We start from the raw sequence: 72089 nt of genomic DNA, 5'->3' as shown, positions 1-72089 counted from the left end.
GGAAAAATTTCTGAAAATTTTGGAAAAATTTCGTGAATTTTTGGAAAAATTTCTGAAAATTGTGGAAAAATTTCGGAAATTTTTGGAAAATTTCTGAAAATTTTGGCAAAATTTTGGAAAATTTTGGAAAATTTTTGGAAAATTTTTGGAAAATTTTGGGAAATTTTCGGAAAATTTTGGAAAAATTTCTGAAAATTTCTGAAAATTTTTGCAAAATTTTGGAAAATTTTGGAAAAATTTTGGAAAAATTTTGGAAAATTTTGGAAAAATTTCTGAAAATTTTGGAAAAATTTTGGAAATTTTCTGATAATTTTTGGAAAATTTCTGAAAATTTTTGGAAAATTTCTGAAAATTTTTTGAAAATTTTGGGAAATTTTTGGAAAATTTTGGAAAATTTTTGGAAATTTTCTGAAAATTTTCTGAAAATTTTTGGAAAATTTTGGGAAATTTTCGGAAAATTTTGGAAAAATTTTGGAAAATTTTGGCAAAATTTTGGAAAATTTTTGCAAAATTTTGGAAAATTTCTGAAAAATTTCGGAAAATTTTGGAAAAATTTTGGAAATTTTCTGAAAATTTTTGGAAATTTTCTGAAAATTTTTGGAAAATTTTGGGAAATTTTCGGAAAATTTTGGAAAAATTTCTGAAAATTTCTGAAAATTTTGGGAAAATTTTGGAAAATTTTGGAAAAATTTCGGAAAATTTTGGAAAAATTTTGGAAATTTTCTGAAAATTTTTGGAAAATTTCTGAAAATTTTTGGAAAATTTCTGAAAATTTTTGGAAAATTTTTGAAAAATTTTGGGAAATTTTCTGAAAATTTTTTGAAAATTTTTTGAAAATTTTGGGAAATTTTCGGAAAATTTTTGAAAAATTTCTGAAAATTTTTTGAAAATTTTTTGAAAATTTTGGGAAATTTTCGGAAAATTTTTGAAAAATTTCTGAAAATTTTGGCAAAATTTTGGAAAATTTTTGGAAATTTTCTGAAAATTTTGGAAAAATTTCTGAAAATTTCTGAAAATTTTTGCAAAATTTCGGAAAATTTTGGAAAAATTTCGGAAAATTTTTAAAATTTTCTGAAAATTTTTGGAAAATTTCTGAAAATTTTTGGAAAATTTTTGGAAATTTTTGGAAAATTTTGGAAAATTTTTGGAAATTTTTTGGAAATTTTGGGAAATTTTCGGAAAATTTCTGAAAATTTTGGAAAAATTTCGGAAAATTTTGGAAAAATTTCTGAAAATTTTGGAAAAATTTCTGAAATTTTTGGAAAAATTTCTGAAAATTGTGGAAAAATTTCGGAAATTTTTGGAAAATTTCTGAAAATTTCTGAAAATTTTGGCAAAATTTTGGAAAATTTTGGAAAATTTTTGGAAAATTTTTGGAAAATTTTGGGAAATTTTCGGAAAATTTTGGAAAAATTTCTTTAAATTTCTGAAAATTTTTGCAAAATTTTGGAAAAATTTCGGAAAATTTTGGAAAAATTTTGGAAAAATTTTGGAAATTTTCTGAAAATTTTTGGAAAATTTCTGAAAATTTTGGAAAAATTTCTGAAAATTTTGGAAAAATTTCGGAAATTTTTGGAAATTTTCTGAAAATTTTTGGAAATTTCTGAAAATTTTTGGAAAATTTCTGAAAATTTTTTGAAAATTTTGGGAAATTTTTGGAAAATTTTTGAAAATTTTTGGAAAATTTCTGAAAATTTTTGGAAAATTTTGGGAAATTTTCGGAAAATTTTGGAAAAATTTCTGAAAATTTCTGAAAATTTTGGCAAATTTTTGGAAAATTTTTGCAAAATTTTTGAAAATTTTGGAAAAATTTTTGAAAATTTTGGAAAAATTTTTGAAAATTTTGGAAAAAATTTGGAAATTTTCTGAAAATTTTTGGAAAATTTCTGAAAATTTTTGGAAAATTTCTGAAAAATTTTGGAAAATTTTGGGAAATTTTTTGAAAATTTTGGAAAATTTTTGGAAATTTTCGGAAAATTTTGGAAAAATTTCTGAAAATTTCTGAAAATTTTGGCAAAATTTTGGAAAATTTTGGAAGATTTTTGGAAATTTTTTGAAAATTTTGGGAAATTTTCGGAAAATTTTGAAAAAATTTCTGAAAATTTTTGCAAAATTTTGGAAAATTTTGGAAAAATTTCGGAAAATTTTGGACAAATTTTGGAAATTTTCTGAAAATTTTTGGAAAATTTCTGAAAATTTTTGGAAAATTTCTGAAAATTTCTGAAAATTTTTGCAAAATTTTGGAAAATTTTCTGAAAAATTTGGAAAAATTTCGGAAATTTTTGGAAATTTTCTGAAAATTTTTTGAAAATTTTTGGAAAATTTTGGGAAATTTTCGGAAAATTTTCGGAAAATTTTGGAAAAATTTCGTAAATTTTTGGAAAAATTTCTGAAAATTGTGGAAAAATTTCGGAAATTTTTGGAAAATTTCTGAAAATTTTGGCAAAATTTTGGAAATTTCTTAAAAATCTAGGGAATTTTGGAAAATCTGAGAAATTTCTGAAAAATCTAGAAATTTTAGGAAATTGGGACATTTTTTAAATTTTGGAAAATTTTGGAAATTTCCAGATTTTCAAGTTTAGATAGAATTCTAGATTTTCAAACTTTGGTTCAAATTTCGATTTTCCAAAATTTCAGGAAAATTTTCTGAAAATTTCTCGGAAAATTTCGGAAAATTTCGGAAAATTTTTGGAAATTTTTGGAAAAATTTGGGAAAATTTGGGAAAAATTTGGGAAAATTTTGGAAAAATTTGAATTTTTGGAAAAATTTGGGAAATTTTTGGAAAAATTTGGGAAATTACAGAAAATTTTCAGAAAAAACTGAAAAAATTTTGAAAAATTTTCAAAATTTTAGAATTTTCTGAAAATTTTGGAACATTTTCGGGAAAAAATTAGGAAAATTTTGGAAAATTTTGGAAAAATTTCGGAAATTTTGGAAAATTTTCGAAAATTTTAGTATTTTCTGAAAATTTCTGAAAATATTTGGAAAATTTTAACAAAATTTTAGAAATTTTCTGAAAAATTTCGGGAAAATTTCGGAATATTTTCGGAAAATTTTGGAAAAATTTCGGAAATTTTGGAAAAATTTTTGAAAATATTTGAAAATTTTGGAAAGAATTTCGAAATTTCTGAAAATTTTGGAAAAATTTCAGAAAATTTTGGAAAAATTTCGGAAAATTTTGGAAAAATTTGGGGAGAAAATTTTTGGAAAATTTTGGAAAAATTTCGGAAAATTGCTAAATCTAAAATTTCAAAAAATCAAGAAATTTTTTGGAAAATCTGGGGAAATTTCTGAAAAATCTAGGGAAATTTTGGGAAATTGAGAAAATTTTTAAATTTTGGAAAATTTTTGGAAATTTCCAGATTTTCAAAATTTATTCAAAAAATTCCTAGACTTTTCAAAATTTCTGAATTTTCCAAAATTTCCATTTTCGGAAAATTTTGGAAAATTTGGAAATTTTCTGAAAATTTCTGAAAATTTTGGAAAATTTTGGCAAATTTTGGAGAATTACGGAAATTTTGGAAATTTTCTGAAAATTTCTCGGAAAATTTCGGAAAATTTTTGGAAAATTTTGGAAAAATTTCTAAAAATTTCGGAGAATTTGGGAAAATTTCGGAAAATTTCGGAAAAATTTCGGAAAATTGGAAAAATTTCGGAAATTTTGGAAAATTTTCTGAAAATTTCCTGGAAAAATTCGGAAAATTTTGGAATTTTGGAAAATTTCAGAAAATGGAAAATTTACGAAAATTTTGAAATTTTGGCAAATTTTGGAAGTTTCTGAAAATTTGGAAAATTCGGAAATTTTGGAAAAATTTGGGAAAATTTGGAAAAATTTGGGAAGAATTTCAAAATTTTGGAAAATTTGTAAATTTTGGAAAATTTGTAAAATTCGGAAAATTTAAAGTATCTGAAAATAAGGGAAATTTTAATTTTCGAAATTACTGAAAATTTTGGAAAATTTTCTGAAATTTCTGAAAAGAATTTTTGGAAAAATTTTTGGAAAATTTCTGGAAAATTTGGAAAAATTTCGGAAAATTATGGAAAAATTTTGGAAAATTTAATTTCGGAAAATTTTGGAAAAAATTTCGGAAAATTTTGGAAAAATTTCAGGTACAGGAAAGAATTCTGAAAATTCTGAAATTTGGAAATTTTTGGAAGGAAATTTCTGAAAATTTTGGAAAATTTTGGAAAATTTGCAGGAAATTTTGGAAGAGTATTGGAAAAATTCGGAAATTTTGGAAAAATTCTGAAAATTTTGGAAAAATTTGGAAAATTTTTGGAAATTTCTGAAAAAATTTCGGAAGAATTTGGAAAATTTTCGGAAAATTGCAGGAAATTTTCTGAAAATTTTGGAAAAATTTTGGAAAAAATTTCGAAGTACTGGAAGAATTTTCAAAATTTTCTGAAAATTTTGGAAGATTTGGAAGAATTTTGGAAAAATTTTGGAAGAATTTTGGAAAATTTTGGAAAATTTTGGAAAATTTAAGAAAAATTTCGAGGAAAATTTGGAAAAATTGGAAAATTTCTGAAAATGTTTAATTACAGGAAATTTTGGAAATTTTGAAAAGTGTATTGGAAATTGGGAGAAAATTTTGGAAAATTTTGGAAAAATTTTCTGAAAATTTTGGAGAAAATTTGGAAAATTTGGAAAAATGGAAAAATTTCGGAGGTAGAAAATTTTTGAAGAATTCTGAAATTTGTAAGTGTACAGATGTACTCTGAAGTGTTGGAATTTGGAAATTATTTTAGGAAGTGAGAATTTTCTGAAAAATTTTAAATTTTGGAAAATTTTTCGGAAAATTTTGGAAAATTTTGGAAAATTTGGAAAACTTGAAAATTTTGGAAAATTTTTGGAAATTTCTAAGAAAATTTTTGGAAAATTTTGGAAAAATTAATTTGCTGGAAGTACTTTGATTTGAAAATTCAAAATTTTTGGATAATTTTGGAAGATTTTTGGAGAATATTTGGATAATTTTGAAAATTTTCTGAAAATTTTTGGAAAGATTACAAAATTTTCGGGAAATTTGGAAGAATTTCGGAAAATTTTGGAAAAATTTCGGGAAATTTTGAAAATTTGCAAAATTTTCTGAAAATTTTTAGGAAAATTTGGAAAATTACTAAGGAAATTGAGAAAATTTTGAGGAATTTTTGAAAAATTTTGGAAAATTTTGTAAAAAATTGCCCAGAAAATTTGGAAAAAATTTGCAAAATCTAGGAAATTTTTGAAAATCTATGAATGAATTTTGGAAAATTTGGAAATTCTGAAAAATCAGGAATTTTTGATCTGGGAAATTTCTGGAAAATTTGGAAGTGCAAATTTTTGGGAGACTCAGAAAAATTTTCTGGAAAGAACAGAAAAATTTCGGAAAAATTTTGCGGAAAATTTTCGGAAAATTTTCCCAAAAATTTCTCGAAAGAATTTGGAAAAATTTCGGAATTTTCGGAAAATTTCAGGAAAAATTCCGGAAAATTTGGGGGAAAAATTTCAGGGAAATCTCTGAAGGTTTTTGGAAATTTTCTGAAAATTATTGGAAGAATTTTGGAAAATTTTCGAAAATTTTGGAAATTTCGGAAGTTTGAAAATATTTCGAGAAAATTTTGGAAAATAATTCGGAAAATTTGGAAGAGTTTGGGAGATGATTTGGGAGGAAAATTTGGAAGGATTTTTGGAAAATTTTCGGAAATTTTTGGAAAATTTTGGAAAATTTTCGGAAAATTTGGGAAAATTTTTGGAAATATTTCGGAAAATTTTGGAAAAATTTCGGAAAATTTCGGAAAATTTTTGGAAATTTTTGGAAAAATTTCGGAAATTTTTGGAAAAATTTCGGAAATTTTTGGAAAAATTTCGGAAATTTTTGGAACATTTTCTGAAAATTTCTGAAAATTTTTGGAAATTTTCTGAAAATTATTGGAAAATTTTGGTAAATTTTCGGAAATTTTTTGAAAATTTTTGGAAAATTTTGGAAAATTTTCGGAAAATTTGGGAAAATTTTTGGAAAATTTTTGGAAAATTTTCTGAAAATTTTGAAAATTTTGGAAAATTCTCTGAAAATTTTTAAAAAATTTGGGAAAATTTTCGGAAAATTTGGGAAAATTTTTGGAAAAATTTGGGAAAATTTTTGGAAAAATTTGCGAAAATCTAGGGATGTATTTTATTTTTAATATAATCTGTGTCTTTTTATATATCAATAAGAGCATTTCAAACTTTATGAGTAAGAGTTCTCTATTGAGAGACATTAGGTGCACCTCCAACACAGGGCCGCGACACATTCACGGTAACTTTTGGTACAATAATACTGTCAACATAATACCGTGCTGTCTGTGTTGTCTATCGGGTCGTCTACGTATGGTCTCGTTTACACATCATTTATACATTGATAAAGAAGGGAAGGAGGGGGGAGATCTGGAAGGGATGGGAGGGTGGGGAGGTGTGGCAGGAAAGGGGGTGGGGAGGTGTGGAAGGAAAGGGGTGGAGAGGTGGAAGGAAAGGGGTGGGGAGGTGTGGAAGGAATGGGGTGGGAGGTGGATGGAAAGGGGGGTGGGGAGGTGGGAGGTGGAAGGAAAGGGGTGTGGAGGTGTGGGAAGGGGTGGGGAGGTGGAAAGGGGGTGGGGAGGTGTGGAAGGGAAGGGGTGGGGTGGTGTGGAAGGGAAGGGGTGGGGTGGTGGGAAGGGAAGGGGGGAGGGAGGTGTGGAAGGGAAGGGGGTGGGGTGGTGTGGAAGGGAAGGGGGTTGGGGAGGTGTGGAAGGGAAGGGGTGGGGAGGTGTGGAAGGGAAGGGAGGATGGGGAGATCTGGTTAGGGAAGGGGGTGAAGGAAGGTGGGGTGAGGAGATGGGGGCTACAAGGGTGACAAATGGTCTACACACAACAGCGGGTTTGTGTAAATGCGATGAGCAACCATGACGTCATGCTTACATAGTTTGCCACCTTAGGCCCGCTATAAGACACCTATAGATGTGATTGAACTGTAGCTAGCAACAGGTATGATCTCACGTTTTCGTCCCAAGTTCCAATATTACAAGAGGGACTCGATATTATTTCCATTGGCGGTGCCTATACTGTACATCAAAACAAAGAACTCTGGCAACTGGCAATACACACTCTTTTAACCACAGAATATAACACTTTTGGTAGATAAGAACGATCTCCACTCGATTATAATTTCAAACACCATTCGCCAACTACAACAATCACTTACCTATATACTGGAGTTAGTTCAAGAAAATATCACTAAACAATAACACCGACGCTGCTCACTCACACGGACAGTTGGAAGCAGAAACGTATTTTAGTGTTGATTTCAGTAAAGACGGAAAAACAACCATGGTTGACTGATGATTCTGTGTAGTACTTGCCAGGCAGTTGTTTATACAGCACCATCTATTGAGTGTGTTCCTAATTACAGTTCAGAGAGATGCGGTTCAATTTTCTTTTCGTTTGTTACTTGTATGATATATATTCGAGGAACAAGATATCTGGTACACTTGTATGAACACTACAGAGGAAGACTGAAGTTACTTACCCAGTCTTAGTTTTAGACACAAACTACGTAAGTGTTGAAATACGTCCACCGTAGTGACGGACACAGCCGCGGTTTACTGACTACAGAAAACGGACACAACACCTCACTAAAAAAAATAGAAAAAATACTGGGCCGACTAAAGTATATTTCTAATAAACAATAAAACTCTTGGAAGCCGCATTTAACCTTTTCTTCTATAGGTATGAATATTATCCTAATTATCAGTTAGTTCCACGAGGCTCATTAACGTTATTAACTGTACTTATAGATTAGATAAAAGTTTAACTCACTCGCGTGATTATGAACTAAATTTTAATGTAAAATAAAACAAGTGTTAATTGACTCACTCCAGGTGTTAGTAGGTCACTGTTATACTCATTATATAATTATATTATGTTATGTAATCGTTACGTAAATTAATTTACTTTTTATAACAAAATGAATCGTATGTTAGCGTCTGTTGTAGAGAAAGACTTTACACCATTATGCTGCATACTTGCTGATGCTCGAAAATAACAGTAAACATAAATAACAACAACAATTAAGGAAGAATTGAACATTATAAATTACAAAACAATAAACTCGAGGCAAAATACTAAAACTAATTTCAATACATACTGTATATAATTCACGGAAACAAATTATTGATTTACTTGTAAATGTCGATGACAACACAGGGTCATCGAGAAACACAAAGACCAGATGTTAAATGGTAATATTTCATATGATAATTGACTTATAAAAGTTATTTAGTTTTTAAGGCAAACAAATAAAAGCAAGGTTAATTTTTTTTTTTACTTTTGCGGTGTTGGCGTTGTTGTACTGTAGTGGATTTCTCCCCTACAAACGCTGTTTGTCGCTGCGTAGCCGACCCCGCGAATTCCCCAGTGTATGCCTGCGGTCTAGGTCAACCAGTGCCGCCCACGGAGCGGGGGTCAACTACTAAGCCACGCCAACCCCCGCTATTTAAGACCTGACCTCGTGGTGATCTCTCTTTCTACCTACACCAATCAGCCAGCAGCACCTCCTCCTCCGCCTGCCTGGCGGTCCTCGCTCCTGCCGGCGAGCATGGCGACCCACAAGCTGTCCTCCTCTGAGCATCCTCACCAACCAGCTCTCTCTACATCACGCTTGTAACCATGCTGCCTTCCCAGCACCAATCTGCATTGTACATCCAATACAACATGTATACAGAGAGCACATTGTGAGTTTCCTTTCTCCATCCCATCCTGAGTGTGAACCAAACAACCTTGTAGGAATTCGTGGTATAATGTTGTCTAGCACTCAGGATGGATGGAAACTCTAAGGTGGTTTTCTTGTATAATATAAGTTATATGATAGACAGTCTGGTGCTGGAGGTGCCGTGTGGTGAGGAGCTGCTCAGTAGAGACGTTCGGTGAGTAGCGTGTTGAAGGAGGTAGATGTGCAGGAGCTTCGTTAGAGGAGATGTTGCCTGTTGCTGGCCTCCTGGTTGAATGAGAACGGGACAGCGAGGAGCTTGCTGGAGGAGGTGTTGCGTGTTCAGGAAGATGGGCAGAATGAGAGCTGGTTGGTGAGGAAGCTCAGAGAAGGACAGCTGGTGGGTCGCCATGCTCGCTGGCGGGAGCGAGGACCGCCAGGCAGGCGAGGAAAAGCGAGGGCCGCCAGGCAGCGGCGGAGGAGGAGGTGTTGCTTGTTGTAGACGAGAGGCTAGAATGAATCTCAGTGGAGAGACAGAGCTTATATACCCAGCAGCCGTGAGTCCTCTATGAGTCATGTTGGGAATACCCGAGAAAGTCGCCGGTCTCTTGGTTCGGTTGCTAGGATACGGTGACATTGGAATGCGGATACGCAGTTGTAGGGGAGAAGTCCACTACAATACTCCCCCTTCCCTCCAGGCGGTGTAGGAGACTTGTTGTCTGTAGAGTTGCTTAGCACATGTGAGGCAGACCGGGCGGTGCATGCCTCATGTGAGACAACGGCGATGGCGTGAATGAGCCGATCGCTGAAATATAACTGTCTAGATACACACTATCTGTGGGAGAAGGGAGAAAAAGGGTGTGTGGAGGCGATGAATGTTGTGCTTCCCTCACGACAGGTACAGGGTCGTCAGATGCGCCAGCTGGGGTGTGTGTGGGCCTGGGTCAGGAGCAGGGGCTGCGTCAGCAGAAGCGGATTAGGGCTCGTGACAGCAGCTGGGTCCACGACAGCAGCAAGGTGCAGGACGTTAGCAGGGAGTACCTGGGGGAGAAAAGAGGGGTGTGTGGGTCTGGGTCAGCGTCTGAGGCAGGACGGGTGTGCTGGGGTCGTAGGATGTGGTGCTTGGGGCAGGAAGAGGAGCTGGTGTCTGCTTCTGTGTGGATAAGCCCTTCTTCTATGCTGCTTGAGGACTGGGAGCGTGATCAGTGTCTCCTCCATCCTGTGTGAGTGCTAATCTCCGGGAGTCACCATTTGTAGGAATTCGTGGTATAATGTTGTCGAGCACTCAGGATGGATGGAAACTCTAAGGTGGTTTTCTTGTATAATATAAGTTATATGATAGACAGTCTGGTGCTGGAGGTGCCGTGTGGTGAGGAGCTGCTCAGTAGAGACGTTCGGTGAGTAGCGTGTTGAAGGAGGTAGATGTGCAGGAGCTTCGTTAGAGGAGATGTTGCCTGTTGCTGGCCTCCTGGTTGAATGAGAACGGGACAGCGAGGAGCTTGCTGGAGGAGGTGTTGCGTGTTCAGGAAGATGGGCAGAATGAGAGCTGGTTGGTGAGGAAGCTCAGAGAAGGACAGCTGGTGGGTCGCCATGCTCGCTGGCGGGAGCGAGGACCGCCAGGCAGGCGAGGAGAAGCGAGGGCCGCCAGGCAGCAGCGGAGGAGGAGGTGTTGCTTGTTGTAGAAGAGAGGCTAGAATGAATCTCAGTGGAGAGACAGAGCTTATATACCCAGCAGCCGTGAGTCCTCTATGAGTCATGTTGGGAAAACCCGAGAAAGTCGCCGTCTTTTGGTTCGGTTGCTAGGATACGGTGACATTGGAATGCGGATACGCAGTTGTAGGGGTGAAGTCCACTACAACCTGTTCCCCACAGTACTACACTTCAACAACTAAAATTTATAATTGAGCGTGAAACAAGTTTAATAGTTAAACTTACCTATCAACAAATATTATAAATTAGTTGATAATATTGTGTGTGTTTTGTGGCACTAGTTCGTGTCTCGTGTGGTGGTGGTGACGCGGGTGAACCTGAAAGACAAGACCTGTTACGGTGTCACCTCTTTACCTCAGAACAATGGCGACCGTTCAAAATAAAACACAGTGGCGGGTCAATGGGATGGTGCTTGCATGATGGAACAACATAACTTCAGTCGTGAATACAAAAAAGATTCACCCGATCACGAAGACAGATTCACCACCGCCATTACAACCGTTACTTCAAAATATCGCCTGGATGTTTACCGAGAAATACACGGAACTCACACTAATTCTACCGTAAGTCATTGATAAACCTAAAGAGATTATTGACATTTACAAGAAAAATACAGTCAATTGGTACATAAAATTTTACCAAATTAAATTTAAACGAAAGCCATTCATTTTCGTTGATCGTAGCCTGATGTATTGTTACCCCTTGACTTGACACACTCACAGGTAAGATACAATTATGTCTATCAACACCTGTGTATGTCTACCTGACCTATATAATAATAATAATAATAATAATAATAACAGATAAAATGTCACCCTCATGTACACACTTAACAACAAAGGCTATGAGTCTTCCACACTTATGTCACTTACTAGTTCATATAAATCAAATGAACTCAACAACATTTTCATTATTACCAAAAAAATTACTTAAACCATGGATTAAAATATGACACCAAACGGTAGTGAACAGCTTCCCTTTTTTCACAATGTATATTAAACACATCCATTGTCTCTCTTTCTCTCTCTCTACTCAAAAAATCTTAATTATATTCTAGTTCTATAATAAGCTATATATCCGTACACCTGGCTGACCTTTGACCTTTATAGAGTAGAGGACGAGACAAGAAGTGTGTGTGTTAGAAAATGTCAATCCTCTTACTCCTCTTCCTCCTCCTACTCCTCTTCTTCCTCTACAGCTTCCTTGCTCTTCGTGATTCATTAGGTCAGTGAGTCAGTGAATCCGTGAGCTAAGAATCAGTGAATTAGTGAGTTACTTAATCAGTGACGCAGTGATTCAGTCAGCTAATGATAGAGTGAATTAGTGAATTGCTTAAGCAATGATTCAGTGGAAAGGTGAGTCAGTGAATCGGTCAGTTTTCCTTCTCGGCAGCTGGGGAATTTGGATCAACATCAAGCTTGTCGGGGCAGAGTATGCATTCCATGTTGCTAGTAGAATATGAGTTGAATAAATTGCCATATGAAATCAAACACCTTCAATAATTAATCAAGGCTTTATTCAACTCATAAATCCATATACATCTGCAACAGAACAAAACAAAACCCAGTTAGAACAAGACAACATTTAGAGTAAAGGTAAACACAAACATAATTTATTCCATAATATGACACCACGTAGGCTTATTTCTCCTACAGATTTGTAGGAATTTTCCATGAAGTTGCAGAACTGTTTCATGACCCCCAAGAAAAACGCTTGGTGACCCCAGGGTTGGGAAACGGGGAGTTAGTGTCTGGGTAAGGACGTGTGTAGTCGGCGCTGCCCGCTAACGTGGCCGTGGTCTCTTGACCATGGAGACAGCTGCCAGCCCGGTCTGTCGAGCCCTCCCCTTCCCCATCTACATTTATCAACAACCTCACACCAACAGTACAGTGCAAAGATTGACGTTAAACCCACAAGTTATATACCAAAGTGGCAATTTTAACTCGAAGGAAAAGCACAAAAACACAGCAATACTGAGTGTGGCTGGATCTAACCTAACCTGACCTGACCTAACCTGAAGGATGGAGCACACCTGCATTGCCCCAAGCTACTGTCCTGGCCACGTGGCCACACACCTGCCCAACCGCATCTAGCCCATACGAGCACGAACTAATTGCTACAAGAACAGCCCAGTCCCTACCATTGTAAAAATTATCAACACCTAATTATTATATATCATATTTGTATCACTTCTGTTACTTGTACATCATATGTAAATCAAGAGACCCATTTTCCAATTATGTAATTGTATATTTTCAGCCTTCCGGCTGCCATGCTCTTTCAATAAATCGTTAATTATTATTATTATTATTATTAGATTAGAACAATACTTAGACATCACATTTTTGCCGGGTACTCTGGTTTCCTCCTGCAATAACACTGGAAAATGAAGGTTATAACAAAGAACAGACCAGCTGCCCAAAGTGGTGAAAATCTATACAGTATCTCAATCAATATTTCTTGAGGAATAAAGCAAACTCTGTTATAGTAATTTCCTTTATTGGCCATTCTACGTACACTAACTTTAACAATGAAGAGTGAGGAAGGATGGTCAGACTGGCAGTTTGTGGTTATGACTGTCAAAGATCAACAGCAACTAAGATCAGAAGCTTGACATATTCCAGCTAATGCTTTCTCCCAGATATTTAATAACCAATTACTATAATTATCAAAATAGGCAAAATACCAGGTCAATCATGTATTCATTACATTTTACAAATTATGGTGAATATGTTGATGCATTAGCCCAAGTACAATATGTAAATGGATCCGACATCCAACAAGTTGATGGTAATGTGAATTTATCGATATTTTCTTGAAGAAACTGACGTTGCTGTTATGAGACTTGACCATCATACCAGTTATATGCCATGTGAAGTTTCATAAAAGGAAAAGTGACATTTTTTTATGGTAATAAAACCTGATTTTGCACTGAAAGCCGAGTTATACCCAAAACTGACAACATCCCATAGATAATGATAATAATACTTTATACATTAAATCACTAGGTAATAGTGACTGAATAAAACCTTCATAAAAATCATACTAGCCACCTTAACCCTAACACTGGACACAGTACTAGTCCAAACAAAATATTCAGCCTATCTCTTCTCATAATAGCCTTTACAAGTCTACAGACCTTGGACAGTAATCACCAACACTCTTGCAGTACAATTTTTGGGCTGTAATTGAAGGTTAACAAATCCTGACCCCTAAAAATGCAGGCTTTGTTAATCACCAATGACACAGAGCCCAAACAAGCAAAAAAGATAAAAAAAGATCAAATAAAAAATAAAATGCCACTGCATTCAACTACCAAAGCAAAAATCAAGGCTCGCTAAGTAAATGAAAATAGCAAAATTGCCACAATCAATTAGGTAAATAGTCAGGTATTTCTCCAAGTGCACATCCATTTACATGGAAAAAGGTGTACCGTGACAAATCTGTAAAAAACTGACAATGGTAAGTGTACGATCAATAGTTTAACTTTTGCCAAAATAATGATAAGCTAATTCTAAATATTCATATCAAACAACATGACTGCAGTGTGGCAGTAATTTAAAATTAGTGCCAGATGCAGTTCCTTAATGTATACAAGTCACTCAAGCACATGATAACCACTAGAAAGAGACGTGTCCTCATTTGTGGAACATTTGCTTTATATTACATGGACAGTGAGCTTGGTAATCACTATATACAACGTTCTGAGCAGCTATCACAAACACAACTGATGGAGGGAATGGTCCGTTAGTTTCAGTGCCAAGCTTGCCGGGGGAGTGGGGGTCTTGAGCTGTGATTTCTACAGTAAACCCATCTTTATAATTCATATAAATCTGAGAATAAAAAATTTGTAGGATAAAACCTTCTGTCTTAGAAGGGAGAAATTATACTTAAGCTGCAAATGCACAAAATGCTTACTGTACAGATAGCTATAGTTTAGTGTAAGAAATGTTTCCCAAATTTTGCTACAATGCAAACATTTATCAATTATATTTTTGATTAACTTAATCTACCTGTGTACCTATCTCTTCCATGCTAAACTAAAAGTGCGTAGGAAATCTCAACCATATTTAAGAAATATCCATCACAAATGCAGTCCACAAGATAATCACTCCCTATATATTTCCATCATGCATCATATTCAGAAAAAATAAAATTATTAAAAATACAAGCTGACACACTTAAACTATAGTTTGTAATCCTGATTCCACAATATACAAATAGTACCAATTGTCTCCGTAAAAATGTGAAGTGATTCGGATTCATTTCATTACTCAAGGCAGTTTTCATGCCGCTGTTCTTTAGTCAACTTGAAGAATGAGGGTGTTGAGAGGTGTGAGACCCCCTCACTGTTTGCTTGTTCTTTAAGTTCCCACAATGTTTAGAAAGTAACAAGGCCTATAAACGGTTTTTATACTATCAACAAGTACCACAACTGGATTCTGATCAGGTTCATAGTCAAACTGCTTATCAATATTCTTGGTACAGTTTTAAGTTCAATTACTATTTTTAATATTAAGATATTTCCTATAGAAAAAGACTGACCCCTTTTTGGCACAGCGACACCTGACTAGAAGCAACACCTGGGCTTTCGTAATTATTGCCGTAAACAAATGCCTTAATGAACCTTTGCCACTGGTTCACAATATATTACAAGACTGGCAAGGACGAGTCTTGTACTCGCTTCAAAGACCACTTATTTTCCTACAACTACAGAAAAATAAGCTTTACTGGATTACATATTAGGCTCTTGAATCAGTAATCATATCTATCATCTCAAAAGACTGTCATTACTACTCTTTCACATATATTATATATATATAGATTTATATATATTTATATACTGTACTGCTTATACATTACAAGAGTAAGAAATTTACTCAAATTTCTCATATCCATAAATGAGGAGTGACACTGACCAAAAATATAACAGCAATGGTGGTCACAGAATTCAAATCCCCATTTCAAAGGCTCTCAAACAAATCACATAAATCATTAACAATTTGGTGTGATAACTACAGAGCCTAGTATGCTACTATGTGATCTTACAGTGAATATGTGAAAATTAACTACAAAAACCAAATATAAAACAACAACTCAGTATCGAAGTCAGGTTTAAATATACTATATTTAGAAATAACATCAAATCCCACATTTCTGTTACATAATATATTTATATAGTATTAATGATTCATAGCAACCCAAAGTGTAGCTAATGCTATAAAAAAAATTGCATTATCACAAAGCATAATGAGCAACTAGGTGTTAAAAAAAATTCTGCTTGGTATAAGCTCAAGTGCTCACAAAATCAAAGTGGCAGCTACATAAAAGAAAAATACATGAAAGCAATTTGCATACTTGCCAGGAGTGCAAGCTTGGCTGTCTTAACCACTTACTAGTCAGCGCTACGATCCTACAATAAAACTCAACTTAGCTCATGACAAGTCAGCAGTTAGAGAAAGACTTGTGAGCATGACAAATGGCAATTTTTAATGAATAACATTGTAGTTCTAAAAGCTGTATTTTAGTAATATTAGAAAAATTTCTTGACCTCTCTGCCTATACAGGTATTAATTTCATATGAAATCAATATATATATATATATAAAACATATAAAACCAGAAACAAAGAGAACAGGTTACATTGTACTTGCTACAAGCAAGTAGCCTGCTTTAATTCTCAAAATGTGTGTAAATTCTAAAGCACTGTTTCATTACACTTCAATGTCTGTCTTTTCTTGCTTCACTCTTGTCAACTTAACAATTAGTGTATGTGAACGAGTGGGTTAATAGCGCTGCTGGAACTCGTGGTGCCAGCGGTTGAAGTCGATGTAAAAAACGACAATGGAGCCCGTTGATAAGCCAGCCATCAGGAATCTAGAAAAACAAAAGTAGTCAATGTAATGTTACCCACTGCAAAAGAATCACTATGCAAAGTCATGACCCTTGGAGAGTCATGACACTGCCCACCAGTACTTTGCAAAGCCATGAGCCTATCCACCAGTACCTTGCAAAGCCATGACACTACCCACCAGTCAGTACCTTGCAAAGCCAACCAGTACCTTGCAAACCCATAATAATAATAAATGATATCAGTCAATTTTACAAAGGATATCTTGTTTCCAGTAGAGTCCTTATGCCACCAGTACATAACCCAGTTTCAAAATAATAACAAATAATAGATGTGAGGGGGGTTATTAGGGGAAAAAAATATGGACAGAATCACAAACTATCGAAGGAAGTTCTGAAGCCTGCATACAGGAAGAAGGGAGGAACTTTGAACATTTACTCTAAATGATATACTGTACTGGGCATATCAGATTTCAGTACGTTTGTAAATAAATTGCACTTGCAACATTAGATGCTTCGTTTTCCTTTCATAGATTTTATCACATTCCCATTCAATATTTCAAATGTTGTAACTATCAAATTACTGTATTGGGTATTCACACTAAGTTCAGTCATATACCTTACATTTTGTCTCATTAATACACCCTCAGAATTGTGAAACCTTTTTTTTTAATCACCCCTACATATAAACTGCATGCTAATATGTATGTCTTATGAACCTCTATGTTTCATTGTAACTAACACTTTATTGTATATCCTCAAAGACTTGAAATCTGACCACATAATGACGCTTCCCTAAACATTTCACCCACGACCATCTACTTAAGAATTCTATATGCTGGTATAACATTTGCATAAGATAAACAATTATCACTTGCTTTTATGAGAAACAAGAATGAATAGAAAGTATGAAAGCTGCCAATGAAAAAATAAAAAAGCAAGGTGGTGTGAAAAAACTTCAAGACAAAATGGAAACTGGCAATAAATAAGGGGGCAATCTGAAGTTAAGGAGTACATAAATAACACCCCCAAAGCTGACCATCAATTAATGAAAGGATTTTCCCTTTCTTTATCCCAGATTATTATTACTGTGAAAAGTAAAATGGCCTTCTACCATAAGAACATGCATTTGTGAACACTTGCATATGTTTCTGTGTTAAGAAGAGCTGGGGAAAAGTATAGGTGATTTTATAAGACCCACCCAGTCATGAGCAAAAGTGCCTCTACACTCCTGTTCAGACTGTACCAAACACATAGAAGATACTACAGTTCCATCTATACAGTAGGTAGAGAAAGAGTTCTGAGACCCACCTCAGCAGTTCAGATTCCTGGCTGTATACTATGATATTTGCTTGTGACTGGTTACAGTAACATTTTCTACCATTTGTCAATATTTCCTGCAATCATAGATTGGCATCTTTCAAATTCAGTTTATTCTAAGGCCTTATCATGAAAGAGGGGACAGGTCCGTCCACATCATGATAATTAATCCATCATAAACAAAATCTGTCCTTGAGCTGCACCCTGATATAATGGAATTTTAATCAACTGTTACTGAATGCAAGGCTTTTTCATTGTCTCATAAGCATCCTTGCACGAGGAAACAAGAGCCTCATTAATGGCACATGACACACTCATTAATTCAGTAGTCAGGGCATGAGGCAAGGAAATTCATATCTTGAAGGGGACAGTAATTACATCCTTTCATCAGTGAACGTTACCTGTGAGGGAGGAACTTGGTTATTGTATGCAAAAATGCTTATAAGGGGAGTGCATACCTGTATAAAGTGTCTTAATGATTCAAAAGTCAAGGAATAGTGAAAAAAAATTGCTTGGACAAACAAACATTCCATACAATACTTCCTACAAAGACCTAAATACAGTACAGGTAGTTCTGCTATAACGCGATAATTGTGTTCTTGTAAAATATCGTGTTATAGAAAATCGCGTAATAGAAATAACAGGGCTTATGGAGAAAATAGGGTTAGGTGCAGTTTACTCGAAATCGAAAAAATTTAGTAGTTAGCCTAACACAAAGGATAGCACAGTCTAAATAAATGTTACATTCATATCTAATAATGAAATCATACAGTAAATTTAACACTTTACCTTGAAAAAATATGAATGTAACTTGATGGGGGAGAAGGGTGATTTTGAGGTCGATAACATCAAGCTTCTCTTCAAGTGTTATATCCTTTCTTTTATGATAATCACCGGGAATTCTATCATCAGAATGCTTTTTGGAGATATTCTTCTTTACTATATTCACAGTTAATACCACAAAATTGGAGAAATAGTAAGCAAAAATCGCGTTATAGCAAACAAGCGATCGCGTTATACAAATATTGTTCCGAATTCATAAATCGCGTTAGAGCAAATTCGCGTTATCAAAACACGCGTTATAGCAGAACTCACTGTACAGTAAAGTCTGGATTTACGCGGTCAATTGAACCCGTGTAGGCCCGCGTAAAACGAGAAACGCGTAAATGAAATAACAGAACATATGGGATTAATTGAAATAGAGACTGGGCCAACCCCCAAACTCCACTTTTTGCCGACACAATACGTACATTGTAGTAAAAATAACATCTTAATCTTATGATGGTATGCACACATAATTATTAATTAAGAGAAATATCAACAATATTAGGTTTTTTGACACTTACATTAGTAGAAAAGCTGGGTCGGCACACGTGGATGGCGGCTGGTTCCGAGACAGAGGGCAGATTAGTTGCCCTCCAGTGAATCACTTTCACTTTCACTACTCGCAGAGGTTTGCAGGGCCTCCCAGACAAATCTCTCGAAGTCCATATCGTCACTATCACCATCACTGACTTGGGCTGGTTGGGGTTGTGGTGAATTGCGGGCGAGGAAGTCCTCAATACTACGTTGACGACTAGCATTGATGTTGTCGAGATAGATCTGGATATACGGCTCCATAAATTTCGTCAGATGGTTATTAGACACTTCATACCGATGCTTGTCTGGGTCGTTGTTAAGGATGAGCTTAATTTTGTCCCCCAACTTGATGATTTCCTTCACACAATCATGGCTTGGTCCAAGTAATTCAATGCTTTTCTCAGGTGGTGGGGGTCCCGCAGAAGCCATTGAGAGTTGTGAGGGGAATAGCGGGCACAAGAGAGAACTGGATACGCGGAGAACTGAGAACAATGAGACAGACCCTGCTAGGTCAGCGACTTCTACCCTCTGGTGGCAGGGCATGTCATGTTACATTAGACCAATCACAGCTAGCGGTGGAGGGAATGCGTGGGTGGTAAGGATGCGTGGCCCAATCACAGTCCGATACGTCATATGACGTCACTGATAAAGCAACAGCGACATACTGCGCAACCTTGCTCGCGCTGCTTGTGGTCGCCTGGGCCGCTTGAATCCAAAATGGCGCGGCGCATCTAAACCCTCCAGCGACTCGCCGCGTAAATGACCAAACGCGTTAACCAATACCGCGTAAATCCAGACTATACTGTATTGTATTATAAACTATGTTCAGAATTCAGAAAAGATACAATGAGTACAGGGGGTCTCCGACTTACGAAAATCCTACTTAAGGACATCCGCTGATACAAAAGGGGTCCCATAAAGTCACTTATTTTAAGAGTCCAACATAAGTACAACTGGTTTGTAGTATTTATGTACGAGAACTAGTTTGCATGGTGTAGAGGCGAGGCGGAGCGGTGAGTAGGTAATAAAATGTCACCCAACCACATTACGTACATGATCAAGTGCAAACTGTTGTTTTTTGCGTATTAACTCTCTTTTTTTTGCCCTTATCATACCCGATGCAAGTGATAGTAGTGCACCCAATTAATAAAGCGTTCTGAAAAAGGCAAAACATCCTCAGTCATTGGTAAAATGTTGGGCTTCAATTGGTCGATGGTCAAAAGAAATTTGAAAGACAAACTACACAAATGCACTCAACTGTGATAACAAAACAAAGAAGAGGACTGTTAATTAAAATGTTAAGATTGTTAGTAATATGGGTGGAAGATCAAAATCAGTGAGATTTGCCTCTAAGTCTAGCCTTGAATCAGAAAAAAGCAAGAAACTTGCATGCTGACTTGAAGGCTAAGTGTGGTGGTGAAAGTGATGGGGAAGATTTTGTTGCTAGTAGGGGCTGGTTTAACCGATTCAAGGTAAAGGCAAATGGTGTTTGGAAGAAACACTGCTCACAGTTTGTCCACGATTTCAGGGGCTTTGAAAATGATGTTGGGGATGTGAAATAGACAGTGGTAGACCTTAGGAACCAACTCCAGCTTCATATTCATGAGGATGATGTCACACAGTTGTTTGAGTCTCATGAGACCTGATTGAACTGGAAAAGCAAATTTGTAAGAGGATGTTAAGGAAGCTGAAACTCCAGAACCAAAGTGATTCAATACAAAGGAAATGACAGATGGTTTCAGGCTTATTGAAGAAGGATTGTTTAAATTTGAACAGGAAGATTCACCACGATTCATAGAGGTATTACTGAACATCTACAATGCTACAGAGAGATTTATGACAAAAAGAAGAAAGTTTCAGTTCAACCATCTCAATAAAGCCTCTGTCATTCCTACAAATACCCTTCTCTACATGCAAGCCAGTCCCAGGTTTCAATGTAAGTGTTAAACTTTAATTTTTAGTTTCTTTTACTGTATTTTGTCATTCAATTTCTTCTTTTCTCTTAAATATACTGTATAGTGCATATAGAGTACATGTTCCCACCGATATACTATCGTGGACAAAAGTTCGCTCCCTGTAGTGAAACTGAGACACGGGAATGAGTCTCCAAACTGACTCACCCTGATTGTTATCTGGTGCGGGTGTGCTGTGCGGGTCGATACTGCTTCAGTTTGGGAAGGAGCGAACTTTTGTCCACGATAGTACATTTCCGACTTAAGAATGTCCTCAGGAACGGAACAGTAATAGTTCATAACCCAGGTACCCCCTGTACCACTCATCAACCCTGGCAGTCAGTATTAAGTCCAGCAGAAGGCCATCCACTACTGTACATAACCACTGATGTCTAACTGAGAATAGCTGCTTTTCTATACAAAAACATCTTACCTCTGGTCATGAGAGAGTGCAAGAGACCTAATAGCAGAGTCACACGTTGGGAAAGCGTAGAGCAAAGCGAGGGAAAATGTCCGCCACACCTCAACAATGCCTTTCTCTCCTCCAGTCATCATGTATTCTCCATCACGGCTCAAGATCACACACTGTAGAGACAGTTGCTATTAGTTTAAATATTTCAGAAGCACTAAAAAATAATGAATCATACAAATACTGCACACTCACTACAAAAGTATCTGTAAAAACTTTTGCTTGACAATACGACACAACAGATGAAGGATTTTAACAACCCTACTGAGATAACAGGAGTCGCAGTACAGTATTCATTTTGATATCCATTGGACCCAACCTTGCAGATACTTTCTGGAGTTAGTGTACGTAAGTTTCGTAAAATAATTTAGTACAGAAAATTATTTTACAAAGTAGAATAAAGCAAATAAAGTACCAGTAGTACAGGACTCAGTATACAGGTACAGTAATATCTCCATTAGCTGGAATCCCTCAAACCCGGAACTCTCCGATAGCCGGAATTGAAATTTGCTCGAAAAAGCATTCCCAAAGCCGGAATTTAAAAGAAAATTCCAGCTTTGGGAATAAAGACAAAAGCTCAAGTATTTTGGGGAGGGACCTGTAGTGGATTTCTCCCCTACAAACGCTGTTTGTCGCTGCCTAGCCGACCCCACCAATTCCCCAGTGTATGCCTCGTGGTCTAGGTCAACCAGCGCCGCCATACATCACGGAGCGGGGGTCAACTACTAAGCCACGCCTACCCCCGCTATTTAAGACCTGACCTCGTGGTGATCACTCTCTTTCTACCGACACCAACCAGCCAGCAACACCTCCTCCGCCGCTGCCTGGCGGCCCTCGCTCCTCCTCCGCCTGCCTGGCGGTCCTCTCTCCCGCCGGCGAACATGGCGACCCACAAGCTGTCCTTCTCTGAGCGTCCTCACCAACCAGCTCTCTCTACATCACGCTTGTAACCATGCTGCCTTCCCAGCACCAAGCTGCATTGTACATCCAATACAACATGTATATAGAGAGCACATCGTGAGTTTCCTTTCTCCATTCCATCCTGGGTGTGAACCAAACAACCAGAACCCCACAAATGGCGACTCCCGGAGATTCGCACTCACACAGGATGGAGGAGAAACTGATCACGCTCCCAGTCTTCAAGCAACATGGAAGACTGGCTTATCCACACAGAAGCAGCTCTCATCGGCTCTGCACCACGTCCTACCGACCCCAGCACACCCGTCCTGCCTCAGACGCCGACTCCGGCCCAGCAGTAACCCCTGCCGCCCCTGACGCGGCCTCTGTTCCTGAGTGCGGACCCACACACCCCTCTTTTCTCCCTCAGGTACTCCCTGCTAATGTCCTGCACCCTGCTGCTGTCGTGGACCCAGCTGCTGTCACGAGCCCTCATCCGCTTCTGCTGACGCAGCCCCTGCTCCTGACCCAGGCCCACACACCCCAGCAGGCGCATCTGACGACTCTGTACCTGCCGTGAGGGAGGCACAACATTCATCGCCTCCACACACCCTCATTCTCCCTCTCTACTCCCACAGATATTGTGTATCTAGACAGTTGTCCCCAGCGACCGGCTCATCCACGCCATCGCCGTTGTCTCACATGAGGCACGCACCGCCCGTTCTGCCTCACATGTGCTAAGCAACTCTGCAGACAACAAGTCTCCTACACCGCCTGGAGGGACGGGGGAGTATTGTAGTGGATTTCTCCCCTACAAACGCTGTTTGTCGCTGCCTAGCCGACCCCACCAATTTCCCAGTGTATGCCTCGTGGTTTAGGTCAACCAGCGCCGCCATACATCACGGAGCAGGGGTCAACTACTAAGCCACGCCTATCCCCGCTATTTAAGACCTGACCTCGTGGTGATCACTCTCTTTCTACCGACACCAACCAGCCAGCAACACCTCCTCCGCAGCTGCCTGGCGGCCCTCGCTCCTCCTCCGCCTGCCTGGCGGTCCTCTCTCCTGCCGGCGAGCATGGCGACCCACAAGCTGTCCTTCTCTGAGCGTCCTCACCAAACAGCTCTCTCTACATCACGCTTGTAACCATGCTGCCTTCCCAGCACCAAGCTGCATTGTACATCCAATACAACATGTATATGGAGAGCACATCGTGAGTTTCCTTTCTCCATTCCATCCTGAGTGTGAACCAAACAATCAGAACCCCACAGACCAGATCTGACTCGATGTCAGGTGGAAGTATTACTCATATTACGGACTTTCTGATGGAATGTCAGGTCACCCTTTCTTGGGTAGGGGATTAGTGGGTCTCATGACCAGCACACAGAAACATTATGAGGATGTGGGCTAGTGTTTCTGTGCAAGACACTCGGAAAGTTTATCCAGTAACTGGAAATATTTCTGGGGATGGGGTATTTTTCTGGGTTTGAGAAAGTCGCTTGGTTACCCGGAAATCTCTCATACTCGGAAGTGCTCAGCACCAATTGTTCTGGCTAACAGGGATACTTGTATTACCATATACATTATAAGTAAAACAAATATTAACTCAATAAATCAATGCAGAATCCCAAAATGCTTATGTTATAAATGGTGGTTAGGTGCCCAAGCCAGCCCAAATGAAGATGAAATATTATACATTTGCAATGAATAATACAGTTTCAGCTTGTAAAATTAAGTTGCAAGGAAACCAGAAAGCGAAAAAAGTTTAAAGTCTCACCACTTTGCTATGATGTACAATGGTCCTGGGCCAGACCTACACTCAGGCTCTGGGATTTATAGCAATACATATTATACATACATGTTGCTTGCCATTGCAACAATGTCAAAAAAGGCCAACAGGTACCTGTATGGGCATTTTCCACATATATTTTTGGGCTTGGGGAATTTTTTGTTTTATTAAATTACCAACAACAGAAGTCATTTCATATTGTACTTAGGACAGGTCCCTGATCTGATCTCCTTGGTTGGCAAAAGAATACCAGTAGTACCTGCACTGTGAGCCATTTAGTAGAGTGGTACAGTTCAAAGTAGCTTGGGTGCAATGTTTGAAACTTGCACAACATGAAAAATTGTATACCAAGGAAATTTTTTATATGAAAAATATGTACGTATACTGTAGTGGGAATGCATATAGTGTGGACTACCTTCACAACAAATTTTAAAAACAGTAAACCCTTGTTATTCGTGGAAGTCAGGTTCCAAGGAATGGCGCAAATAGGCAAAACCAAGAATAGCAACTTATACTACCAAACAACCGACCAGCTGCAGCAGCACTCATCCCATCTTTTAACTTATCTAATAATTAAACTTTCTTTGTCAGGGTCATCACTGACTTCTGCCTTTTACATTTCACTCCACTAGCATCACTAGCATTGACACTAGTCAGACTCATAGCGGCCATTTCACACAAACACTAAAGTTTTGAGAGTACAACACGAGATGCTGCATCACAAGCAATGGTTGAGCACGAACAGAAGGAAAGTAGAAGCTGTGGCCACGTGGGGTGACTCGTTGCGCTGCTGGAAAAGGCTCACAAGCTAGCCACCATAGCCACCATCTGCATACTGTACTGTGAATCACCAAAATCGCGATTAGCAAACCCGCGAATGGCAAGGGTCTACTGTAATGAACATTATTAGGTATTGCATCATTGCCTATGTCAACATCATTAATACTTGTAAAAGTACTCTAATGTATAGCAATTCTTATCCAAAAGGTTTTAACTAAACCATTTGGACTATAAATGTTCCTGTAAACAGAAGAAAGTCATTAAAGATAAATATGACTAACTACAAAGTTGCAGATAATCCACAACAAGAAGTAGTAGTTGTAATAGAACAATGTTAACTATCCTAAACCAACATTTATGGGAACCATTGTTAAGGAGTGCTAGAGCTTTGAACTGACATAATAAAGATTTTTCAGCATTCTCACAATACGGGGAGTAATCCACATTCTTTAATGATCTTTATGAAATAGGTAAAAGTCACCTACACATTCTAAATATAGCTATACTGTACAGTACATCTACTACATCCTCCATGATTTCTGATGATAAAGCTTGCACGCACGCAACATAAAAAGTTGCTTATTCCCATAACCACTTCTTTCAAGTTTGGAGAAAATAGGTTACTAACTTGAATGTTGTCATTGTGAGATTCATGGCGAAGTCTCTTTCCATTCATCGTATAAGCAGCTACATGTCCTCGATCGTAATTAATAACAATTAGTCCCTCTCTTGAAAGAGCAACATTTTCTGGGGAGAGGAAGCCTTCTGGTGCCTCTAAAGATCGCAACAGGTCCCCAGAGGTGGTGTGGATGAGAACAGGTCCATCTGAAAATATGAGAAAAAAAATTCTAACTTGGGTGGCAAAAATGATGGAGAAAGGGATTGATGGAAAACTCTGGTGTATGAACTTTGTAAACCAAATAATTGGTGTAAAACACTTAAGGCATTGTGAAGATTCAGTTCCTGTTTCTCACATAACAACCATAAAGGATAAAAATAAATTATTATACCGTACTGCTGTGTTCTTTAAATCTTCAATTTCTAAAATATTGTCTTTTCTTTATTGGTAAAATTATCTGGGAAAAAAAAAGGACAAAGTATGAAAACTTGAGGACAAGGAATTTAGAGGGAAAGTGAACTTAAAAAGTGAAAAGGGCAAATTTTACTTTATCCTCTTCACCAATGATTGGGTGGTCAAACACATTTCTGTTACACACTGTTGGCAAATACTGCACATGCACTGGCTCCAAAATGTATCTGTACTTGGAGCCATCACAACTCTCTCTGGCAGGTTATTCCTAGAGTTGACAACTCTCACTCCATAAAAGTTTGTCCTTACAATCTTTTTAACTTGTGGCTTCTTTAACCTGAGGTTGTGATCTCTAGTGGGGTGAGTATCTGCTTGTTCCAGGTATGATAACTTGATTCTTATGATGTGCTTATGGACTTATATTAAGTCACCCCTTGCTTGCCTATACAGTACTGTAGTATAAGCTTGGCAGCTGTATGCATTATAATCTATCTGGGTACCCGAGATGCTGGAGTGTAGGCACCAGTCTGGTGGCCCTCCTCTGGACATCTTCAATCAACTGATGGTCTCTAGCATATCTCAGGGACCAGACGGTGTGATAGTACCTTTGAAGAGGGATGAATCATCTAAGCATGTGAATGCCCTTCATAAAAGGCTTATTAGCTTATTTGGCTTCTTACAATATACAGTAATTCGAGAACTTCAAATCATTGTCAATATGCACACCCAGGTCCTTTTCACATTTGGTCTCAGTTAATGATGTTTCTTCGTCCCTTTTGAAAATGTAAAGTAAAATGCAGCTGAAGGAAGACAAGGTACTGTACTGTACTGTACTGTACTAAGATATGAGCATTAGGAGAAATTGGTAGAACCAGGGTACATTAAGTAAGGAGAGTGATATTAGATAACAAAACAAAAGTGCATGTAGTACCTGTAGTGAGGTCAAAAGAATTACATGACTTATAGTACTTGGTGACTACAAATGATATCCCTAATTCTAAGCATTGCTTGATTGTTGGGTTGGGTAGGGGGGGTGGGGGTACTTCTTGGCTGTGTGTGTCAATTGTTCAATCTAAGCCTCCTTGATTTTTTCCTCTGGGGTTAAGTAAAAAAAAATGAAGTTTTTGTTTCACCCATACCAGCATATTTAGAATCTTTGAAGGAAATGTTATGTTAACCTGCTAGAAAAGTTCATTACAGTAAACCCTCGATAATTCGGCATGGATATGTTCTCGGAATGTATTAGAAAAACTTGGGAAAAGCAGAGATATATAAAATTATCTGAGAAAATCTTGGCATATCTGGCCACCTGCATCACCTACCATGCCTCTGTGTCACCTACCAAACCTCTGTGTCACCTACCATGCATCTGTGTCTCTTACTATGATAATTCATTTCTTGCCTGCAGTGCTGGTGTTACGTTTTACAGTTAGTAAATACATGTTCACATATATGGGTAGAAAATTTTCTATTGTTGTACTTTTGTAGGGGGGGGGGGAATGTGCCTCGATAAGTCGGAATTTGGGATAACTTGGCAAGGCCAGAGCCCCATATGTGCTGAGTTATCAAGGGTTTACTGTATTATATGCTACAAAATGTATGGAGAGAAACAGAATACCACTTTGATGTTTACAGAATCACAAAAGGACCTTAAGTTGAACTTTTGTAGCCTGAAAATAAAACTGAGTTCTTGTTACCATATTTTGCTTTTCACTGTAGCTTTGTCAGATTTTTCAAAATAAACTTTAAAATAGGAAAGATCATTTGTCATCATCCAGTATAAGAATGGAGGTCGATGGTGTTATATGACAAAAATATCAGAGTATATCAAACAAAATGAGTAAATCTTGTTTTGTCCTCTTCACCACTGATCGGCTCGTTAGCTGTTTGGGCGATCGGTCACGTCTCTGTTACGCACTGTTGACAAGTACTGGGCATGCACCGGCTAATGAATGTACCTGAACCTGCTCCAGTGTTGGTCAAGTCTTGTCTTGAAAGAGCTCACACTCGGTGCCGCCACAACACTTTCTGGTAGATTGTTCTAAGAGTTCACAACTCTCACTCCGAAAAAGTTTGCCCTTACAGTTTTCTGGACTTGTGGCTTCTTCAATCTTGAGCTGTGACCCCTTGTGGGGAGAGCATCTGCCAGCTCCAAGTAAGGATACTCGACTAAGTAGTGCCCCTTGAGATGCTTATACACTTCAATTAGGTCACCCCTTGCTTGTCTGTAGTATAAGCTAAGCAAGTTCAGGTGCTCCAATCTCTCAGGGTAGCTGAGGTGCCGAAGTGCAGGCACCAGTCTGGTGGCCCTCCTTTGAACATTTTCAACCAACTGACAGTCCCTAGCATATCTCGGGGACCAGACGGGAAGACAGTACTCCAGATGCGGAAGCACTTCACTCTTGAAGATCGTTACGAGGGACGGACCGTCTAGATATCTGAACGACTTTCTTTTAAGACCCAATAATTTATTTGCCTGATTTACCTTCTTCTTGCAATGGCCCAAGAACTTCAGCTCATTGTCAACATACACACCTAGGTCCTTCTCACATTGTCTCAAATAGTGCAGTTTCTGCATCCCGTTGGGACATATGATAAGCCTCCTTACCATTGGTACGCCCCAGGTGCATCCTCTTACACTTCGTGACATTGAATCTCAGCAGCCATTTCTTGGAGCCCACAGAGGTCCTTCTGCAGCTCTTCACAGTCCGCTTGGTTCTTGATTTCCCGAAATAACTTGGCACCATCGACAAACATTGTATGGAGGAGTGTACAGCATCAGGCATGTCATTTATGAAACAAATAAACAACAACGGGCCCAATACACTGCACTGTGGTACCCCGCTTGTGACAGGTACGGATGATGATTTCGTGCCATTAATCACCACACACTGCTTGCGGTCATGTAGAAAGTCTTCTATCCACGCTAGGACATTTCCCCGAATTCCGTACCCTTCCAGTTTAATTTTCAGCCTTTCGTGGGGTACACTGTCGAAAGCCTTGGAAAAATCTAGGTATATGTTGCCGATATTACCACCCCGTTCCAGAATATGGGTCCAAATATCCAATACCTTGAGCAATTGTGTTAAGCAGGAGCGCCCCGGCATAAAACCGTGTTGGCAATCATTTACGAGGTTGTTTCGTAATAGACGTTCCATTGCAGCATCTCTGATAATACTCTCAAGTACTTTACATATTATGCTGGTCAGGCTCACTGGTCTATAGTTGTTCGTGGAGTGACGATAGCCCTTCTTGAAGATAGGACTCACATAAGCCACTTTCCATTCACTGGGGACCTTTTGTTCATCCAAGAATTTACAAAACAGGATCTTCAGGGGATCGGCAAGCTCTTAGCACTCTAGGATGCAACAAGTCAGGGCCGGGACTCTTATGGACCTTTAGCTTTGACAGTTTATTTCTAATACCCTCTTCTGTGAACACAATGTGGGTCAGTGCTGTGTCGAACCATCTGTCCTCAAACGCATGACAAAAACAATAATACATGAAGTGAGGTCACTATTCCTGTCACATCCAACTGCAGTCAATTTGCAAACACTGAAAGAAGAGTTTAAGCTATTGATGGGAAAAAATGTTGAGGAAAATGATTCAAGAGATTATGACTACAATAACCACAGTAAGAGGTGAAAACAGAATCATGACCTTAAAGATAGGAAAACTGAAGTACTATACTGAACCTTACACTAACTACTATATGTTCATTACAAAGAACATTGATAATAGTAAAATGAAATGAAGTACTGTACTAGGTACGTCACTGGTGATACCTACCCTTAGAGCCAGAGACAACAAGGCCGAGCTCAGCAGAAATGACAACAGCTGTGACCTCGGTTTCATGACCTGTGAGTGTTGCCCGGGGTGTTGGGGAGTCACCCTCACCCATGATCATCTGTAAACACAATGGTCCATTACCATACTTACAATACTTAAGAGCAAGCCAAACAAAAGTTCAATACTTATGTGTCCATGCTTGCTTCATCCATTTGGATGACATCAAGAAATATCTTCAGGAGTAATGCAAAAATACTGTACAAAGTCTGGATTACATTTCATATGAAACAGCAGAACTACCATGTATATAATGTCCTTTTCAAAGGAACATAAAAAAATATTAATCATAGATACAGCATAGTATAATCATCAAAATCTCTGTTAATCTTTATGATCTTGTACTGCATGGTGAGAGCTTTCATCTTCTCAAGTTTCTGGTACTGTTTTGTGGGTCAGCTATCAGACAAGTTTTATGGTTGTTACTTTATGAAATACTGTACAGTACAATATAGGTACAGTATCTATATGACCTACATTTCAAATAAATAAAAGAAATGATGACTGCCAAGATTAAGACATCTCACTGCAAGGGGACTTTCTTTCTTAATAATTTAAATGTAGTATTGAAGCTTTAATATAATTTGTGATTTTAGACTACAAAGCAGTGGTGCCAAACCAAGTGTTTCGTATACTGTAATTGGTTATATAAACTTATTAATGACACTGAAACAGCCCTGTCTTACAAGTCTACACATATATCTATATCCCATCTATCAATATCATGGAAAGTCACCCTTCTACACAGGAGGTAGGGAGCTTAGCTTATTCCACTCAAACTTTACTTAAAAGTTATTCCGATATATCACAGTTTCATGGATGAAGGTACCTGAGTGCGTGCATTCCAGTGCCAGAGGAGAACAGTGCAATCGTGGGAGCCAGATGCCACATAACAGTCACTGGTAATATTGCATTCACTACGGCTCAAGCAGGTCACAACACCGTAATGACCAAACACTATTTGGAAAATTTTAGCTGTGGAAAAAAAAAATTATCATTATGCTAATATACATGTATAGTACTACTGATACAATAATTTCTTGTCCATATTCAATAATAAGGAGGAACACCAAGTGATATTCCAAAACTAATTGACAGTTCTAAATGCTGCCTTACAAAGAAAAGAGCGCCTCTACTGGCACACAACACATCGATCATTACAATTAAATAGTAGATGCATTCATCTGTGATCTTGATGTCTGATGCAAGGAGATGTACATTGTCTGCAATGCATAGAATCATTACAGTGTACGGTATATTTGAATAAAGTTTAGTTAAATCATGCTCAATGGTTTCTAAATTAGAGTAAGCACTAAAACTTTATGTACCTGTACGTTCAGACAATGCCTCTACATAATACATCCCATTAAAATGCATATAATAAACAAGTAATATAATTATAGCCACTTCCTACTTTACAGTACAGTATGGCACACTCCAAGTGAAAAGGAGGCACCTAGTCAAAGAGCTTGACATGACAATGGGACTGTTAGGTACCAATTACAACAAATAACACATAAGCAAACTTGCTTGGCCACAAGGAGAGATCTGTCGTAAGAGTTGCTAGCCAAGAGTGCTATCCCAATACTGATATAGATAAAACTAGAAATTCTTTACATGCATCCAGAGGTTTACTTAATCTATAGTCTGGACAGGGCAAGAGGAACTGACTCTGTTCACACAACAGACATTAACAACCCCCACACAGTGCCTGGTTACTCATTTGAGTTGGGGTCTAGTGTTACCAACCGCGCTTTAGTGATCCTTAAAACAGCATGCATAAAAAATGATATACTGTAAATATAGATTCTTCTCAAAATAAATTATCTTAATCAGAGAGTAGTATTTAGTACCAACCTGTCTCTGTAGAGAACACACGGAAGCTGTTGTCCCAGAAGCCACAGGCAATGATAAAGCGAGAGTCTACAGTTGTTACAAAGCAGTTGCTCCTCATGCGAACCTTCTGACTGAAGTTGTCTCCCAGGTGACGCTTCTGCTGCTGACTACTGCTGTTGCCCGAGGCAGCTTGTTCTGTGGGTTAATTTTGTAACTTGTTTGATGCTTGCATCTAATAATTATGCTGCACTACATCTATATAACCATTGTAATAACAATCAATTGTATTGCTCTTATGTAATGTCATGTTGATAAATTTTCATTTGTATGGTGTACTGGTAAGCAGTGTTGTGTAGCCGAAAGCGTGTCTAGGTACATGTGTGAAAAGTGTGCCCTGTTGATAGAAATTAGAATATATTGTACATGGGACTGTAAGTAAAGAAGGAGTTCTTATGTATCTACTGTATACACAATGATGAAATGTATGAATACAGAATAATGGGTGTATCTTACGTAGGACGGGATCCATGGACAGCGGCAAGAGAGTGGACGGTGACTGGCTACCTTCAGCATAGCTGGGACTCTGTACATTGACTGAAAAAAAAGAAGATAAATTACAGCAAAACTATTGATTAAATGTAGAAAGAGTAGAATTAACATAAAATTGTTATCAGTGCATTGTACTGTATATGACAGTTACGAATGCATATATATTCTTTTTCAGCTTTTATAAGTGTAAATGCCATAAAGATAGTGTAAATGCAAACACATTTACATTCTGAAAATTATAAAACAAGTCAGGAATACCTGAGTAGTTGGTGTTCCAGCGGTTGATTGCAAAATGATGATTGTTTGTGAGGGTAACGACAGAAGGGAGAGGCAGCTGGGGATAAGTATTAGCAGAGATATGGCAGATGGGGGAGTTGCTCACAAACTTCATCACCATACAAACGTCCTCACATACACCAGAGAACATCAGTGGTGACTGCAAAGACAGAATCACAGGTATAATGAGAAGCAGAACATATCACCTGGTACAAGACACAGATGACAAAGAATTGCACAGAAATGTTCCTTGCAAAATCTTCAACATGAATACTCTATCATCATCTTTTATACATATGGAATATATGAAGATACAGTACATGCCTGCTACTGGACAACTCCTGACAATAATAACACACAGTAGACACAGCAGATTGGGGCATACAATTTATAAATCAACACAGCAAAATACTATACATCTGTTATACAAGGTAATATGAATTTCCATTAATAACTATGACTTAGCTGTAATATAATTTTGATTTAACAGTTTGATATCACACAGATGTATAAAATAATGTAAAATACACAATATGAAGCCTTCTTTTCACATACATTACTGAATAACATCTGAAACCAAACATATCAATAACATAAAAAGAAACACACCAAACTGACTCAGCACACTGGTGCAGGTAAAATTTGTTTTTATATACAAATGTTTTGTACAATATTGAGTCGGAAAGGTTCTGTGCAGAAAATACTCACCAAATGCATAGCTGAAGAGCGAGGTGGGTGAGGCTCCATCAGTAACTGAGATGGAGTCTGTCCAAAGTTTCGAATTTGGTTTTCAATAGCCTGTGAGGGGAGAAACAAGGTCAGCAACAGTGCCATGAAGGGAAATGTGTTCTGACTTAAGTACAAATCCGACTTAAGAACGTCCTCGGAAACAGAACCCGTTTGTAGCCCGGGAACCCCCTTTACTTTACACAAGAAAATGGAAAATCAATAACATGACTAGTTACGTCACCCTTTCTCTTAAGCTCCTTTGTGTGTGTGGTGGTGTTGGTGTGCGGATTAGTGGATGTCATATTTATGACTTGACCTCATGTTTAGTAAGGTCACCCTGTGTACTTAAGCCTCTCTCATTCCTTGTAATTCAGCTGCCTCTGAAGATGTCTTGAATAAAGACGAAAGCTAAGGTGCGAGTAGGAGTATCAGACCTGAGGCTTGAAGATGGTAGTTATGCAGATTCTGACTAGGACAAAGCTGAGGCATTGAACAGCTTCTTTTCCTCGGTGTTCACAAGAGAGGATGCAATTAACCTTCCTGAGTTTGAGGACAGACGGTTCGACACAGCACGGACCCACATTGTGTTCACAGAAGAGGTTATAAGAAATAAACTGTCCAAGCTAAAGGTTCATAAGAAGCCCAGCCCTGACATGGTGCCTCCCAAAGTGCTAAGAGAGTTGTGCAATGAGCTTGTCAAGCCCCTGAAGATCCTCTTCTGTAAATGCCTGGATGAACAAAAAGTCCCCAGTGATTGGAAAATGGCTTATGTGAGTCCTATCTTCAAGGAGTGCAATAGTCACTCCACAAACAACTATGGGCCGGTGAGCCTGACCAGCATTTTATGGAAAGTACTCGAGAGCATTATCATAAATGCCGAGATGGAACATCTACGAAACAACCTTGTAAAGGAATGCCAACATGGTTTTATGCTGGGGAGTTCCTGTTTAACACAATTACTGAAGGTATTGGATATTTGGACCCATATTCTGGAACAGGGTGGTAAAATCGACAATATATACGTACCTAGATTTTGCCAAGGCTTTTGACAGTGTATCCCATGAGAGGCTGACAATTAAACTGGAAGGGAACGGGATTTGGGGTGATGCCGTGGCGTGGATAGAAGACTTTCTACATGACCGCAAGCAGTGTGTGGTGGTTAATGGCACGAAATCATCAGCTGTACCCGTCAAGTGGGGTGCCACAGGGCAATGTACTGGGCCCGCTGTTGTTTGATTACTTCAGGGGTGGCCAACCTGTCGATCGCGATCGACACGCAAGATCTTCTCTAGTCGATCGCATGGCAAAGTTAAACTTAATGATCCATCTTTCTTAAGCTGCCATACAAAAATCCTTTTCAAATTTTACTCATAATCATTGGGATATTATATTTGTTTAGATTTCTTTCTGGGAATAGATCATCATTATGGACACATCAGAGCGATACATACAAAAAAACTTCGACTGTGCCATGCTGTGTGTGGCGGAACCTGTTAGGAAGTGTTCGCGTTCATACGGGCCGGTACTGGCTGGTTCCTGGCGAGGAAACTAATCAGCAAGTTGTCATCAGTTGTAGGCTCAAACTAGGCAGGTATTTCTCAAAAGTAAAGAGAGAGAGAATCATATTTGGCAACCTTGCCCAGCGAGCCTACACACTTGTCACCAACAATGCAGTGATTTTCAGTCATCTGCAATACTTGGAAGTGTGAGGTGTTGCCTCTTGTTATAGAAAAGTCTTGGGTGATTACAAGAATTACTGACTTTTTATCTTAGCGACAGTTCTCGCCGCAACCCTAGAGTAGACAGAAGTGTCCACACTAGCCGATGACAATTGCTTATAAAAAAAAAGTTAAGAACGTTACGCTGTTAGGTTAGTAATTCTCATATTCATGTAGGAAAAGTCATGGAAAAATGTAATTCTAATATTCACGTATGACTTATTCTTTTCCAAATACATTATAGGTTATTGGCCATCAACTGAACCAAAAATGAGTTCAGGACCAAGTACTAAAAATACCCAAATTTACCATTTTCACAATGAATGGGAAGAAGACTATTTTTTTACCATGAATAATTTGAAGTGTCTGTGCTTGATCTGGCATGCGTCTCCAGCTCTAGCTGAGAAAGAAAATCCTGAAAGGCATTTCAAAAGTTTTCACAAGAAGTATGATAATGATTTCCCGCCCCAAAGTGAGCTATGAAAGAGGAAAGTTCATGAACTGAAATCACAGCTTACTGCACAACAAACTCTTTTTATAGAAGCGAGCTCAAAATCAAGGGTAGCAACCATTGCATCATTCAGGGTGAGTCGAGTACTTACAAAGCATAAAAAAACATTTCAAGATGGAAAAATATTCAAAGAGGCCTTTTTAGAAGCAGCATATTCGTTGTTTGAAAATTTCAAAAATAAGTCTGAAACACTGTTTTCTATTAAGGATGTTCAGTTATCAAGAAACACTGTCATGAGGCACTGTGAATTCATGGCTGAGGATTTGTGTGAACAACTGAATAAAGACATATGTGAGTGTGTGTTCTTTTCATTACAATTTGATGAGTCTACTGATGTGGTCGATACATCACAATTATGTATTTTCATGAGAATGGTGTTTAAAGAAAAGAGTACCAAAGAGGAACTGCCGAAAATTCTACAATTAAAAGGAAAAACTCGGGATGAAGATTTATTTCAGACTTTCAGTGATTTTGTTAACAGTACACAGTTGCCAGTGAGTAAGCTCGTATCTATAACAACTGATGGAACACCTGCAATGGCTGGCCGAATCATTGGATTCATTGCCCTGTACAGGAGTGATGATAGGTTTCCTAACTTCTTTTTTGGCCTCAAAAGATTGGCCTTTTGATCACAACGAAGTGTGGCTGTTAGATTTAGCTTTTTTAGTTGACATGACTGCTATGCTGAATAAACTAAACTTAGATCTGCAAGGGAAAGATAAAACTATAGTTGACATGATTAGTCCTGTGGCTGCTTTCAAGCAGAAACTAAAACTAGTGTCTTCGCAGCTGCATCAACATCAACTACGAAACTTCAGAAATATGATATCTGAACTAGAAAACCAAGGAAAAGACTGTGACCAGTTTGACAGTGCTCGATATATTGAACAGGTGCAAAACCTTGCCTCATATTTTGACAGACAGTTTCAAGATATAGCAACAATAGAACTTGTTGCAACATATATGTGTTTTCCATTTGGTAAAATCACAAATATTGAAGATATTGCATCTAGAATGGCATCAGTATTTAACATGGACATATCTGAAGTCGAAAATGAGCTTCTGAAGCTTAAAAATTATTTTCAGATCAAATCCAGGGCAACAGGAGAAAGTTTCTGGAACCTTCTCAGTGAAGAAAAATATCCCAATGTCAGAAAATGTGCCATGTAACTCACAGCATTTTTTGGATCAACCTACCTTTGTGAATCAACATTTTCACACATGAAACACATCAAATCCAAATACCGATCAACAATGTCAGACGAACACCTGGATGCTTGCTTGAGGCTAGCAGTCACCGCCTACAGTCCTAATTACACAAAGCTGGCAGACAACATGCAGTGCTAACCATCTCATTAGTAAAGTAAGTTTATGATTTTGTCATGTTAATAATATATCATAACAATTATTGAAAAATATTACAGGTTGTACCTCTCTAGTCTAGCAACCTCGGGACCTGACCAGTGCCGGACCATGGAAATTGCCGGACCATGGAAATTCACCCTTTTCCTGGATAGATAGTGACTTGTGCTTATGCTTGGAAGCACTAGCAACACTTTCTCTGCATCATGGTCTCTTTGAAGGGTTAAATGTCGTATAGTAGCTTCTCAAATTTTGCGAGTTTTTAATTCTTAACGTATTTTATTGGAACACACAAAAAAATAAATAAATAAAAATTTTGATGGCGGAAACTTGAATTTCGACGGGTTTGAACGGCCCGCCAACGTGCAGACGACATGCATAATTGTGTAAACAGCGTCATTTCTCTTATGTACAAAAAATTCATTATTGTTTATTACTGAATGTCTTTTTTATTGAATTAATGTTTATGTGTGCAAAATGAGCAATACAATTCATTAATAATACGTTGAATATTAAAACACGAGGAAATGACACAGCATTGTTTTCGTTGATTACAAACCAGTGACTGACTGGTTCTACATATAAAACTGAAGAAAATAAGACCTTGGTTGTAGCTGTAGCAAAATAAATATGGTTGTTTTAAGTAATGTTATTTAATGTTAATAAATGGAACAATAGAAGTAGCTAATGATAATGGTAAAGAAAAAAGAGAGATCACGTATGTAAGTGCACATGCGCACATGTGAAAACATATCGTCATTACTTTACATAAGAATATGAAAGCAACACTTATTTACTGTTCATATATATTTTAATTAATGTTTCTGAATTTGTTTTTATTGAATTAATGTGTGTGTGTGTGTGTGTGTGCAAAATTAACAATACAATTTATTAATAATACGTGGAATATTAGAGGAGACGAGACGGCTGCCGGCATTGTTTATGTTAAAGCTTACAAAACCAGTGACTGATTGGTTCTACATATAAAACTGAAGAAAATAAGACCCTGATTTTAGCTGTAGTAAAATTAATGTAAAAAAATTAATATGGTTGTTTGAAGTACCTGTAATGTTATTTAATGCTAATAAATGGAACAATATAAGTAGCTAACCATTAATGGTAAAAAAAAAAGTGAGACTGAGCGTATGTAAGTGCACACATGTGAAAACATATCGTCATTACTCTACATAAGAATATGAAAGCAACACTTATTTATTGCTCATATATATTGAAGGGTTAAATGTTGTACTCTGTATAGACAAGCAGAGAGAGAGAGAGAGAGAGCAGCCGAACTGCCGGATGTAAACAAACCTTAATTTCCCGCGGCAGTTTTTTTTTTTTAAGGGGATTAGCCCACCCGGGCATAGGTCACTGACCCACATTGGGGCCTGAGGGGCAAAAATTTAATACTCCTGTAATAATAATAATAATTCAGATAAGATAAAAAAAAAAAAAAAAAAAGCTGCCTATCTACCTATTGGACAAACTATAATCGTTCCGGACCACAGAATGCCGGACTAGAGAGGTACAACCTGTACTTGTTTACTCTCTCTCTCTCTCTATCTCTACGAATCTGCGTATTTTATGGCAATGGGTGAATATTAGGCTGGTAGATCGCGTCAGGGTAACTGTGGAAAAAGTAGATCACATCACACAAAAGGTTGGCCACCCCTGGTTTACTTCATAAATGACATGTGTGATGCTGTACACTCCTCCATAAAATGTTTGTGGATGATGCCAAGTTATTTCGAAAAATTAAGAACCAAACAGACTGTGAAGAGCTGCAGAAAGATCTCTGTGAGCTTCAAGAATTGTCGAAGATATGGCTGCTAAGAAACAATGTCACGAAGTGAAAGAGGATGCACCTGGGACGTACCAATGGAAAGAAGGCATATCATATGTTCCAACGGGATGAAGAAACTGCATTATTTGAGACTGACTGTGAGAAGGACCTAGGTATGTATGTTGACAAAGAGCTGAAGTTCTCGGGGCATTGCGATAAGAAGGTAAATGAGGCAAATAAATTATTAGGTCTTATAAGAAGGTCGTTCAGATATCTAGACGGTCAGTCCCTCGTAACAATCTTCAAGAGTGAAGTGCTTCCTCATCTGGAGTACTGTCACCCCATCTGGTCCCAGAGATATGCTAGGGACTGTCAGTTGGTTGAAAATGTTCAAAGGAGGGCTACCAGTTTGGTGCCTGCACTTCGGCACCTCAGCTACCCTGAGAGATTGGAGCGCCTGAACTTGCCTAGCTTATACTACAGATCGGCAAGGGGCGACCTAATTGAGGTGTATTAGCATCTCAAGGGTCACTACTCAGTCAAGTGTCCTTACCTGGAGCTGGAAGATGCTCGCCCCACAAGGGGTCACAGCTCAAGGTCGAAGAAGGTGCAAGCCCAGAACACTATGAAGGGTAACTTTTTCGGAATGAATGTTGTGAACTCTTGGAACAATCTGCCAGTGTGTGTTGTGATGGCACTGAGTGTGAGTTCTTTCAAGACTAGACTTGACCAGCACTGGAGCAGGTTCAGATACATTGAGGAGCCAATGCATGCCCAGTACTTGCCAACAGAGTATAACAGACATGACCGATCGCCCAAGCGGCTAACGAGCCGATTAGTGGTGAAGAGAATAAAAGTAAAGAGTAAAAGTATGAATGTTGCTTCCAGTTCACTTGTAATTAGTGACTCCAACAGGTAACAAGAAACTGCAACAAACTGGTAGGCCCAAAATATACTAACATATCAACCCTGGTAAGCTTAATGAGGATGTTGTCATAGGACATGGAACCTCCAGTCGCAACCATACTATGAGAGACTTTCATAAAGGTTACAAAAGCTAAATTTAACTGAAAATTTATAAAAAACACACCCAACCACCCACAATTTCACAGGTGATACTCAAGCAATATTGAAGAGTGATATAACAATCCTCACCTCTCTCATTACTGGGTCCTGAATGGAATCCAAATCTACAGAGCCTTCATATGTGAGGTAGTAAAAGACGTTAGTAGCTCGCACAGCTTCAGGTCCACGCTGCTTGTATCCAAAGATGAGGTCGATCCACTGATGTAACTGACATGAAACAAATTCAGATTCCAGTGCCTGTGAAAAAAATATATGATACGGAGCCATTAGTAAAATATTATTGGTTTAAATTACAGATAACATTATCATCATATTCACCACTTATTAGCTTACTAGCCGTTTGGGCGGTCTATCCAGTGTTAGTACAGGAGGAAACCGGGGACCGGGAAACCTGTGGTGTTTGGTAGGGTCACACTGGATAATATACCCTTCTCATGTATGTTGGGGGCTGAGGCTCGAACCCTTGACATATTGGCAAGAGTTATGCACGTTACCGCTGTACCATAAGAAGCAAATAAAGGTAGGTGGTAACTTTAACCCTCAAACTGCCCCCATCTTCATATGATAAGTGGTGAACTGTTGATCTCACCAAATGAAGTTTTCATATTTTGTGTCTCAGTTTAAACATCCTGTGGACTGACGTCACACCCACATTACAGTGTGAGCGTAGTCAGATGCTCCCCTGCTCTGCAAGATGCTGGTCACTTACACTGCTTCATCACAAATCTATATAATTTTTGGAAGAAATGAGCTGATAAGCATGAACATTTATTTTTATATATGGCTCATGATAAACTGTCCTTGTGGCTGCTACTTCAAAATGCTCCCATCACCATAGCTTTCCTGTACTGTTACATGATATATTGTTATTCTAGAAAGGTTCCTCCCTTTTGATTATTTTCTACCACTTTAAAAGTTTACTACCTATCATCAAAATGAAAGATTAAGATTTTTATTGGTTAATAAAGTGAGGTCTTGTTCTTTTATGCCAAGAATACATCCTTAGAACTGCTATATATACAGTACAGTATTGTACTGGTAAATCTTACCATTCTGTTGATTCTAATGAATTCCTCTGGTGAGGATGCCCAAGGTGGTAGTACAACATCATCCACTACTCCCTCTTCCTCAGTTGCACCAAGTTTATAACGGTTCCAGTTGACAAACATCTCAGGAAGGTAGTAAAACTCAGGAATCAGTTCCTACAAGAAAGAATTATTGCATTATAAACTATTTATAGCATGTAATAAAAAAAAAAAAAATTCTCAAGATGTATACAGTACAAACGTATTTATCACTAAGGAATACGAAGAAATAAGTGACTTACTCTGAAACCCCATGTTATGCCCAAGCCCATACTGAATGACTCCTGTATTACAGCAGTAAATCTGAGTTTGAAAACTTAGGTAAACTCCTCCTTACTAGTGGCTGGAACTAATTTATAATTTTGTTACAAGAAAGTCTTTAAAAGGGAATGTTAAAAGCAACAGTCACTATTTAAATTAGAAGTCAATGAATCATAATGTCACATTATCATGCGTAAACCTTGCCCATGAAATGGATTAGTTATACTGTATCGGATTCCAGGAATCATTATCATTATGTTTCAGCCAACTTCCACATTACCCATTGCAAAAATGGAAAGCAGACTAGTCCCATAGTTTGAAATAACCCATAAACAAAAAATTGGTTCTGAAGGCCTATTTTCTAAGAGAGCCTAAAACCAGAAAGCTCTCATAGTAAAAGTTCTTGCTGAATAACACTGTATTTTGTTCTCCCAACCATCCCCAATTGAGTCTGATATAGATTTTTTGTGGGGCAAAACATATTCTTCCCACCTAGTCACACCATCCACCCTAAAATGGGAAAATCTGGTCCAACACTTACCATCTTGAGGTAGAAGGTCTAAATAACCTGAGTTTGCCTAATCAGCACATTCCAAGCTTGGGCTTCATCCACCATATTTAAAATCGGGACTAAAACATCTCTCCTTTCAAATCCAGTTACCTGAGAGTGGAGTGAGGGCGTCTGAGCTGCCTAGCTGTAAGCTCCACTGGACAATGGCATTTTATGATGAATTTTACAATACCAGCTCTGCCCTAAAGCCTGGAGGTTCTCGTTATCAAAAGCCAGTTAGACAAAGAGGGAGGAAGTGCTACAAAAGCTGCAAGAATTAGACAGACATGCCATCTATTAAGGCTGTGGGGTTTTGATTCTCACTCACTTTAGCTATCTAGCTCTTTGGGGTCACTGGATAATATGTGCTAAAGAAGGAATTCAGGTGAATCATCATCTTCCTTACTATTTTATATGAATATTTTTCATGCTTAAATGGGTTAGTCATGGTTATCCGATGAGAGCTCTGTAAGCTGTATGGTTTCTTGCAGCCTCTCTCCTCAGTGTTGTGATCTTGTAGAATAATGAAGCACATGTACTGTCCTACTCTGTATTCTCTCATATATTTTTTACTGTATTAACATTGCATTTGCTCTTAACTATGGGCCCTAAGCATTCATTGTGTGTTAGTGATAAAGGTGAAAAGACGTTGATAAGGGCAAGGAACATGATGACATTAGAGAGGAAAGCTTAAGTGATTGACAAACTAGTGTATAGGGAGAGTATAGCATCAGTGGGATGTGCTATGGGGTTAAACTTACTTAGGCTTTGACGAGTGTTATCTGCGGTCGTGAAACCTATCTCCCTTTTTCCCATAAGCCTTTAATCTTGCCACCCACAGAGTTCTTAGAGAGCCTAACCTCTGTGGTTCGTGAGGTACTGCTGTAGTGACTATTGCTTGTAAAAATACCTTTTGGTGAATTGATTGTGATCCAAAGGTGTAAATAAGAAATTAATTAGTCATAGCCACTAATGTCATGGCAGTTTAAAAGATTTTAACTCCCCTTACTTTGACATCAGAGGTATCTCGCTGGCAATTCTTCCAGGCAGTGGCCACCGAAGAAAACATTCTGTTAGGGTGGTCAAATTTGCCACCTTGTAGTGATAGGAACATGGTAGTGAAGGGTTCCTGGAAACAAAACAAAACAAAAAATTATCAGTAATAGTGCCAAGGAAATATATTACTGTTCAGAGCCCATTTACAGTTCATAGGGACCATCATAGCAGGAGACATTGGTTACAGTAACTGGTTAGTGTGAATGTTTAACAACAAATGAAAGATTCCCTTCTTGGTTGTACTCACCCAGCACCAGGAGTAGGAGAGGGCTTGCACCAGAGTGGGAAAGGGATTGTAACAGGAGTGGTAGAGGGCTTTTACCATGAGTAGGACAGGACTTGTACTAGGAATGGGCGAGGGCATGTTCTGTCACAGGTGTGTTATACAAGAATATATCATCTCACTCAAAAGTTGCAAGATGTGGGAATGAACTGCCTCCAACATTGATACACAGGCAATATGTAACCTGCAGTGACATTACTGTACATCAAAATAAGTGCACTGTAAGTAATATCAGGTACATTTAGGTACCGGTATGTATTCAGATTCAACTGCTGACATATTCCTTGGTATCAAAATATACTCTATAATAAGTCAACTCAAAACTGTATTACTTTTTTATTATTATTGAATGGAAAAATAAAGCAAACAGAAAAGATGATTAACATACAAGTCTAATGAGCCAGTTGAGGGTGAAGGCTGAGGTGGAGTAGTGAGTCCCATAGTGGAAGGGAGGGATCTGGTCATGTTCCCACGAGTTGTAGCGCTCCTCAAAGAATGCCCGCCGTGAGGGATTAAGGGCACCGATAGGCTGTTGAAATAAGAAACAATGTGTATATCGTACAAGACCAGTCATTTTAACCTAATACAGTAGTACCATATGCTGTATTATCTGAAAGTTTACTGAAAATACTAATAAACCAGAAATAGGGAAATAAGTGTTGTCATTCATTGATTTTTTCTTAATTTTTTCTGAGTCTTTACTATAATATTTCTTTCATGACAATGACACTACTGTACTGTACATATGAATATAAACAGAGTATACAGGTAATCACATTAAACACTATTAGCAGAATTCAAGTAAAAATTTGTTACATAAATAATAAACTATAGGTATCAAATAAGGAGAATATTACCTTAGCTTTTAAAGTACTCCACAATGTACAGATACGTCCTACTCTTGACTAACCTTTGATAAGTCTCTATAGTTGGACGGCTGGGAGAGATCAAGTTCATGTGAGTCAAAGTTGGTGAGCACCCACGGGAACACTGGATACTGGTTCAGGTCATTATATGTTCGACCTGAAAAGTGTTATAGTGACAGCCTCAATCATGGTTAATTTCTTACTGTTTTATCTTTCACTCTATTCAAATGGCTAGTCTGTATAAGGTGCACTAAGCCTGGATGTTGAAGTATAGGGCAAAATAAGCTGCTATTACAAGTCTTTCCCTACATGTTCTATCTGGAAGACGTGGTTATCATCGTGTCTGAGAAATTCACCAAACATTTGTAGCAGGACATGATGATGATTGAACCAAAGGCGTTTATATGAGGTAAAATATTTATGATGAAATTTAGTTAATCCTTCCATAAACAAGCATTAACTGGTGGTAGTTTGTATTGCCTTTGGTGACTTGTGAGTGAATTCCCATGACCACATTATGGTTATTTTATAGTGTACATTAAATGCATTTGTCACTTGTGAATAGTGTATCTGAGTGACAAGAGGAACACGATGTCATTGAACACACTCACCAGCGATGGTGTTGAGGAACATTAGGTACTCGAAGTTGGATATCTCCCTGCGCTGCCACTTCTGTGTCATGTTGGAGGCCCGGAAGAGCTGGCGCGGGGACATCATGGAGGCACGGCGGGTCTGAGGGATGCCATACTTGATGCCCACGCCCACCCGCGGCAATGCTTTTGCCACACGCTTGACGGTCGCCTGGTCAGGGAACGTGAAGAACACCGACGCTGCGGGAAGACACCACGTTAAAACACCATTGTACTACACCACTGATCTAACCACAACACCATGCTATAACAATAACAGCATGATATATCTCTACAACACCATGATATACCACTAGAAAACAATATAATAATACACTGCAACCATAATATGATACACAGTATTCATTTATATATATCAGGTGAATTATATCAGTATACTGTACTGTAATATATTACTGAGATGTAAAATTATCTTGCATATACAATACACACACACACACACACACACATATATATATATATATATATATATATATATATATATATATATATATATTTCATTAGCCCAATAGCACGCGGACTTCTTCATACAATCAACACCTCAACCCGCCAGGATTCGAACCCACGGCCCACTAGCCCATGACTGTGACCGGGGAACGCTAACCGCTGGACCCCGGTCACAGTCAAGGGCTAGTGGGCCGTGGGTTCGAATCCTGGCGGGTTGAGGTGTTGATTGTATATATATATATATATATATATATATATATATATATATATATATATATATATATATATATATATATATATATATATATATATATATATGTATATATATATATATATATATATATATATATATATATATATATATATATATATATATATATATATATATATATATATATATATATATATATATATATATATATATATATATATAAAATGTGTGTGTGTGTGTTGCATATGCAAGATCATTTTACATCTCAGTAATATATTACAGTACAGTATACTGATAATACGGCGATATAATTCACCCGATATATATCTACTACTTAAAATGGTAATGCATTAACCAATTGACAAATTTTCTTTACTGATAAATCTATAACAGGGTACTACATCTTTACTGATATTAGTATCTATAACAGGGCAATATATTTTTACTGACGTATCTATAACAGGATGATATTATACCTTTACTGTTATATCTACAACGGAGTAATACTAAGACAAATATAGGAAGTGAGCTAAGTGGACCAGGAACAATATTGGTAGTTTACTACTACTGTCCTTATTGTACTGTATTAATAATAATATTATTTGTTGCCTTCTATCATCATTGCAACAACATCAATAATAATAATGATAAAGAGCATGATTTATTCCTTTATTACCAGAGGTGAGGAAGACAACACTGAGCTTTACTTACTCCTGGAGGCGAGGAAGATCTCCAAGGCAGTGTTCTGAAGGAGGTAGCGTCGACTGAAGATGGCCCGCACCTCACTGAAGTGCCACTTGCCGTGTACATGTTCACAGTATTTCACCACCTGTGGGGGATATACGCACGGTTAGTGAGGCTGGACTTAACACCTGTGTATATCACTCACACCCGGATTAAATCAACCAAGAATACAAACACCTAACTAAATCTACCATACCCATCTTAATTACATCTGTAAATGACAATTAAATTTGCCTGTAATATAAACACCTGCCTATAGTAATTACACTTGTCTATATCAAGTAACTACACAATACATGTACTTGTCTTTATTTTATTACACCTGCATATATTATAGAATCGAGGCCAGATCACAACACCTGTTCATATTAATTACCCTTGACCATACTCAATATTATATATGTGCATGGCAGAAATTATAATACTGTACACCTAAAAATTTCCTTTACATCTGCCGCATGGCGCTTTACTACCAATTTCCTGATGACCGCGCGCGTGCGTGCGTGTGTGTGTGTATAAATGCATTATAAACATATATTTAAATTTTTTTAGGATCAATTCACTTGAAGATAAGGTACTCCATCTTATTTCACCTGAAGATTACCCACCAGAATGCTACCCCACCCCCCCTCGAGGTAGGTTAGGTTAAATAAGGGTGGTTTATCTTTATGTGAAATAAGTTGGGGTGACTAACCTTCAGGTGTTACAACTTTCAGTTTGGATAAAATTTCACTAATCTACTTAATTCTGGTCCTTCCTACACTGGGGTACAAAATAGGCACAACTCCTCACGAAGAAAAATATAACTAAAACAAAAACATTAGAATGAACTCGAGGAATTCATAGGGTGTAAATAAAAGAGCTGTTGGTATAGGGGGTACTGAGGGCGCGGGGAGGTGCCCTGACCCAGGAGTCGTCACAGTCTGCTCGATCAATACTACTGACGGCGGCGGCGCACTGGTGAACGCGAGCTGCCTGCCTGCCGCCACTCACCATCCGCTCAAGATGGCCGCGCCACACTCCTTCCAGCCTGTGATGTACCCACACCAGTCATAAGCCCACACGTTCTCACACACATACTCACACCACTCTCAGGCTCACACCTCTCACACAAATACCCACACCACTCACACACAAACAAACACACATCTTAAAATAAAATTGAAATAAGAAGGGATGAGTCTTGATGACAACTGACGATACATTTGGACGAATAGTACTTCGCTTTGTTACGTGTAAGAAAGGCTAAGTGAATTTGGTATATGTTAGAGCATCTCGTACTGTTAAGTGTAAGAAATGCAAGGCTGGTTTGGTTTAGGTCTGATAGGAGGTGTTAAGCGGCGGGGAGGAACGCCTGAGGAGCAGTGGGAGACATCAAAGTGGGAGCCACCTGCCGCCATATATCCCCGCCTCTCACAACACATCGGCCAGAACACAGCACAATACTTGTTTTACGCCTGCAACCACTTAATGTAGTCCTCCTTTACTGCCGCTGTGACCACATGCTGCATGGCGGCTTATCTACTGTTCAGCTAAGACTAACTGTTTTGTCATAGCTTCGAGACGCAGATAGAGTATTTTGATAAGCGAGTGTACGGCAGCTTAACTAACAATTAACGACAGCACACTTAATGTGATATTAAGTCGCTACGGTGCTATTTACTATGTGCAGAATGTCCGACTTACCATGGACATACAATTTTTCATCTACCATACATTAATACAAGGTGATGAAAAAAACAAACATTGAATACGCAGGCAGGGTGACTGAGGGAGCATATACCCGGCCAATACATGAGGCGATAACACATACTAACAACGGTAACGATGATGTGTCTGATGACATGTGTAGAAATGGAAAAGTGTTTGGTAAAAGATGCTTAAGAAGACAGTCTGTACACAAACACACACAATCCAAAACCAATAGCAAGCAGGGGCGGATCCAGGGGGGGTCCTGGGAGTCCGGAACCACCTTTTCATTAGAAAATTCCATTACCTTTTCTTTCATGCAGTATTGTTCTCAGGGTGTTTTTGAATAGTAAAAATTAAATACTATTGACCCCAGAATACCCCCTAATATCAAGTGCACATGACTTCAAAATGACCTCAAAATGCCTTTGATATTGGTCAGATTTCAAAAAAAAAAAAAAAATTCTGGGTGGGCTTGCTCTGCTTGCCTTGTTCCCTACCCAAAGATTACAGAATATAGTCTTTGTCCCCATCACCCCACAACTTCTTGGACCCCCTTCTGATAGTCCTTGATCAGCCCATGGCCAGCCAACTTTGAACCCTAGCCGGGCCTAGCACATGAAGTAACTAATACCAAAAAATAAAAAAAAATAAAAATATCCTACCATGTTTGTAACAGATATCTGGTGTATAAGAATAAAGACGTAGTGATCAGTGCTTAAAGACCCCGACAGTTGAAGCAATTGAGTGGATTAGAAAGAAAAAAAATGACACTCCAGTTTATCTCACCTTAAGAGTAACCACCCTAACATTATCTAGGAATTAGGTGAGGTTATATGAAGTTAGATCAGGTTAGGGTAGTTAAGCTTCAGGTGAAATACAGTGTGTCTAATCTTCAGGTGATACCATCAGGAAGCCAATAGTTAACATTGCGACAAATAAAATTAAAATCCAATCACTACTTTTAAATCTCAAAGAATCCGATGTCTAAGAGTCCGGGAACTCGATAAAATAGGAAAATAGTATTAAAAAACAACTATTGGTTACATTTGCTGAAATTCTGTCATTCTGTGTAGTAGTAAACCAACTGCTGCCTCGCTATTGAATCAACGAATATTTGGGTGGTGGCCTGGTGGGTGAGTAAAGTCATTTTAGGTATCGTGTTCTTTAGATAAAGTTTAGTTAAGCTAGGCTAAGTTTGGTTTGGTTAGGTTCGGTAATTTGGATTAGGCTATTTCAGTAAACTAATAAATCTCCCCCCTTCGGTTATCCATTAAATCCACCACTTCAGTAATTCCTAACGATCTTTTTGCGTTTGAGATTATCAGTAAAGTTAACCCGAGTATTTTTCTTTGGCTGTTTAACATATACGAAGACAACAACAGCATTAATAATAATAATAATAATAATAATAATAATAATAATAATAATAATAATAATAATAATGTTACAATTACAGTTATCTACCGGTTGTTCTAAAAATATGAAATTAATTAATAAAAGAGAAACGCTACTAATAATCTGAAAATATTAAACTAAGATGCTATAGCAAGATTTATGACATTTAAGCAATCATTATATTCATAATTAAAATACAAAAATATTGAAGACTGACACAACATCCGACTTCGATATTCGGTGAAAGTTTTTTTCAGACAGTGAAATGCAGCTATGTTCTTTCAAAATCGTGTCAGCAATATTGCATTTATAAAAAAACAAAAATAACTGCTGTATGAAGGATATTATTTTATTATTAACCAAAATATTTAAGTTTCATTAAGCGCGTATACTGTATTAACAATGTAGCTTTTCACTATATCATTAATATATGTCATTATAGTTTAGCAATGAGTAGTATTTCAGGATAACCTCACAGCTATAAGTAAAGAAAAAATCCACAAATAAAACCCCAACAGACTTGAGAAAACACGAACTTAATGAAACTATATCAATAGAAACAAAATCGTGACAATAAACAAAGGCTCACTGATAATACAATAAGACCTAACCTTTCTAGAGATATCACATTGCCGTAACAAGAGAGAGTTGCCCTAAGAGCCGCCGCCTTTCAGAGATAACACAAATAATATGGTAACAATAGGGAGAAGTGGAAACCGGGCATTAATGCACAAAGAGACATAGCCCGGACTTAATGGTGAATCAGAAGTGGAACAAATTGAGTTAAGAAGAAAAGCGATTGGTAGTGGTGGAGGGGAGGGTGATGCCGCCCAGTATGACGCACTAGGCTGCTACTTCTCCCCTCCTGTTTGTTGCTTGCTTCTACAACCTCAATGTTCCTTATCATATAAATTTACGAATAACAATGTAAGGGAAATTTATATTAGAAGTGCAAGCAGTGGTAAGAATTGCACAAATCAGATCAATACATTTCCCGGTGCAATTTTCAGGCACGTGGTTTATCGTGGTCGGGGGATTTAGCGCTCGTAATCGGCAACAGGCAAAGAGTGCGTCGTAATTTAATGCGTCTACTTCCCCTCGCAGCTTCCCCACCCAGCTAGGGCAGTAAGAGGTCAATACGGCAATGATAAACGTAACAAGGGCGAGTGGCGTCACCTAACCTGATTACCCGCCACATCCATGACGTCATCTGAGGGGGAGGAAAAGCGGGCGAAGAGACGCCTCCGCCTCTTCCTCCTCCTGTACATTTATATTTCAATCACCACTAGATGTCACTGTTTATTGCGTAGGGAGAATTTCCTTGAGTGATTTTTGTACGTTTTCGTGGCACTGGGAGTTCTTACAACACCCCGATATACAAGATGGGAAACTTTTTTCGTGCAGATATACAAGAGGGGAAACTTTTTTCGTGCACTTGCGTGTATTTCAGAGCTGTATAGTGAGTCATCCTCAAATGTGACAGATAGTATTATAAGTTGAGGAATTTACTCTGAGCTATGCTGGGGATTTTTTTATTATCAATTTATCTTCTTTTAATGTGACTATACAATTTTAGGATTATTCGCTGATTAACTGATATTTTTTTTATCGAGATGTTTCTAAGCCTCATGGTGATGTCACTGTATACCAGACACACGAGTTTCCTTAAATGAATTATTAGTGCCATTGACTTCATCTCGACGGTACCTGCAGCCTGGAAGACTTAAATGACCTTATCACTAAAAACCAACACAAGTAAAATAAACAATAACAGCGAGTACAACGACGACGACGATGATAATAATAATAAATGGACAACTACTACAAGTGTACCATTTTAAGAGTGCTGATGCTAAATCCAATTCCTATATAGCAGTTCTCTTGTGGCTTCGTCAAAAAATAGTAAAAAAAAAACAAAAATAAAATCGCTATTAAAAAAAATAATTATACACATATATATATATATATATATATATATATATATATATATATATATATATATATATATATATATATATATATATATATATATATATATATATATATTAAAACGTATAATGCGAACTGGTCTTTGGTCATCCCTCACACCAAAATTACACATCCGTTCGGTCAGGAAAGGCGGTCACTGGTTTGATATTACACCAAAAGACTCATCACTATCACCTCCTGCACCACAACTACCAGCATCAACACCAGCATCCCACACCACTAACACCAACTACCAACACCATCAACCTCCTCTTAACCAGTCTCCCTCCCCCTCACCAACTACCAGCACCACAACAACTAACAAAACCCCCCTCACTACCACCAGCCTCACCGCGCCCCGGGAAGTATGGATCGCCCCAACACCAAGCTGGGCCGTCATTACCTACAACCATTATGTCTCCTGCTAATGGGCTGACCCTATTTATGGCCGCCTTATAATGGAACCTCAGGTGAGTGAGCGAGCAGGGGGGGGGGTCATTATGAAGAGTTTTATACATACATGCGCGCCCTGACACACACACACACACACACACACATAAAAAGAGAGACAGACACAATATATATATATATATATATATATATATATATATATATATATATATATATATATATATATATATATATATATATATATATATATACACACACACGATACACACACACTTTATACAACAGTAAGGAAGGTGAAAGTTGCTCCCAAATTTTCATCACCACCATCAATAACTTCAATTTCTCTTAACAACACACAACTGCTCCTCTCCCCACACCCTCAACTGAACAAGTCAACCAGCCAGCAATATGCACATTTCCCACGAGCCTTCATGTGACCACAGCATCCAGCACCACACATGATGCTCACACCTCCTCCTCACCACACCTGGACAACAGCTGATCATTCCCACACATCGAAAAAGACTCACAAAGCCCACACAAATACCGCCTCTATGTACGCGTTCACTAAGGATTAAATTTACGATTATTTCTCGACACACATGAATGGTGGGGTGGGGTCATCTACACTAGTGAATGGAGCATCTGTTAAAGTACCTCTTGATGTATTTTACCAGGTTAATTAATTACCTAGGTTTTCATCATGGGGTGGGTGGGGGGGTTGGCGAGGCAGTGGCGAGTTGTAGCATCACTTTCCTCGTAGAAAATTGAAGGATTTAGTCTAATGAATCTCTACAATGATACGTGTAGTTATACTATATCTACTGTTACTACTTCTACCACACTATAGTTCCTCTCTACGTTATTAATTCTCGTTTCTACCTCATCTAATACCACTACGGTAAGTGTTTCTCTCTCTACTGCATGTACGTCTAGTGACTTAACGTTGATGTACACATAAATCATATATTTGGTCAATCTTCGTCCGATTTCCCCATGATTTTCCCTACTGATATTGAAGGGTAAATCTTCATACATCTAAGGGGGGAACAGTAGACACGTGGAGGTAGGGAGGTAGAGGAAATTTATGGAGTATGTTATGGGTAGAGGTGGAGGTAGAGGTAGAAGGAATGAACACGAAGAGGTAGATAGAGTGGATATGCGGTATTACCGTGTGTGTGTGTGTGTGTGTGTGTGTGTGTGTGTGAGTAGTGTGTGTACCAGTCCCTTAGGAAGACGAGAGAGGGCAAGGAGGAGGGAGAGAGTGAGGGAGGGAAAAGAAGGGAGGGCAAGAAGGAAGGAAGGAAGGAGAAAAAGAGGGAAGATGGAAGACAGGAAAAGGAAGAAAAGAACAGAAGGAGGGTAAAGAAGGGAGACAGGAAATTAGGATGGAAAGAAGGATATTGGGTGGAGGGGGGTGGGAGGGAGTGGAGGGAGGGAGGAGGGAGGGAGGAGGAGGGAGGAGGAGGAGTTAGACGGAGGGAGGCAGGCAGTAGGTGGGGTGGTCCGCTCCGCTGGTCTGGCACTAACACACTCTCCTCCCTTGACTAAGGTCCATTTTCCCTGTGCCTCTCTGTGCATCTGTTAAGGTACTGTAGGCCGCCGGGATGTTGCCATGAAGACCCTGCTAATGATATATAGAACAACAATCTTTACTCACACTTATCTATGTAAACATGACACAAATTCCCTAAAGTCTAATCATAGTTTTTGCATTACCTCGAGACTAAAAAACAAAACAAAAACAACTTCACTACTCGTAATCACAAACTTTATTTCAGAATATTAGTAGAATTGTTATTGAATAGAATGATTGGATAACAGTGTGTGAATACGAGTCTATGTTGCTCTCGATTCCAAAGACACGACGTCAAATTTGGAAAGGAATTGTTACAAAATAATTAAATAAATGTCACAAAACCTATTTAATAATTACTATAAGTACACTTACAGGGCAAAGCTCCCTGTACACTCCTGTTCTAAACGGGAATGTGAGACTACGGCACCACATACGAGTATACCAGCTGTACAAGGGGTCGTTCTAGCGAGTTGTTGATTATATAGGTGATGATGGTGATGGAGGTGACAGTGTTGGAGGTGACAGTGTTGGAGGTTACTGTGTTGGTGACAATAGGGAAGTTCTCAAGTCAAAGATGGTAAATAAAGATGGAAGCTGTAATAGTGATGAAGGCGAGGATAGTGATGATGATGATAGTGATGGTGGAAGCAGGAACCACATTAAGTGTGGAGATCGGTGAGGAGGAACATGCTGTTGTGATAGTGAAGGTGATGGAGAGATCGGCGGTGATGGAGAGGAAGGCGGTGATGGAGGGGGGAAGCGGTGATGGTGATGGAGGAGGCGGTGATGGTGGGGGAGGCGGTGATGGAGGGGGAGGCGGTGATGGAGGCGGTGATGGTGGGAGATGGGTGGGAGAGCGGTGATGGTGATGGAGGAGGCGGTGATGGTGGGAGGCGGTGATGGTGATGGAGGGGTGATGGAGGCGGTGATGGTGGGAGGCGGTGATGGAGAGGGGGAGGCGGTGATGGTGAGAGGCGGTGATGGAGGGGGAGGGGTGATGGTGGGAAGGCGGTGATGGTGATGGAGGGAGGCGTGATGGTGATGGAGGGGGTGATGGAGGCGGTGGTGATGGAGGGGAGGCGGTGATGGAGGAGGCGGTGATGGTGATGGAGGCGGTGATGGAGGAGGCGTGATGGAGGCGATGGAGGGGAGGCGGTGATGGTGATGGAGGAGGCGGTGATGGTGATGGAGGGGATGGTGATAGGGGGAGGCGGTGATGGAGGAGGCGGTGATGGAGGGAGGCGGTGAGGAGGAGGCGGGGGAGGCGGTGATGGAGGGCGGTGATGGTGATGGAGGGGGCGGTGATGGAGGGAGGCGGTGATGGTGGGAGAGGCGGTGATGGAGGCGATGATGGTGATGGAGGCGGTGATGGAGGGGAGGCGGTGATGGAGGGGAGGTGATGGAGGAGGCGGTGATGGAGGGGCGGTGATGGAGGGAGGCGGTGATGGAGGGGGAGGCGGTGATGGAGGTGGGAGGCAGTGATAGTGTCAACAATCGGACGTGCATTATCTCTGCCATGCTTCCACCACTCGCCTCCCACCCGCTCCCGAACCCCTCCCGTCTCAACCACACCACATTTACACGCCCCTTCCACGTACACTCATAACCCCACGCCACATCCCCACACACGCCCACGCCAGTTCTTTATTTTGTGTGTGTGTGTGTGTGTGTGTGTGTGTGTGTGTGTGTGTGTGTGTGTGTGTGTACTGGATGAGAGAGAAATCGTTCTCACATCCCTCTCACTTCCCACTCTCCCAAGTCTTTAAACATTCCCCAGGACCATTCTACTGTTCTGCCTCTCATTTCCCCACTTTTTTCTTTGGGACCACCATCTCTCCCTGTCTCAACTCTTATCCTCACTTCTCACTCCCAACCCTCTCACTTCTCCTCCCCAACCCTCACCTCTCACTTCTCCTCCCCAACCCTCTCACTTCTCACTCCCCAACCCTCTCACCACTCAACCCTCCACCTCAAACCCTTCATTTACTCCAACCATGGCCAGCCTACCTACTTATCCCCCTCTCACCCTTCACACTCATCCCAGGATCACCACCATATACCCCTTCCTCACCCCCCTATCCCCACTTACACTTACCCCCTCCCCCCTCCTACTTCTACTATGACTACTACAAGCAATACCACTACCACTAAATACTACAATAACAATGTCATAGCTGTTTTAGTATCACGTTAATTGTTTTAAATAAGTTCTAGAACTCTTTACGTGGCAGGGCTTGATGTAACCCTTTGTAGGGCGGCGGCGGCGTACTTCGGTAATTTATTCTGAATAACGCCTGGGGATTTTATTCATTTGGGTGAATATTTATATAAAGCAAAAGTGCCGTGACATCAACCACTACTACTACCACCACCACCACTACTACCACCAGTAAGAATCACAGTGTCGTAATCCACACAATGTAGTCCAGCAGCCCCCTAACCAGCCCTTGTGCCTCATTTGTCAGAGAGAGAGAGCGCTATGTTTGTCTAAGTAATCCTAGTGCCATCACTCTTTATTCTCAATCACCTCGATGTGATTCCCGTAAACTCACGATCGGGCAGTAATCATCCCAACTCTAATCCCTCATTTACCCTCGCATCCCTTCCAGTCCCTAATCAAGACTAAGCTTTCATAAAATAATTAAAATATAAAAAATAAAAATAAAAACAAGGAGCTAGGAGTCGTGGGAAGTAATAGCGAAATTTAGAGCAACGCTAAAATTTTACGCGAAAGTCAGACTGCACGTGTTTTGAGTTTCCGGTTCAACAGAGCGGAAGATGGGGAGGACTGCGCCCCCCCCCCCCTCACCCGGACCAATCACCCTCCCCCCTTCATCCCCCTCCTCTCCTTCACCCCTCTACCCCATCATGACCGAACCCCCTACCTCATACATTTCCCATCCACCCATGGGGATTGGTAGGGAGATAAAGGAGGGAGATATGGATAGATGGAACAGGGATAGACATAGGTTAGGAAGATGGATAAATCTGAGAGGTTCACAGGACAAAGATAATCTGAGAGGTCACAGGACTAAGAGGTGGCAGTTAAGAATAGATACAGTCAGTTAAGTTATTGTGCCACACAGTCTCACAGTCACTCAGTCAAATTACCAAGCCACATGACATGTCGAACACAACCTGACCTCTCAGTCACTCAAGATGTAATGGGGGTGCCCAATAAACTAGGTCGGGGGAGGGGGGGACAGGGGAGAGGGTGGGAAGGGAGGAAAAGGGGAAGGAGGGGGAAGGAGGGAGGGAGGGGAAGAGGACCAAATCAGAAACCTGAATTTTTTTTAACCCTTTGTAGGGCGGCGGCGCACTTAGGTATTTTATTCTGAATAACGCCAGAGGATTTTATTCTGCTGAAAAACACCCGCCTTACAGTTTATTATATAACAGACATTCGAACAGTTAACTAAAATCACAGTCGTTCCTAGGGCATAAAGCCAGTCATACCCACAGTCAAATTAATTATACCCAGCCAATTAAAAGTCAAACCCAGTTTAATTAATCAATGCCATACTCACACTAATTAATCACAGAAATGATCCACAGTCCAATTACATCACAGTCATTCCTACAGTCAAATCACAATAATTACAAGTCAGTCAAATTGCAGTCAATCACATCTCCGTTGCTCTCACAGTCTTACCTCCCAACAGTCATGGCCTCTCACAGCGAATCTCTCTTTAAGTCTCTAGTAGTCAGTCTCAGTTACTGGCTTCGTTGCCTTACAAGTTGACTGTTGAAGACTGTACAGCTTGACTGGCGGGCCAAGACTCAAGTGCCCGGTAATGAGCATAAATCCCACACGTCCTCACCAGCTAATAGCTAGTGACGGGCGGCTCCTATTGGGGGAAGGGGTGTAGGGGGGATTGTAAAGGGGAGGGAGAAAAGAGGAGGGGGGGGAACGAAGGGGGAATAGGGGAGGGGAGGGGGAAGGGGGGAATAGGGGGGGAGGGGGAAGGGAATAGGGGAGGGGAGGGGGAAGGGGGAATAGGGGAGGGGAGGGGGAAGGGGAATAGGGAGGGAGGAGGGGGGATAGAAGAGGAGGGGGGAGGGGGATGTGCTATGCTTCAGTCTATAACACTCTAGAGTCTATACTGTGTGGCACTCTTCACCAGCTTAGCGTGCCACTTCAACACACCGTAATCAACAACCTTCACAGTATCCCTGGTACTACATACCACCATGGCACCAGCCCTAACGATAGTGCATAATCATTATACAACAATCCTTAACCTACCCAGAGTTTAAGACATCACTTTGTTTACCATTGTGGGAACCTTATGGCGTTACGACGGGGTACAAGGAAAGAGCAGGAGGATGGGAGGGTGCCAGTGTCTTCATTATGTCTTAAGTAACTAGACACTCGAGGAACATTAACGAGTACCAACTCAAAGTGTCTACCAAGAGGATACAAAGTCACGTTTTGTTATCTATTACAAACACAGAGGCACCTACACAATCTCTTATAGCAACCTTTATTTATCTGACGTCATCTTATTACCTATACGTTCGTGATTAACTGGTGACATGTACACTTATTCAGTCGGCTTTGATATGTAGTCAGTCAGTCGTAAGGTCACCAGTCAGTTAATCATACGGTCATCAAGCAGTTAATTATACGGTTATCAGTCAATCAGTCATTAAATAGACTTTAGGTACGACTGTAACAAGCAAACTGCCGCCTTTTCTTGTCACTGCCGCCCTTCCCTGTCACTGCCGCCAACCTGTCACTCTGTTGCCACTGCCGCCCTTCTCTGTCACTGCCTGCCGCCCACACTTTCTGTCACTGCCGCCACCACCACCCCTATTCTCCCTCTGTTTGATCCTAACAACTCTCTACCCCCCCCTTCTCTCACCCCAGACCTCTTCTCCTCGCCCTAATCCCCATCCTGACCTGTCCTCCTCCCCAGCTCCATCACCCCTCCTCTCCCTCACCCTCCCCACCTCATCCCACTTCCCCATCCTCGCCTCCTCCCCAGCTCCATCACCGTTTACTCCCCTATCCCTCGCCTCCTCCCCAGCTCCATCACTCCACTCCCCACCTACCTAGCTCCCTCCCTAGCTCCATCACCCCACTACCCCCTCCCCAGCTCCATCACCCTATTCTCCCCTCCCTCACCAGCTAGACCCTCCTCCAGGTCGTCGCCGGCTAGCCATCACAGCAGTAATAACACGCCTCGTTGGCCGCTCTCCCAGATTTACCAGCGCCATTACTCGAAAAATAAGTTGACAAGTGAGCATCGTGCCACTTAAAACAGGCTGGTGGTGTGATACTGTGGTGGGTGGCTTGTAGCGGGTGGTGGGTGGCTTGTAGCGGGTGGTGGGTGGCTTGTAGCGGGTGGTGGGTGGCTTGTGGTGGGTGGTTTGTGTTGAGGCGGTTTATTGTGATATGTGGTGGGTGGTGGTATCTACTGTGGTAGATGATGGTATGGTTTATTCTGGTGGTGGTGTGGTTTATGGTGGTGGTGGTGTGGTTTATGGTGGTGGAACAAGTGCTGTTCTAGGTGTAGTGGGGTGTATATTGTAGTATTGGGTGTTGCAGGGGTAGGCAGGGTGTAGTGTAGGTAGGGTGCTGTAGTGAGTTACATTAGTTTATAGTAGTGGATGTTGTAATGGAGTAGTTGTTGTAATGGGTGTTATTCAAGTGGAAACTGATCCTGGTTGTGGTAGAGTATTGCAACTTGTAAGCTGAAGAAAATATTGTGTTGTGCTGGTGTAGATTCTTGTGTTATTGTTGTGTTTTGTAGTCGTACCTTTATGTGTTGTAGTGAAGACCAGTGTGTGTGTGTGTGTGTGTGTGTGGTGTGGTGTGTGGTGTGGCAAGTGTGTTCGTGTGTGTGTGTGTGTGTGTGTGTGTGAGTGTGTGTGATGTGTGTGTTGTGTGTGTATTGTGGTGTGTTGTGTGTGTGTGTGTGTGTTGTGTGTGTGTGTGTGTGTGTGTGTGTGTGTTGTGTGTGTGTGTGTGTGTGTGTGTGTTAAGGGTAGTAGTAGTGGTGAGGTGGGGCAGCTATCAACACAACACCCCGGGGACATGTACCAATATGGTGGTAGGGCCTCGGGCCACCTCCTCCCCCTCTCACCCTGGTTCCTCTCCCCCAGCACCTCCTCTCTCGCTAATTGATTCCCGGCGCCCCGTGGTTCCTGTTGCCCCACCTGGGATATACTCCGCCCCGCCCCGACACCTGATGCACCCCGAAAAGAGCTCACTAAGCACCACATACCGACACAGGTGATTTAAGGCCCCTAAACCTTTTCATATCTTCATTAACTTGCTTCAACAAAATCCCTAAGTCATAAAAGACTGGAATAAGCCGACCAGAGAGAGAGAGAGAGAGAGAGAGAACACCAGGCTGGAGGAGGAGGTGTTGGCGGAGGAGGAGGAGGAGGAGGAGGAGGAGGAGGAGGAGGACACTGGTTCGTGACCGAGACGGATTTGAAAAGCAGCCGATTCCTGCACTTTTAATAATGATATAAAAAAGGAGAAAAGACAACCAATAAAATAATAATAATAATCGTAGAAAAAGAAGAACAACAAGAATAATAAGAAATCCCAAATATAAATATAAATATCAAGCAAAAAAACAAATCTACAAAAATAAACTACACACAAGAAAATAAAAAAGATAAACATTTACACTCGACTGAACCTATTCAAGGATTGCAGCAGCTCTCTCGAAAACAAGTCCAGAAACATTTAAGAATTTATGTTGAAACAGTGTACAGTATAAAGAGGCTACAACAGTACATATATAAGTACATAGGGAACGTATAGTCTAAGTATATAGTAGGATGATGGTGGAGGGGATGACAGAGGTGCTATGTAGTCCTGGTAACTGTGATTAATTTTTATGGTATAAAGATTTTTCTCTTTAACGTTGTTGATTTTTTTTTAATTCCTAAAATCACCTCGAGTGTATAATTTCTCATTAACTTTCTTGAATAAATAATTAAAATAATTTCCAATATCAATCTCAAAATACCTGTACCCGCCTAAAACAAATATATACTCTATAAAAAAATCAAGACAGTTTCTTACGCAAAATACAAATAAATAATTAAAATAATTTCCAATATCAATCTCAAAATACCTGTACCCGCCTAAAACAAATATATACTCTATAAAAAAATCAAGACAGTTTCTTACGCAAAATACAAATACCCTCTTGATTTTTTTTTAATTCCTAAAATCACCTCGAGTGTATAATTTCTCATTAACTTTCTTGAATAAATAATTAAAATAATTTCCAATATCAACCTCAAAATACCTGTACCCGCCTAAAACAAATATATACTCTATAAAAAAATCAAGACAGTTTCTTACGTAAAATACAAATACCCTCTCTTACTCCCCCCATAAAAAGGTCTATTACAAAAATGTCCAAAATGAGATTACGCAAAAATCCCTCACGAACAGCTTTATGTAAAATCTCCCCTCCCCCTTACACAAAAATCCCCCCAAAAGCCTTACACAAAAACCCCTATACGTAAAAATTACCCAAAGTGGCCTCTGACGTGATATTTCCAAGTGAGGTTAAAAAAACTAAGCCACCAGGTAGAATTTAAAAAAGTTCTTAGGTACAGCAGCAGAGCGGTGAGTGAAACGTGGACAGCCATTCCCGTGGACTTCGATTATTTCAAATTATCTTCGTTCTAATTTGAGGAAAAACGTGTACACATATACCGATATATCCAAGAAAATTATTACATCCATACAAACACATACATCCAAGTGTATTCATACATATACGTACATACAAGCGAGGATACATACACCCAAGCGTATTCATACATATACGTACATATAAGCGAAGATACACATACTGTACATAAACACACACACAAGTGCACACATATACACAACACGCATAAACATACACATACTGTGTGTGTGTGTGTGTGTGTGTGTGTGATTTAGCTGACTTATTACCTAGTCTCTCTCTATCTATTTATTTATTTCATACATAGTCTTTCTTACCTAATTCTTCCTTTCGGTTTTCTTTTCATTTTACTTTATTTTGACTATCTTTCTTTCTCACTTTTCCCTTCTTACTATTTTTTTAACTCTCTTTTACCTTCTTTTCTCTTTTCTTTCTTTCTTACCTTCCTAATTAATTTATCGCTCTCTTTCTTATTCTTTACTTCCTTTCCTCACACTATTAAACAACTCGAACAATAAAGTCAAGCAAGAGCTGCATATTTCTTCTGCTAGTGCTGGCAGGAGGCGGTCTAACGTTCGTCTGGCTAAAGCTTCCATATGGTTTATGATACGGATCTTTGGTATACTGGGTAGATGCCCTCCACATGCACGGCTACTTGAAGGATATAATTCAGGCATTCGTGATCGCTCGTGCTGGCGAAGGTTTGAATGAATCGCCTTTTCAATACAAGTAATCTCCACACGGTTATTTCGAGGAGGAAGATAGGCACTGGTGAACGCTCGTGCTGGCGAAGATTTTATGGCAAGAAACGTTATTCCTGTGTATAGATAATCTTCACATAGCTACTTAAAGGAGAAAGCCAGGCGCTGGTAAATGCTCGTGCTGACGAAGGTTCAAGAGAATGGTGTTTGTATACTCCGCACATCAATTCTCCACAGGACGGCTGTTTCATCACCATTACTCCACCTCTAATCGTCTTTTGTTTTCTGTCAGGGGGAGGGGGTGTCAGCAGGAGGTGAGGTGAGGGGTGTCAGCAAGGGAGGGTATCAGAAGGGGTGTCAGAAGGGGGGGTGGGGGTGTCTGTAGGGGAGGAGGGGTGTCCGTAGAGGAAGGGAGGTGTCCTGAGAAGGAGAGGTGTCTGTAGGGAAGGGAGGGTGTCAGAAGGGGAAGTCAGCAGGAGGTTGTGTGTGAGACTAGCACACCAGATTGCAAACATAGCCCAGCAGGGCCAGGGGGGCGAGGGTGTGACGCTGGCCCTCCCCTGCTGGCTAAGGGAGAAAATAATGTAAGGGGGGAGGTGGGGGGGGGGTAAAACTATTCAACCAAGAAAGGGTGAGGGAGGGAGAGAGGAAGGGTGAGGAAGGGGAAGAAAGAGACGGAGAGGAAGAAAAAGAGGAATGTGAGAAAAGGGGGGAAAAGGGGGACGAAGGAAAGAAGATGAGGAAGGGTAAAGAAAGGGGAGGAAGAAGATAGGAGGAACGATAAACAAAGGGTTGAAGAGAATTTCTAGTGCATTGGAGAGGTATATGCAGAGGGGGGGGGTTAGGTGTGGAGGAATCCTTTTAGTACTGGTAAGGAAGGAAGGAAGGAAGGAAGGAAGGAAGGAGAGAGAGAAATAAGAAGGGAAGGGAACTTAGCTCTACCTCTCATACATAATTATCCATCTTCATATTCACCATCCATTTCCTCCTCTTCCTCCACCCTTTTCCCCTCTAATTTCTTGGAGTCTCCTCCCTCCAATCCTCATCCTCTAGTTCCCTCTCCCCCTCCTCAAGCGCCCCTCTCCCCCCACTCCAGCACCCCTCTCCCCCCCACTCCAGCGCCCCTCGTCCCCTCAGAGTGACGAGGGGACGAGCACTAGCACAATCACATTACGTCAACCATTACTGGTGCATTAGTCTGGGGCGGCGGTGATCTGTCCGTATTACTGTCCCGTCCCGCCCGGCAATGGCTGGTGACGGTGGCCCGGCCTGGGGATGGTGACGGTGGCCTGGCCTGGTGACGGTGGCCCGGTCTGGTGATGGTGACGGTGGCCTGGCCTGGTGACTATGGCCCGGCCTGGTGATAGTGACTGTGACGGTGGCCCGGCCTGGGGTGGTGATGATGGTAATTTAGTCATACACAACTAGCAAACACCAAGTGAGGGTTTACAACATTGGCAGGCTACATACATCTACCATTGGCAGACACAATTAAGGGGAAGGTGACTTCAAGATGAACCACAAGCTGGGGATGAGGTCGTCCCATCAAGCTTGGGAGCCTAACACAATATCATAACTTCTCTATAATCCATCTAGGTATTCCTCCTTCCTCTTACACCTGAAAATTGATGGATAAAGATGGATACAATTTAACCTCTACTGTGTTACACCTTTAATGCATTTCCTTTTCTTAGATTTTGTTTCTTATTTACGTATTTCAGTCACTTCTCGTTCTCCCTCTCATCTCTCTCCTCTCTCTTAGCATTCCATTGGGTATACACTCTTACCCCTCTCCTCTCCCTCTCTCCTCTTTACACACACACACACACACACACCCCTGCACACACACACACACACACACACACACACACACACACACACACACACACACACACACACACACACACACACACACACACACACACACACACACACACACACACACACACACACACACACACACACACACACACACACACACACACACACACACACACACACACACACACACACACACACACACACACACACACACACACACACACACACACACACACACACACACACACACACACACACACACACACACACACACACACACACACACACACACACACACACACACACACACACACACACACACACACACACACACACACACACACACACACACACACACACACACACACACACACACACACACACCTCCCCCAAAGCATCACTTTAATCAGTAACAAAGCGGAGGGGTAGCTCCCAGGTGGGCAGTTACCCGTGTAGCGTGTGTCTGGCCTGTGAGGGAGGGAGGGAGGGAGAGCGAGAGAAAGGGAGAGGGAGAGAGAGAGGGGGAGTGAGGGATGGATGGAGGGAGGGAGGAAGGAAGGGAAAGCTGGAGGAGGAAGAGGGGAAAAGGTAAGGTAATACTACATTAGGTTGGATGTGGTTATACTAGGAAAGGTAAGGTTAGGTTAGGTTACGTATAGGTTGGGTTGGGTTAAGTCAAGTTGGGTTGGAGTTCGGTTAGATTAGGTTGGGTTTTAAGTTACGATGGGTTTGGTTAAGTTAAGCTGGGTTGGGTTAGTTTGGGTTGGAATTGGTTAGGTTAGGGTCGACAGATCAGAAATGGTGAGGCCTAGCAAGATAAGGCCAAAAAATATCCCAACATTTAACACTCGGGTCGGGAAAAAAACTAAACAATACCTTCCAATCTCACCAGCTGACGCTCCCCACGCCCTCCCACCAGCCCGCCCACCCACCCACACCCACCCATTACATCACGTAACTGCTACATTACACGCCCACGGTGAAATCCTCCCACCTGGATGAATGACACTAGAGGGACCACAACACACTACACCCAGGAGTATTCTGAATAAAAGTCCACATCAGTGTACCGCCTCGTCAGCGTGGTGCACTGTAGGTGGTGAGACAGATTGTTGGTGCTCTTCGTGGGATGGTGAGGGACATCAGTCACACACACACACACACACACACACTAAGGAGCGTCATCCCTTCATGAAATATTCGGCAGGGACCAGCTTCCCTCCCTGCCTGGTGACAACTGTGACGTGAATGTCAACAAGGCTCTACGTCGTGCTCTGAAGCCGTAATGTCGTCCGAGTACTTGTCTCTTGTCTTAACCCCTTGATGACGGTGACTTAACCCCTTGAGGGCGGTGACTTAACCCCTTGATGACGGTGACTTAACCCCTTGAGGGCGGTGACTTAACCCCTTGAGGACGGTGACTTAACTCCCTGCATTAAATGACTGAACTCCCCGAATACGATGACTTAACCCCTTGAGTACAACTACAACATTAACCACTGCCCCCCCATGCCTCAACACCTACTAGAAGACAAACGTTAATGCCGGGAACAACTGAGAATGACGACTAACCAAACAACATTCTAACCAAGCCTCAGCAAAGATTGAACCAGTTGTAGTTGATGAAAAGAAGGTTAAGAATGTTGTAAAAAGAACCCATCATAAACAAGTGAATAAATGAATGATACATAAGCAAACAAATGACTTAATGAATAATGTATATGTATGGCGAATTATTTCTTTCGTCAGTGTTCTATTAATTTCGTATTATGAAAGTCTTTGTGTGTGTTAGTTGACCCACCAACCAATATTCTGTAAGTGGCGTCATAATTATGTACAGTGATCCTGAGTATTAGTTGTGTGTTGTTATAACTGTATCTTTATCTGTACAGTCTTCTCTGAATTAATATAATGAAAAGTAATGAATCTTGTGGTATTAACTAACAGAAGTTTCAGATTAGGGGTTCCATGTGGGCACGGTGCTGTGTGTGTGTGAGGGCGACGTTTGTAGTAAGTACCCTATACGTGCTTCTATACATAATCTCGAAAAATAAAGGAAGAGGATGGCGCTGTACACAGATCAGGTGGTTTTTGTGGGGTTATACTACTTGTTATGCAGCGACCTTTGTCCACCACAGAGTCTGGTTAAGGGAAGTAAACAACTAAGAATTTATCATAATTGGGTTAGTATCTGACGAGAGTTGTCTCAGTGTGTAGTGTATGATGTGTCTCAGGCTGCCTCTCCTAGTGCCGCGTTTACGACTATCTTCTGACCTTTATGAACGACCTTATGACCTTTTACCCTGCGGGTGCCAGTGCCAGGGGACACGAGTAAATCTCTCTTAGTGCCAGTAAACTCGAGGGTGCCACCACGTGTTGCTTACAGGCAGGATCCCCCGGGGCTTCCACGCCCACTCCTAATGCCCGATGTTGCTGCAACCAAGTGTTGGTGTCACGGGCTATAGCTGACAACCGATATTGGTGACACAGAGTACAGGTGACACTGGACGTAGGCAGCAATGGCCATGTGTGATAGTGGGTATACTTGACACCCAGCATGGGTGACACAGGATACATCTGGCACTGGGGGCAGGAAGGGGAGGATGTGAGGGTTTGATATCACGTTATATCAGGCGCTGGTTGTGGTGTCGCGTGACCCACGCCTCCTCCCCCTCCCTGCACATGCCGCACGCCATGCCTCTCCTGCCGCCCGCCGCGGCCGGCATTGCCGCCACCGTCGTCAAACATCGCCATGGTCGCTCCTGCCACCTTGTGTACGGTGGTGGGCCGGGTGAAGTGTACAGTCACACACAAGTCACACCTACTGTCCTCTCTGCCAACACCAGGTTTTATGATTCCGTGTTTGATCATAAAAGCTGGTCACCTTAACCCAGAATTTCTCAAATTTCACCTACACGGAAAATATATTTATAAAAAAGAAGACAATTTTCCGAAATCTCTGTTTTTCATCGTCTCATTACACAGAAAAAGAGAGCATTTACTTAATAATAGCGACGGTTTTAAAATATGAGACACAAAATAATTATAAAGTTTAATTTTAATTTGCGAAAATTTAAATCCTCGATTTCCTATTTTTTAAAAGCATTGTTGATAGTGAAACGTTGAGGGAAAATAACAAGCAAGAGGTGAACGAAGCAATAATAATACCTACTAATAGTCTTTATATATATATATATATATATATATATATATATATATATATATATATATATATATATATATATATATATATATATATATATATATATATATGAATTTAAAAAATTAATAACAACTAATAGTACAGAAACAGTACCAACTTCCTGAATAACAACGAATAACTAAACAAATATTATGAAAAATAAAATAAAATAGTTATAATACATAAATACTGCTACTAATACTTTATAAAAGTGAAACAACAACAACAATAATAAAAATAATAATAATAATAATAATAATAATAATAATAATAATAATAATAATAATAATAATAATAATAATAATAATAATAATAATAATAATAATAACAATAATAATAATATTATTATTATTGTTTAGAAGATGAAACAGTGAAAAAGAAAAGATAAAGTTACACCAGAGAGGAGATGAGAGAAGGACGGATACGAAGAAACAAAAGAGAAGCTATAAAAGAGAGGGTGAGGGAGAATAAGGAAAGATTAAAGGGGAAAATATGAGACAGGAATAAGGGGAGAAGAGGAACAAGACGATAAAAAATAAAGAGAGAGAGAGAGAGAGAGAGTGGGGGGGGAAGGCTGCAAAAATTTGATTATAAACATTACCCCCATCACATTACGCTACCCTAGGAACAACACACACACTAACTCTATTATCACACAAGCTCTCAGGCGAAGGATGGAGGGAGGGAAGTCGAGGAAGTGGTGTGGTAGGTGGAAAGGAGGGAGGGAGCAAGGGTGTAGGAAGGGAGGGAGGGAGGGAGAGTACACGTGTCATGAGAGAAACATCGACGATTAATCTCAAATAATCAAGTTAGCTGTCCCACCCTTCTTCCCTCCCCCCACACCTCCCCTCTCCTCCCACTCAAACCACTCCTTCATCTTTTCCCTCCCTCCCACCCCCACTCAAACCACTTCTTCCATCTTTTCCTCCTCCCCACCCCCACTCAAACCACTCCTTCATCTTTCCCTCCTCCCACCCCACTCATACCACACTCCTTCCATCTATCCCTCCTCCCACCCCACTCAAACCACTCATCTTCCTCCCTCCCACCCCACTCAAAACCACTCCTTCATCTATCCCTCCCTCCCACCCCACCAAACCACTCCATCTTTCCATCCCTCTCATACCCCTACTCCCCCTTCCTCTCTCTCCTCCCTCCCACACCCCCACTCCCCCTTCCTCTTTTCTCCCCCCTCCCCACACCCATAATCTCTTTCCCCCACACCCCCCCTTTCGTTTCTCCCTCCCTCCACACACCCCTCCCACACCTACACCCCCTAGTACGTTCCCATCTCCACACCCCACCCACCCCCATACACCCTTGGTTCCTTTCTTCCCTGCAAGTAATTCCCAGAAGGTGTGTCTTGTTTGTGTCTAAGATAATTATTCCCCATCATCTTGTACCTGCTGTTCTATAGGTATTTGTATCTGTACTGTAGCTTTGTAATGAATACCGGTATTTGTAACTGTTCACCTGAATATGTACCTTTATCTGTACCTATAGCTGCATCCGTACCTGGAGGTTGTAATTGAGCCAGTATTGTTGGTGCTGAATTAACAAAAAAGATACAAATAAGCAAGAATGAAGCGACACACACACACACGCACGCACACACACGCACACACACACACACACACACACACACACACACACACACACACACGTATTGTCTTACTTTCACTCACATCAAGCGTATATTATTTATTCTTCCGAAGTTAGGGATTAATAACATAAACTCACCAAGACTCCAAATACTTCCAGTCTGGTTATAACATATAGTATTACAATGATCAACACGTGTATAATAACCACTTGTATTCATATGTAAAAAAAAAAAATCATTGTTGTCGGATATTGAACATTTTAACATAACAGTATTAATATATCACTAACCATTAAGAATTATGTTTGTTAATTTATGTTATTTGATTCATCTATTGATAATTCTACTTTTCATATTCTGAGATATAATAAATTACATTGTTTCATCGTGTAATATGGAACAAGATACAAATGTAGAATTTATTACGGCTTTATAGTGATTTTATAGTGTGTTTTCGGAAGGCTTAATAGTTCACATCAACAGTACAGCTCAAACGGGACCTAAAATTGACCTATACATTACAGTCACAGTGGAGAAGAGCGCCATCTACGTGTTAAGGTATAGAAACTCAATACTGGCTGGGGATTTTCGGCGAACATTTCATCGCGATTGTACATATTTCTACTAGTTATTCTTATCGTCTCTTTCACTCTGCGCTTCATCTCTTCTCTCTGGTTTGGACGATAAGTGTGTATGTGAGTTCTCTTTTTTATCTCCTGTGTTCTCTCTCCTCTACTATGACGGAGACCTGGACGAGGAGACGTTGGTTCGAGAGAGAGAGAGAGAGAGAGAGAGAGAGAGAGAGAGAGAGAGAGAGAGAGAGAGAGAGAGAGAGAGAGAGAGAGAGAGAGAGAGAGAGAGAGAGCCTGGCCACTCAACACAGCCAGACACTCCACCACTGGCAGTTTCGGTTTAATTGATTGTATCTTGTTGATAGAGCACAGGTACCCAGGCTATCCGATAACGCCAGTGCCAGCCAGCCAGCCCCTTCACACATGACTCATCCTAGCTAGGCCATTCACCCTCACTCACTATACCCGGGTTAGTTAGTTGGCTGTTTAGTCAGTTCCATCCGCCTGTCTGTCTGTCTGTCTGTCTCTGCAAGGTAACTCTGATAACGCCAGCACGATCGCACCCACTTCACACTCCTGATGGTGATTGGTTCTGACGTTCTCCGGGTCATGTCATGTTTGAGAGGGAAATAAAGGTCAAAGGTCAAGATGATTGAATAAACTAGGCGTGGGTCAGTAAAAGCTGATAAGGTCGATCTTAAATAACTTGTGGATAAACTTTGGGTAATATATTGAAATTCATATATAAACTTCTGGTCATTGCTCGTCAGACTCATAAAGGCTACATAACTAGAAAATTTTGGTATATCTCTGTTTTGACATTTTTTTTTCTATATACATCAGTTATTGCTATCAATTTATGTTATATTAATTTGTTTATGACAAATGTTTATCCTGGAGAACGTTAAACACATCCACATTTGTTCCTCCATGCCAGTGTTTACACTTGAGTCGGCCGCCATGTTCCCTTCACACGTCTCGGGCTGGACATCCATCTACTGGACGTGTTTATGTACCGCTTATCACACCACCACCACGACGCTCACAGCTGCTCTCGTTCACCCCAGTATCATCATCAACAACTCATCGCTGTTATTATCAATAAATTACTACGAATCGCAAGGTCATTATAACACCTGCATCATCAGTGTATATTTTCACTGGGTTGTTAAACAGGTCAGGAAGTTAAGTAATAAGTATTGCTCTTTGCAGATATATATATATATATATATATATATATATATATATATATATATATATATATATATATATATATATATATATATATATAGTATATGTGAGAAGATTAAATTACGTATTATATTTTCTGACTTGGATCAGTAGGTTGTATATTTAGTTTACATTCGCAACATCGACACACCTGTGGAGTGGTGTGTATATATATATATATATATATATATATATATATATATATATATATATATATATATATATATATATATATATATATATATATATATATGCACATAATATATACACATCTATTTGTTTATATAAGTAACAAACATCTGTGGTTTATATACGCAAAATATACACATATGTGGTTTGGCCAAGATATATTACCGTAGTTAAATTATATTGAATAAAACACAAATCCATCTTAGACTCGAGGCCTTAAATGATGGTCAGTAACTGCACTAACTGGCCAATCGAAATTACAAATTATATCTAGTAAGGAGATTACTGCTGTCTATTTACGATAAAGGAACACCACATAAACACTGACGACCATGCACTCCCTCTGTGGGTGTACAAGAGAGAGTATATGTGTATGATGGCTGCGTGTATGTATCTGTGTGTATGATGACTGTGTACGTGTGATGAGAGAGAGAGAGCCAACACACCACCAACTGCCCGGGTGTGTCACTTGGTCGCCCGGAAATACTGGTTGACAGCTTGTTTTCCTGGGCCCCTCGAGGTAATGAAGAGACCAAACTAACTACCAGCCGAGCCCCCTCCCCCACCCCCCTTACCTCCCACGGGACCCCTACATTCCCTAAAATCCCTCTCCTCCCTCCCTCCCTCCCACTCCCTCACTCAAAATAATACCTCCGCTAGCTTCCAATTTTAAAATATTTATTTAGCTGACGTTAAGATACGACTAAAAATATTTATTTCAATCCGGTAATCTTTCACTCCAAAATTTGTCTTGGTTATTCATTTGGTTATAACCCAACAAATTTATTCTAAACCTCTAAATATTTCACTACAAAATCACTCTTAACAAATTTATTTTACCTACAGCTATACTGTACACCTACACCTCCTCCTCCTCCTCCTCCTCCACCGCTACTTCGTCCTCCACCACCACTACCTCCTTCACCACCACCGTCTCCCTCCACTACCACCTAGTCCTCCGCCACCACCACCTCCTCCACCACCACCATCACCTCTACCACCTCCACCACTAGTCATGGCTACCACACTCAAAAACATTTCTAATTTTATCTCCTCTGGTCGTGGAACTTTAGACGTGTATGCCATTAACCTTCCAAGACCCTCACACCTTCAACATTTATTCTCCTCGCTCCTGTGTCTGCCATGTTACCTTCCCTTAATGTATTTTACGGACGAGAAGCTCAGGTGTAACTTTCTCGCCTACAACACCATGGATGAGATATGTGTCTTTTAGTATGTCTTAAATATAAAAGAAAACACTCGTCCATGAAGTCCTGGCCACGTCTCTATTATACTCCTCGTGTTATTATATGGTGTATTATATAGTCTGGCTTCACTTCCACCTATATTAAATATACTTGTATACGCTATAGGTTCAGGGTCATGATATTTTTGTATTATTTTTAAGTACTGGATATTATCTGAGAAAAATAGCGTTATTTACTTTCATTAACGTCGATTTCGTGTATCTGGTTATTAAAGTATCTAATATATAATGATATAAAGGTAATACAGTATATGATGTGAAATAAACTCTCTGTATAAGTAGCGGGAGTTAATGTGTCTATTTTAAATGATGTCCGGTCCGTAGCGGGTAAAGGTAGCCATCACCAGCAGGCCATGGCGGGTGAGGGAGGCTACACCTTCCCCTTCCCTGCGGCCACCTTCACCGTGTTGGCACCTCCTCCAGCTCATCAGGTGGCATTAGTGGCGTGAGTGAGTGGCTGTGAGTGCCGCCAAGAGCCGCCACCAAAGTCGGCACTCCACGCCCGCGACAAGGCTCCACGGCTTGGTTACTTAAACAAACACTACGAGCTCTGTGTCAACACTCCACTTAACGAGCATCTCCCGCTCAACCGCAGATTTATAACTGTTGTGGGACTAACTCGCTTATAATTTGGCCTCATTTTAACGTAATAACCCGAGAAATAACGATCTTTTCTCATATAAATTCAGTCGCCTTCATATTCCACTACTCGCCCACCGTCGCGGAAATACAGAGCCGCGAAACTCCGCCCTCCCCAGCACCCTCTCTAAACAAGGTAACCTGATCCCAAACTCATCACAGCGGATTTGATTCTCTTCTGTTGGAGTTCGATCTGTCAGCCGTGGGGTTAGATCCTATAACTCTGGCGCTTATGACGCCCCTCGCTTAGGGTGATTTTCCCTGCGTGGTGAGGGTGAGGGAGAGGTAGGAATGGCAACAAGGCGGGGGATGACAGTAGATTAGAGAGATTAGGAGCAGTAGTGAGGATTGTTCCCTGGCAGTTGATGGGCGGTGGTGATGGTGGCGCGTCTCTAGAGAGCCACGCACAAAGGGATCGCATTTTATTAGCGTAATTAACGGCAGTTGTTC

General features: G+C 39.9%; 1 protein-coding gene across 1 annotated transcript; it reads right to left on the bottom strand.

Moving 5' to 3' along the window:
- Positions 1–12892: 12892 nt before the first annotated feature.
- On the bottom strand, positions 12893–65691 carry LOC121874733 (neurobeachin-like). Its single transcript, XM_042379011.1, has 19 exons — positions 65631–65691; positions 65240–65402; positions 46610–46733; positions 45671–45788; positions 44263–44481; positions 43696–43808; positions 43174–43314; positions 42456–42575; positions 40600–40752; positions 39620–39787; positions 33070–33159; positions 32344–32521; positions 32050–32130; positions 31558–31731; positions 30530–30675; positions 29644–29761; positions 25453–25649; positions 21324–21475; positions 12893–16286 (listed from the first exon to the last, which is right to left on the bottom strand). The coding sequence occupies exons 1-19, from the start codon at positions 65689–65691 to the stop codon at positions 16196–16198; spliced, it is 2607 nt and encodes an 868-aa protein (XP_042234945.1). The 3' UTR covers positions 12893–16195.
- Between the last annotated feature and the right edge of the window lie 6398 nt (positions 65692–72089).

The sequence above is a fragment of the Homarus americanus genome, unplaced genomic scaffold (assembly GCF_018991925.1).
Source record: "Homarus americanus isolate GMGI-L3 unplaced genomic scaffold, GMGI_Hamer_2.0 scaffold40841, whole genome shotgun sequence".
NCBI classification, from domain to species: Eukaryota; Metazoa; Arthropoda; class Malacostraca; order Decapoda; family Nephropidae; genus Homarus; species Homarus americanus.
The sequence above is the reverse complement of the archived record's forward strand: the minus strand, read 5'-3'. Positions and strand labels throughout refer to the sequence as shown.

Excerpts from the sequence above, each read along its gene's own strand:
- LOC121874733 (XM_042379011.1), bottom strand. The coding sequence starts at position 65,691 with ATGGCGATGTTTGACGACGGTGGCGGCAATGCCGGCCGCGGCGGGCGG. Across the intron at positions 45,789-46,609 it reads CAGACTGTGACGACTCCTGG|GTGGTGAAATACTGTGAACA; the intron begins GTCAGGGCACCT and ends TATCCCCCACAG. Across the intron at positions 44,482-45,670 it reads GATCTTCCTCGCCTCCAGGA|CGTCGGTGTTCTTCACGTTC; the intron begins GTAAGTAAAGCT and ends GTCTTCCCGCAG.